Raw genomic sequence first — 60,948 nt, forward strand, 5'->3', positions numbered from 1 at the left:
AGTGTGCATCAACCGCGATTAAGAACATTGAGTCCATAAATGGACCAGCAAAGTCGATGTGTACCCTTTGCCATGGAGATGAGGGCCACTCCCATGGATGTAGAGGGGCTTGTGGTAGGGCGTTTTGGACCTTCTGGCATCCTAGGCAGCTCTTGGTAATTTCTTCGATGTCTCCATCGATACCTGGCCACCACACAAACGCTCTGGCTAGGTTCTTCATTTTCACTCCACCCAGATGCCCCTCGTGAAGCTCCTTTAGCACTTTATCCTGGAGTTTGGGTGGAATCACCACTCTGGATCCACACATCAAGGTTCCTCGGCACACTGACAGCTGTTCTCTTCTTTGTGAGAATGCTGGCAACAGTGGTTCGCCATGTGCTGGCCATCCCTTCACCGTTAAATCGTAGACTCGTGAGAGAGTCGGGTCATTTCTCGTTTCCTTTTCAATGGCAGAATTTGTTACTGGTAGACATTCCACTATGGTTGAGTGGAACATCTCCACTGGGTCCACTGTAGGTGCCTCTTCTACCATTGGCAATGGTAGGCGTGATAAACTGTCAGCATTCCCATGCTGTTTTGATCCTTTGTATTCTATGTCATATTGGTGTGCCCCTAGGAAAAGGGACCACCTCTGTAGCCTTTGCGCTGTCATAATGGGAACACCCTTTTTAGGGTTGAATATGGAGACGAGGGGTTGATGGTCAGTCAACAAGGTAATTTTTTGTCCGTGTAGGTAATGGTTGAATTTCTTCACTCCCCATACCAGGCTGAGTGCTTCCCTGTCAATCTGGGTATAGTTACGCTCAGCTGAGTTCAATGAGCGTGACGCAAAAGCTATCGGCCGCTCTGAGCCATCAGGGAATCTATGCGATAATACCGCTCCTACGCCATAAGGGGATGCATCGCACGCCAGTCTGATTGGCAGTGATGGGTTGTAATGAGCCAAAACTTCCTTGGACGTGATCAAGCCTTTGCATTTATGGAAGGCACGTTTACAGTCTTCGCTCCATTTCCAAATTACTCCCGTTTGTAGCAGTTCGTTAAGAGGGTGCAGAAGAGTTGACACGTTTGGTAAAAATTTATGATAGCAATTTATCAATCCCAGGAACGACCTTAATTGTGAGACATTTTCAGGTGCTGGGGCTTTTATGACCGCTTCAATTTTTTCAAGTGACTTATGCAACCCTTCCTCGTTAATTATGTGGCCACAATATGATATTTGTTTCTGGAAAAATTCGCACTTGGGGCAATTTGCTCGTAGGCCCCGTTCTCTCAGCCTAGTGAGCACCTGCTCCAAATTGGCAAGGTGCTCGTTGTCGTTTTCTCCTGTTATAAGGATGTCGTCTAGGTAGCATTGAGTCCCCGGAATCCCTTGGAGGACTTGCTCCATAGCTCTTTGCCAGATAGCTGGAGCTGATGCTACTCCGAAAACCAGTCGATTGTACTGGTACAGGCCTTTGTGTGTATTTATCGTGAGATACTTTTTAGAGGCCTCTTCAACCTCCATCTGTAGATATGCCTGTGCCAAGTCAATTTTGGTGAAACGTTTCCCTCCGGATAGTGAGGCGAAAATATCTTCTATCCTCGGAAGAGGATACTGTACCGTGTGAAGGACCGGGTTTACAGTCACCTTGAAGTCCCCACAGATGCGAATTTTTCTCTGTTCTTCAGATTCATCATTATTCAACGTTTTCTTCATGACCGGGACGATGGGTGTTGCCCACTCGCTCCAATCTATCTTGAATAATACGCCTGCCTTTTCCAAATTCTCCAGCTCTGCCTCGACTGCTGGACGAATTGCGTATGGCACCGGCCTTGCCTTAAAAAACTTGGGAATTGCCGCATCTTCCACTTTTATTGAGGCGGTGACGCCTTTCAAGGTTCCTAGTTCCTGTTGAAACACTTCTTTGGCGTTGGCCAAGATGTCTTTTAATCGTTCAGTTATGACGTCATCATCATTTTTTTTCTTACTGGCCACCGTCAGTGCCTGAATGGAGTGCCAGTCTAAACGTATCTTCCTGATCCATTCACGTACCAACAGCGGTGGACCACCATCTTGCAGAACATATAAATACAACTTCTGTATTTCCTTGCCGTTGTATGCAACAGGCACCCTTATTTTCCCTTTGGGGTATACTTTCTGCCCCGTATATGTTTTCAAGATAATGGATGTGTCTTTCAAAGGTATATGCGGAAATAGCCGCTCGTAATCCCGTCGACTTATGACGGTCAGAGCTGATCCTGTATCTAGCTCCATTTTAACTAGGGACCCCGCTATCGTGAGGGTAACCCAAATGGTCTGGTAATCTCCTTTGGCAATTACATTATGTAATTTGAGACAGCTTAGTCTCTTGTTTCTGGAGTCGCTATCACTCTTCTGGTCTTCGGAGCTACTGTCCGTCATCATTTGTACCTTTCTGTACTTTTCCTTATTGATTTTTTTCCTGTCCGTGGATTTTTTGTTTCCAGATCGGCATACACGTGCAATGTGTCCCATCTTTCCGCATTGCCTGCATGCTTTGTCCTTGAACCAGCAGTCCCTCTGGTCATGGGTGGATCTGCCGCAGCGATAACATCTCTCGAAACCCTGTGTCATTTCATGGGTGCCGAAGTCCTGTGGCTTTTGCTGTATCTCTGCAGCTCCTCTTGCGGCTGCTTCATATGATACAGCCACACTGAAAGCCTTGTCCAGTGTCAAATCTTTCTCAGAAAGTAGCCTTTTCTGTGTTCCTTCACTTAGGAGACCGCAGACGAATTTGCCTCGAAGAGAATCTCCCAGTCCTGCCCCGAATTGGCAGTGCTTTGACAGCTTCCTTAATTCGGTGAGGTAATCAGCGTTACTTTCATTCTTGTGCTGATTCCTCCTGAAGAATTTGAATCGTTCCGCTATCAGCAGCGGTGTTGGGTTTAAGTGCTCCTGCAGGGTATCAACAATCTCCTTAAAATTCTTGTCCTTCGGTTTGGCTGGAGTGATTAAGTTTCATAACAGCCCGTATGTCATTGCACCCATTAGATTTAGAAGTACTGATGCCTTTTTATCATCCTCTATTTCATTTGCTGTGCAATATACCTCCACTCTTTCCACATATGTGGTCCAATCCTCTATATCGCTATCGAAAGCAGTAATATTGCCAGTCTTAGGCATCCTGAAAAAAAATGGCGCCTCCCGCGCTTTCCTTTCTTCCCCGCAAAAAAAAAGGCACCTCCCGCGCTTTCCCGCCGCTGCCGCTGCTGACAACGCTGTTCTCCGCGGTTTTTATTTACATAGGTATTTTTAATAGGTGGAGACTCGTTCCCGCCGGACTCTCTGGGACTTTTCCCTCCCTCTGCTTGGTCCAAACGCCGACCTGCTTTGCAGCGCCGGCCGTCTCCCGAGTGCTCCACCCTCTGTCTCTGTTTGCCTCCGCCTTCGCTGCTCGGCCCTGCTGCAGAGCCAGCCGATGGAGCCCCAGCTCACCGCCCAGGAAGGATTATTGCAGTACCTGCCACCAGCTCGGCTAGCTTGTGAAACCACAGTTTTTTTTTCTTTCTTGTTTTTCTTCGACTTTCGTCTGAGGAATCGATCTCCTTGAGGTGCTGCCGAATTGCAGGTAAGTCCGTTTCCAATTCGTCACCACTGTTGTATCCATGTGTTAATGGAGACACGGAATGCAGGAGTTGGTTTCACAGGTGTTTACTGAACAAGGTCTGGAGGTAAACTAACAGATACAAGACACTATACAGGCTTATATAGCCCGAGTGGCCATTACCGGCATTACAGTACACAGGGGGCTCTTAAAGGCACATACACCACAGCATCTGTGGGGATTTTAAGGTGACAGTGAACCCAGTCCTTCACACGGTGCAATATCCGCTTCCACGAATTGAGGATATTTTCGCCTCACTATCTGGTGGTAAACGCTTCACCAAAATTGATCTTGCCCAGGCGTACTTGCAAATGGAGGTAGAACGGACTATCAATCAGGAAATAGTTGAGGCTTGTAATAAGGGAACATCTATAATTATGGGGGATTTTAACTATCATATTAATTGGACAAATCAAATTGGGCAGGGCTGCCTTGAGGATGAATTCATTGAGTGTATTAGGGATGGGTTTCTTGAGCAGTATGTAACTGAACCGACCAGGGGGCAAGCAACCTTAGATCTGGTCCTGTGTAACGAGACAGGATTCATTAAAAATGTCCTAGTAAAGGATCCCCTTGGAATGAGTGACCATAACATGGTTGAATTCCATATTCAATTAGAGGGTGAGAAGGTTGGATCTCAAACAAGCGTGCTAAGCTTGAATAAAGGAGACTATTGTTGAGATACCGCGGCAAACGTGGGAGTCGAGACCAGAGCTGGTAAATCAGAACAGCTTTTTATTTCAGCCTCATGGCAAAACAGGAACTGGAAGAGCCCGCGCCTGACTTAAATACTCCCCAGACAGGAAGTGCTCCCGGCAGCCTGTCCCTGTGGGAAACAAGTTGCTGGAGGAAAGGGCCCCCGGTTGGGGGCGTCTGCTTAAACTGTCCGTACCGCCGTGAGTGGATTGTGTCCAGTGGTGGCGTGTCGCCACAGAGCTCCCTCCAGAATCCGCTTAGGAGGAGTGGATGAGTCGTGACGGTGGTCTGATGGTTCTGCCGCAGCGGCTCTGCGTGATCGCCGGTCTAGTTGGCGGGGCCTGGCGGTTCGCCGCCGGCTGTGCTGGCTTGCTGGCGGGACGGCCTCTAGTTGGAGGCCGGGCCACGGGGACCTGTTCCCCTGGTTCTGTGTGTGCTGGTTTGAGCCGGTCGATGGAGACTGTCTCGACCCTGTCGCCGAGTCGCAGCTTGGAGACCTTGTCCCCGGTTTGTAGTACTTCGTACGGTCCGTCGTACGGGGGTCGCAGGGGTCCGCGGTGCGCGTCGTGTCGCACGAAGACGAAGCGCGCCTGCTGTAAATTTGGTGGAACGTGAGGTGCGAGTTCGCCGTGTCGGTTGACCGGAAGTGGGGCGAACTGCTGAGCGGAAGAGAAAAAGTTGAGCCGCTGCTGGTCGGCCGACCAAGGCGTGGTAGCCTCCGGAAGGAATTCGCCTGGGATGTGCAGCGGTTGTCCGTAGACTAACTCCGCTGCCGAGGACTGGAGGTCTTCTTTGACCGCGGTGCGTAGGCCTAGTAGTACCCACGGTAGGCGGTCAGTCCAGGTACTGTCCTGCAGGCTGGCGCAGAGTGAGGCCTTGAGTGACCGGTGGAAGCGTTCACAAAGCCCGTTGGCCTGCGGGTGGTACGCCGTGGTTCGGTGGAGCGTCACACCGAGGTTGCGTGCTGTGGCCGTCCAGAGTTCGGAGGTGAACTGGGCGCCTCTGTCGGAGGTTATGTCGGCCGGTACGCCGAACCTCGCTACCCAGGTGTTAACGAACGCCCTGGCGATGTCGGCTGTGGTGGTGGAGGTCAGCGGCACTGCCTCAGGCCAGCGTGTGTAGCGGTCGACCATCGTGAGGAGATAAGTCTGGCCTTGCGATGGCGGCAGGGGCCCGACGATGTCGACGTGTATGTGGTCGAAGCGCCGGCTGGGTACCTCGAAGTCTCCCAGGGGTGCTTTTGTATGCCGTTGTACCTTAGCCCGTTGGCAGGCAAGGCAGGAGGTGGCCCAAGTCCGAACATCTCTGCTGAGGCCGCGCCAGACGAAACGCTGGGAGAGGAGTTTGACGGACGCGCGGGAACCCGGGTGGGAGAGCCCGTGGAGCGCGTCAAAGACGCGGCGGCGCCAGGTTTCAGGGACGACCGGCCTGGGTTGGCTGAGTGTGATGTCGCAAGTAACTGCCGTGGCTTCGGGCCCGTGCGCGACCTTGGCTAGGCGTAGCCCTGGCAGGCTGGTAGCCGCCGAGAGGAGGTCTGGGTCCGTGAGCTGGGCCGCTGCTAGTTGCGCGTAGTCGACCGCGAGGTGATTCGCGCAGATGGCGGGATGGGAAAGGCAGTCGGCGACAACGTTGTCACTACCGGAGACGTGCTGGATGTCCGTGGTAAACTCGGACACGGCCGCGAGCTGGCGTTGTTGCCAAGCGGACCAGGGTTTGGTGTGCTTGGCCATTGCGTATGTGAGTGGCTTGTGGTCCACGTACGTGGTGAAGGGGCGGCCTTCCAGGAGGAACCTGAAATGGCGGACCGACAGGTGGAGCGCGAGAAGCTCGCGGTCGAAAGTGGAGTATTTGACCTCCAGGGGGGCGCAGTTGGCGGCTGTAGAAGGCAAGTGGCTGCCACGCGCCATTAACCCACTGCTCGAACACGGCCCCGACTGCGTGGTCGGAGGCGTCGGTGGTGAGCGCGACCCGGGCGTCGGCCCTCGGGTGCGCGAGCAGAGTGGCGTTGGCGAGCACGTTTTTGGTGGCATCGAAGGCGGCTGACGTGTCAGTGGTCCAGGCTACGGCCATCTTGCCGGATTTACCTCGGAGGGAGTCGTATAGGGGCTTCATGAGGGCTGCAGCTCTGGAGATGAACCTGTTGTAGAAGTTTACCATCCCGAGGAACTCCTGGAGGCCCTTGATGGTTGTGGGGCGGGGGAACTGCAGGACGGCCTGCACCTTGTTGGGCAGGGGGACGGCCCCAGCAGGGGTGATGTGGTGACCGAGAAAATCGATCTTGGTTAGGCCGAATTGACACGTCGCCGGGCTGAGGATGAGCCCGTGTTGGGCTAGGCGCCCGAACAGGACGCGAAGGTGTTTGAGGTGTTCCTGTTTGGAGGAGCTGGCCACGAGAATGTCGTCCAGATAGACGAATAGGAAGTTCAGGTCAGTCATAGAGTCATAGAGTCATAGAGTTTTACAGCACAGAAAGAGGCCCTTCGGCCCATCGTGTCTGCGCCGCCCATCCATCCCTGACCAGTCTAATCCCATTTTCCAGCATTTGGTCCATAGCCTTGTATGCAATGGCATTTCAAGTGCTCATCCAAATGCTTCTTGAATGTTGTGAGGGTTCCTGCCTCCACCACCCTTTCAGGCATTGAGTTCCACATTCCAACCACCCTCTGGGTGAAAAAGTTCCTCCTCAAATCCCCTCTAAATCTCCTGCCGCTTACCCTGAATCTATGCCCCCTTGTTATTGACCCCCCCACTAAGGGGAAAAGTTCCTCTTTATCTACCCTATCTATGCCCCTCATTATTTTGTACACCTCAATCAGGTCCCCCCTCAGCCTTCTCTGCTCCAAGGAAAACAACTCCAGCCTGTCCAGCCTCTCTTCATAGCTGAGGCGCTCCATCCCAGGTAACATCCTGGTGAATCTTCTCTGCACCCTCTCCAAAGCAATCACATCCTTCCTATAGTGAGGCGACCAGAACTGCACACAGTACTCCAGCTGTGGCCTCACCAGCGTTTTGTACAGCTCCATCATAACCTCCCTGCTCTTATATTCTATGCCTCGGCTAATGAAGGCAAGTATCCCATATGCCTTTTTAACCACCTTATCTACCTGCTCCGCTGCCTTCAGGGATCTATGTACATGTACACCAAGGTCCCTCTGACCCTCTGTACTTCCTAGTGTCCTACCACTCATTGTGTATTCCCTTGCCTTATTTGTCCGTCCAAAATGCATCACCTCGCACTTTTCAGGGTTAAATTCCATTTGCCACTTTTCCGCCCATCTGACCAACCCGTTTATATCGTCCTGTAGCCGGAGGCTTTCCTCCTCGCAATTTACCACCCCACCAATTTTCGTGTCATCTGCGAACTTACTGATCATAACTTTTACATTTTCATCCAAATCATTTATGTAGATCACAAACAATAAGGGACCCAGCACCGATCCCTGAGGTACCCCACTGGACACAGGCTTCCAGTCACAAAAGCAACCTTCGACCATCACCCTCTGCCTCCTGCCACTCAGCCAGTTTAGGATCCAACGCGCCAAGGCACCCTGGATCCCATGGGCTCTTACCTTCTTGACCAGTCTCCTATGCGGGACTTTGTCAAAAGCTTTCCTGAAGTCCATGTAGACCACATCCACAGCATTTCCCTCATCCACCCCACTAGTCACCCCCTCGAAAAATTCGATCAGATTTGTTAGACATGATTTACCCTTGACAAAGCCATGCTGACTATCCCCGATTAATCCTTGCCTCTCCAAGTGGAGATTAATTTTGTCCCTCAGAATTTTTTCCAATAATTTCCCCACCACAGATGTTAGACTCACTGGCCTGTAATTCCCTGGTTTATCCCTGCTACCCTTCTTGAATAATGGTACTACGTTAGCTGTTCTCCAGTCCTCTGGTACATCCCCTGTGGCCAGAGAGGTTCTGAAAATTAGTGTCAGAGCCCCTGCAATCTCCTCCCTTGCCTCCCACAGCAGCCTGGGATACATCTCGTCCGGGCCTGGGGATTTATCCACTTTTTGGCCCGCTAAAACCGCTAGCACCTCCTCCCTCTCGATGCTAATATGTTCAAGTATGTCACAGTCCCCTTGCCCGATTTCTATGTCTGCATCGTCTTTCTCCATAGTGAACACAGATGCAAAAAATTCATTTAAAACCCCGCCTACATCCTCTGGCTCTACACACAGATTGCCACTTTGGTCCCTAATGGGCCCTACCCTTTCCCTGGTTATCCTCTTGCCCTTAATATACTTATAAAACATCTTAGGATTTTCCTTTATTTTGCTCGCCAGTGTTATTTCATGGCCCCTCCTCGCCCTCCTAATTTCTTTTTTAAGTATACCCCTGCACTTTTTATACTCCTCTAGGGCTTCTTCTGTCTTTAGTCTTTTGTAACTGCCAAAAGCCCCCCTCTTATTTCTAATGCATTTTTGTATATCCCTTGTCATCCAAGGTTCCCTTTGCTTGTTGGTCCCACCCTTGACCTTTACAGGAACATGTTGGCGTTGTACTCTCTCTATTTCCCTTCTGAAAGTCTCCCACTGTTTTGATGTGGATTTTCCTATAAGCAGCTGCTCCCAGTCCACTTTGGCCAGATCCTGCCTTATCATATTAAAATCGGCCTTCCCCCAATTTAGAACCCTTATTTCCGGGCCGTCTTTGTCTTTTTCCATGACCACCTTAAATCTCACCGAATTATGGTCACTGTCGCCAAAATGCTCTCCTACTGACACTTCCACCACTTGCCCGGCTACATTCCCCAGAATTAGGTCCAGTACCGCCCCCTCTCTTGTAGGACTTTCTACATGTTGGCTCAAAAAGCTCTCCTGGATGCACTTTAAGAATTCTGCACCCTCTAAGCCTTTCACACTCTGACTGTCCCAATTTATATTGGGGAAGTTGAAATCCCCCACTATTATTACCCTATTATTTTCGCACTTCTCTGAGATTTGCCTACATATCTGTTCCTCTATCTCCCCCTGACTGTTTGGGGGCCTATAGTACACTCCCAGCAAAGTGCTTGCCCCCTTTTTGTTTTTAAGTTCTACCCATATGGCCTCATTAGAGGAACCCACTAATATATCATCCCTCCTTACAGCAGTAATTGACTCCTTAATTAATATTGCAACACCCCCTCCCCTTTTACACCCCCCTCTGTCTCGCCTGAAGATTCTATACCCCGGAATATTGAGCTGCCAGTCCTGACCCTCCCTCAACCATGTCTCCGTGATAGCAACAATATCCTACTCCCATGTGTTCAACAACAACTTCAGTTCATCCACCTTATTTGCAAGACTCCTTGCATTAAAATAAATGCCTTCCAGCCCTGCCATATTCTCTTTTGCCTTCACATATTTGCTCTGCCTTCCCAGCTGACTTGTTTTTCCCTCTGTATTTGGCCGTAAATCACCCCCTACTATAGCTCCACTCTGTACCCCAACCCCCTGCCAAGTTAGTTTAAACCCTCCCCAGCAGTGCTAGCAAACCTCCCCGCAAGGATATTGGTTCCCCCCTGGTTCAGGTGTAAACCGTCCGACTTGTACAAGTCCCACCTTTCCCAGAAGCAGACCCAGTGATCCAGGAAACTAAAGCCCTCCCCCTTGCACCATCCCTTTAGCCACGCATTCATCTGTTCTATCTTCCTATTCCTATACTTACTAGCACGTGGCACCGGGAGTAATCCAGAGATTACAACCTTTGAGGTCCTGCTCCTTAATCCTTCACCTAGCTCCCTAAATTCTTGCTGCAGGACCTCATCCCTCTTTTTACCTATGTCGTTGGTACCAATGTGGACCACGACCACTGGCTGTTCTCCCTCCCCCTCCAGAATGCCCTGCAGCCGCTCAGTGACATCCTTGACCCTGGCACCAGGGAGGCAACAAACCATCCTGGATTCACGTCTACGGCCACAGAAACGCCTATCTGTTCCCCTTACTATAGAATCCCCTACCACTATTGCTCTCCCACTCTTTTTCCCCCCTTCCTGGGCAGCAGGAGCACCCCCAGTGCCAGGAAGTTGGCCGCTGCTGCCTTCCCCTGGTGAGTCATCCCCCTCAACAGTATCCAAAGCGGTATACTTGTTTGAAAGGGGGATGTCCGCAGGGGTTCCCTGCACTACCTGCCTGCCTTTGTTGCTCCGCCTGATGGTCACCCCCTGTGCTGCCCTACCCTGAGGCGTGCACAACTCGCTAAACGTGTTATCCACGAGCCTTTCAGCATCGCGCATGCTCCAAAATTCATCCACCCGCAGCTCGAGCGCCGCAATGCGGTCTACAAGTAGCTGCAGCTGGATGCATTTCCCGCACACATGGTCATCAGGGACACTGGCAGCATCCCTGACTTCCCACATAGAGCAGGAGGAGCAGAGCACGGGTCTGAACTCTCCTGCCATGACTTACCCCTTTAATTTCTTTAAAAATTTATTCAATACCCCAGTTACAGGTATGCTCTAGGGCGCTTTATTTACCAACTATCCCCACTACACCACAGAAATTTAACACCACAGAATTCAAGCTTGTATTGAAAAAAGAGAAATACTCACCAACCAATCACCTACCTGCTCCCTGGTGACGTCACACACTGATTACTTTTTACCTCTCTCCCCGCTGCTGTGTTGGTATGCCTCGCCTCTCCGGTTTTTATACCGGGCTCCGACTCACTGCTCCCGACTGGTCTCGGGCCTCGCTGGTCGCCGGGTTTTCTCCCGAGCTCCTCCTCGCTGCTCCCGCTGGTCCCGACTGGTCTCGGGCCTCGCCTCTCTCCGGTTTTTATACCGGGCTCCGACTCACTGCTCCCGACTGGTCTCGGGCCTCGCTGGTCGCCGGGTTTTCTCCCGAGCTCCTCCTCGCTGCTCCCGCTGGTCCCGACTGGTCTCGGGCCTCGCCTCTCTCCGGTTTTTATACCGGGCTCCGACTCACTGCTCCCGACTGGTCTTGGGCCTCGCTGGTCGCCGGGTTTTCTCCCGAGCTCTTCCTCGCTGCTCCCGCTGGTCCCGACTGGTCTCGGGCCTCGCCTCTCTCCGGTTTTTATACCGGGCTCCGACTCACTGCTCCCGACTGGTCTCGGGCCTCGCTGGTCGCCGGGTTTTCTCCCGAGCTCCTCCTCGCTGCTCCCGCTGGTCCCGACTGGTCTCGGGCCTCGCCTCTCTCCGGTTTTTATACCGGGCTCCGACTCACTGCTCCCGACTGGTCTCGGGCCTCGCTGGTCGCCGGGTTTTCTCCCGAGCTCCTCCTCGCTGCTCCCGCTGGTCCCGACTGGTCTCGGGCCTCGCCTCTCTCCGGTTTTTATACCGGGCTCCGACTCACTGCTCCCGACTGGTCTCGGGCCTCGCTGGTCGCCGGGTTTTCTCCCAAGCTCCTCCTCGCTGCTCCCGCTGGTCCCGAGTCCATAAGGCGCTGGAAAGCCTGGGCTGCATTCTTGAGGCCGAAGGGCATCCTCAGGAACTCGAACAGGCCGAATGGGGTGATGACGGCCGTTTTGGGGATGTCCGCGGGGTGTACGGGGACTTGGTGGTAACCGCGCACCAGGTCGACTTTGGAAAAGACGGTTCTTCCGGCCAGTCGGGCCGAGAAGTCCTGGATGTGAGGCACCGGGTATCGGTCGGGGGTGGTGGCGTCGTTAAGGTGGCGGTAGTCCCCACAAGGGCGCCAGCCTCCGCCGGGCTTAGGGGCGATGTGGAGGGGCGAGGACCAGGGGCTGCTGGAGCGGCGGATGATGCCGAGTTGTTCCATGGTGGCGAACTCGGCCCGCGCGATTTCCAGCTTGGCCGGGTTGAGCCTGCGGGCGTGGGCAGAAACTGGAGGGCCGGTGGTGGGGATATAGTGCTCCACCCCGTGTTTGGCGGCTTTGGCCGAAAAGGTCGGGTTGGTGAGGGCGGGAAACTCGGCTAGGAGTGCCGAGTAGTCGTCCATGGCCCTGGCGAGGCAGTAGGTCGTCAGGCCGGCCGAACGGTCCGGTGTAAAGGCGCTGGGGATGGTGGCCATAGTGTTGGCGTCGACGAGGCGGTGCCTCGGAATGTCGACAAGGAGGGCGTGGGCGCGTAGGAAGTCGGCGCCGATGAGTGGGCAGAGGACCTCGGCGGTGAGGAATTCCCAGCGGTAGCGGCGGCCCGCGAGGTCGAGCGTGACCATGCGGGTGCCATATGTGCGGATGTCCGAGCCATTGGCGGCGGCCAGCGTGATACCTCGTGTGCTGCGTTGGATTTCGAGGGTGGAGGCGGGGGTGATGCTGTGCTGGGCCCCTGTGTCGCACAGAAATCGGCGGTTGGTTCTGTCATCAGTGACGTACAGTAGAGGCCCCTTTTGCCCCACGGCCATCGCGGGGGCCGGTGCGGGGGGGGAATTGAAGGTACACGGTGGCGTGCAGCGTTGGGCCTTAGTGCCAAAGCGGGTGTGGTAGTAACAGTGGCCTGGAGTGGTAGGGCAGGCGGGCCTGGTGGGCCGGGGAGACCGCGTGGTCGTTGCCGCGAGGTCGGGCGTGACGTCGCGCGCGGACTGTGCAGAGAGCAGCCGGTCGGCCTTTTCTGCTATGTCATTCAGGTCCGTGGAGCCGGACTCCACAATGAGCGGGCGGATGCTGGCGGGAAGCTGCCGAATGAAAAGCGTGCGAAAGAGGGCGCCGGGGGGCTTGTCGTCCACGAGGGACAGCATGTGGGAAAGCAGGTCTGATGGTGAAGCGTCACCGAGACCGGGGAGGTCAAGGAGTTGGCAGTGGCGCTGGTAAGAGGACGTTTGAAATTTTTTAAGGAGCGCAGCCTTCAGATGTTCATACTTGCCAGTCTGTGGTGGGTCCTGCAGCGCTGCCCAAACTTTGGGGATGGTAGCGTACGTGAGCGAGGAGATGAGGTAGTCGTACTTCGTGGTGTCGCCTGTGATGCCTTTCAGCCGGAATCTGGACTCGGCTTGAACGAACCAGGCTTCGGCCAAGTTTTCCCAAAAGTCTGGAAATTTGACTGTGACTGCGTTTGTATCCGCCATGCTAGCTTAGGATTCGTCCTGAGCATCAGGGTCACCAGTGTTGCGATACCGCTGCAAACGTGGGAGTCGAGACCAGAGCTGGTAAATCAGAACAGCTTTTTATTTCAGCCTCATGGCAAAACAGGAACTGGAAGAGCCCGCGTCTGACTTAAATACTCCCCAGACAGGAAGTGCTCCCGACAGCCTGTCCCTGTGGGAAACAAGTTGCTGGAGGAAAGGGCCCCCGGTTGGGGGCGTCTGCTTAAACTGTCCGTACCGCCGTGAGCGGATTGTGTCCAGTGGTGGCGTGTCGCCACACTATGAAGGTATGAGAGCGGAATTGAGTAGAGTGGATTGGGAAAATAGATTAAAGGGTAAGACGATACATGATCAGTGGTGTACATTTAAGGAGTTATTTTACAACTTCCAAAAAATATATATTCCACTGAGAAGAAAAGGGTGCAAGAGAAAAGACAGCCATCCGTGGCTAAGTAAAGAAATTAAGGATAGTATTCGACTAAAAACAAGGGCATATAAGGTAGCCAAATCTAGTGGGAGGATAGAGGATTGGGAAAACTTTAAAAGACAGCAAAAAAAACAAAAAGATTGATTAAGAAAGGGAAGATAGATTATGAAAGTAAATTAGCAAAAAATATAAAAACAGATAGTAAGAGTTTTTATAGTTATATAAAAAGAAAAAGGGTGGCTAAAGTAAATGTTGGTCCCTCAGAGGATGAGACCGGGAAATTAATTGTGGGAAATATGGAGATGGTAAAAACACTGAATGAATATTTTGTATCAGTCTTTACAGTAGAAGACACTAAGAATATCCCAACACTGGACAAATAGGGGGCTATGGGGGGGGAGGAGCTAAACATGATCAAAATCAGTAAGGAAGTGGTACTCGGTAAAATAATGGGACTCAAGGCGGATAAATCACCTGGACCTGATGGCTTACATCCTAGGGTCTTCAGGGAAGTGGCGGTAGGGATTGTGGATGCATTGGTAATAATTTTCCAAAACTCCCTGGACTCAGCAAAGGTCCCAGCAGACTGGAAAACTGCTAATGTAACACCCTTATTTAAAAAGGGCAGTAGACAGAAGGCTGGAAACTATGGTAGGTTAGCCTAACATCTGTGGTAGGTAAAATTTTGGAGTCCATTATTAAGGAGACAGTAACAGGACATTTGGATAATCATCATTTAATAGGACAAAGTCAGCATGGTTTTATGAAGGGGAAGTCATGTTTGACAAATTTGCTGGAGTTCTTTGAGGAAGTAACATATAGGGTGGATAAAGGGGAACCAGTGGACGTAGTGTATTTAGACTTCCAAAAGGCATTTGACAAGGTGCCACACAAAAGATTATTGCTTAAGATAAAAAATCACAGGATTGGGGGTAATATTCTGGCATGGATAGAGGATTGGCTATCTAACAAAAGGCAGAGAGTTGGGATAAATGGTTCATTCTCAGAATGGCAATCAGTAACTAGTGGTGTTCCGCAGGGGTCGCTGCTGGGTCCCCAACTCTTTACAATCTATATTAATGATTTGGAGGAGGGGACCGAGTGTAACATATCAAAGTTTGCAGATGATACTAAGATGGGAGGGAAAGTAGTGAGTGAGGAGGACATAAAAAACCTGCAAGGGGACATAGACAGGCTAAGTAAGTGGGCAGAGATTTGGCAGATGGAATACAATACTGGAAAGTGTGAGGTTATGCACTTTGGCAGGAAAAATCGTAGAGCAAGCTATTATCTTAATGGGAAGAAACTGGAAAGTACTGAAGTACAAAGGGATCTGGGGGTCCTGGTGCACGAAACTCAAAAGGTTAGTGTTAGATCCGTGTGTTAATGGAGACACGGAATGCAGGAGTTGATTTAACAAGTGTTTACTGAACAAAGTCTGGAGGTGAACTAACAACACAAGACGCTACACAGGCTTATATACCCGAGTGGTCACTACTGGTACTACAGTATACAGGGGCTTCAAAAACATAGTTCCTCTTAAAGGTACATGCACTACAATTCCTCCCCTTTTAGATAAATAGTACATAACATTTTAAGTAATCATTAAATAACATTTTTACAAGAACAATAATATACACATTTGCTGAAGTTAATCAATTACAAATTCAGTCTCTCTGGAGGCTTCCTGACTCGGTCCGGATAATGCCTCAGTGGTGTAGTAGGTTCTTTTGGCAAGGTCGATTCGGCTTCAATGCCAGTGTCGGGTTCATCTGGTTCCAGTATCACCGGATCGGAGGTAGATACTATGGATATCTTTGCTTCATCACTAGGCGTATAGAGTTGTGGTGTAGGTTGTCCTTTTTCGGATGACTCTATGATCTGGTCAGCATGGCGCCTTATTATGCTTTCTCCAATGTCCACAGTATACATCAGCGGTCCTAGTCGTGTGCAGATAGTTCCAGGCTGCCATTTCTCGGTACGGTAGTCCCGGGCCAAAACTGGTTGACCTATCTGGAAGGTTCTAGTTGGCCTTTCATTCATGCTTTGAAATTGCCGGTTCTCTACGTCCCTTCTGACGTTTGGCTTGACCAAATCCAGCCGGCATCTTAGTCTTCTATTGAAAAACATCATGGCGGGAGTTTGGTTTGTAACCACGTGTTCCATTCCTGTACGCAAACAAGAAGTTATCTACCTTATGTTGTTAATTTATGTCTTCATTACCCATGGCCTTTATGGCCTTCTTGAAGGTCTGGACAAACCTTTCAGCCAATCCATTGGTGGCGGGATGGTATGGGGCGGACGTGTCGTGCTTAACCCCATTGTTTTTTAAGAACTTCCTGAATTCTTCGGATACAAATTGCAGTCCATTATCAGAACAGATCTGTTCAGGCAGCCCATTCCTGGTGAATATGGTCCTTAATACTGTGATGGTTTTTTCCGTGGTCGTGGAGGACATCTTTATTACCTCCGGCCACTTGGAGTGTGCATCCACCGCGATTAAGAACATTGAGTCCATAAATGGACCAGCAAAGTCGATATGTACCCTTTGCCATGGAGATGAGGGCCACTCCCATGGATGTAGAGGGGCTTGTGGTAGGGCGTTTTGGACCTTCTGGCATCCTAGACAGCTCTTGGTCATTTCTTCGATGTCTCCATCGATACCTGGCCACCACACAAACGCTCTGGCTAAGTTCTTCATTTTCACTCCACCCAGATGCCCCTCATGAAGCTCCTTTAGCACTCTATCCTTGAGTTTGGGTGGAATCACCACTCTGGATCCACACATCAAGGTTCTTCGGCACACTGACAGCTGTTCTCTTCTTTGCGAGAATGCTGGCAACAGTGGTTCGCCATGTGCTGGCCATCCCTTCACCGTTAAATCGTAGACTCGTGAGAGAGTTGGGTCATTTCGCGTTTCCTTTTCAATGGTAGAATTTGTCACCAGTAGACATTCCACTATGGCCGAGTGGAATATCTCCACTGGGTCCACTGTAGGCGCCTCTTCCACCTTTGGCAACGGTAGGCGCGATAACCCATCAGCATTCCCATGCTGTTTTGTTCCTTTGTACTCTATGTTATATTGGTGTGCTCCTAGGAAAAGGGACCACCTCTGTAACCTTTGCGCTGTCATAATGGGAACGCCCTTTTTAGGGTTGAATTGGAGACGAGGGGTTGATGGTCAGTCAACAAGGTAAATTTTTGTCCGTGTAGGTAATGGTTGAATTTCTTCACCCCCCACACCAGGCTGAGTGCCTCCCTATCGATCTGGGCATAGTTACGCTCAGCTGAGTTTAATGAGTGTGAGGCAAAAGCTATCGGCCGCTCCGAGCCATCAGGGAATCTATGCGATAATACCGCTCCCACGCCGTAAGGGGATGCATCGCACGCCAGTCTGATTGGCAGTGATGGGTTGTAATGAGGCAACACTTCCCTGGACGTGATCAAGCCTTTGCATTTATGGAAGGCACGTTCACAGTCTTCGCTCCATTTCCAAACTACTCCCGTTTGTAGCAGTGCGTTAAGCGGGTGCAGAACCGTCGACATGTTTGGTAAAAATTTATGACAGTAATTTACCAATCCCAGGAATGACCTTAATTGTGAGGCATTTTCAGGCGCCGGGGCCTTTACGACCGCTTCAATTTTTTTCAGGTGACTTATGCAACCCTTCTTCGTTAATGACATGGCCACAATATGATATTTGTTTCTGGAAAAATTCGCACTTGGGGCGATTTGCTCGTAGGCCCCGTTCTTTCAGCCTCATGAGCACCTGCTCCAAGTTGGCAAGGTGCTCGTTGTCGTTTTCTCCTGTTACAAGGATGTCGTCTAGGTAGCATCGAGTCCCCGGAATCCCTTGCAGGACTTGCTCCATCGCTCTTTGCCAGATAGCCAGAGCTGATGCCACTCCTAAAACCAGTCGATTGTACTGGTACAGGCCTTTGTGTGTGTTTATCGTGAGATACTTTTTAGAGGCCTCCTCAACCTCCATCTGTAGATATGCCTGTGCTAAGTCAATTTTGGTGAAACGTTTCCCTCCGGATAGTGAGGCGAAAATATCTTCTATCCTCGGAAGAGGATACTGTACCGTGTGAAGAATCGGGTTTACAGTCACCTTGAAGTCCCCACAGATGCGAACTTTTCTCTGTTCTTCATATTTATCATTATTCAACGTTTTCTTCATGACCGGGACAATGGGTGTTGCCCACTCGCTCCAATCTACCTTGGATAACACGCCTGCTTTTTCCAAATTCTCCAGCTCTGCCTCGACGGCTGGACGAATTGCGTATGGCACCGGCCTTGCCCTAAAAAACTTGGGAATTGCCGCATCTTCCACTTTTATTGAGGCAGTGGCGCCTTTCAGGGTTCCTAGTTCCTGTTGAAACACTTCTTTGGCGTTAGCCAAGATTTCTTTTAATCGTCCATGTATGACGTCATCATCATTTTTTTTCTTACTGGCCACCGTCAGTGCCTGAATGGAGTGCCAGTCTAAACTTTTCTTTCTGATCCATTCACGTCCCAACAACGGTGGACCACCATCTTGCAGAACGTATAAATATAACTTCTGTATTTCCTTGCCGTTGTATACAACAGACACCCTTATTTTCCCTCTGGGGTATACTTTCTGCCCCGTATATGTCTTCAAGACAATGGATGTGTCTTTCAAAGGTATATGCGGAAATAGCCGCTCGTAATCCCGTCGACTCATGACGGTCAGAGCTGATCCTGTATCTAGCTCCATTTTGAATGGGGACCCCGCTATCGTGAGGGTAACCCAAATGGTCTGGTAATCTTCTTTGGCAATTACATTATGTAATTTGAGACAGCTTAGTCTCTTGTTTCCGGAGTCACTATCGCTCTTCTGGTCTTCGGAGCTACTGTCCGTCATCATTTGTACCTTTCTGTACTTTTCCTTATTGACCTTTTTACTGTCAGCAGATTTCTTTCCAGATCTGCATACACGTGCAATGTGTCCCATCTTTCCGCATTGCCTGCATGCTTTGTCCTTGAACCAGCAGTCCTTCTGGTCATGGGTGGATCTGTCGCAGCGATAACATCTCTCGAAACCCCGTGTCATTTCATGGGTGCCGAAGTCCTGTGGCTTTTGCTGTATCTCTGCAGCTCCTCTTGCTGCTGCTTCGTATGATACAGCCACACTGAAAGCCTTGTTCAGTGTCAAATCTTTCTCAGAAAGTAGTCTTTTCTGTGTTCCTTCGCTTAGGAGACCGCAGACAAATTTGTCTCGTAGAGAATCTGCCAGTCCTGCCCCGAATTGGCAGTGCTTTGACAGCTTTCGTAATTCGGTGAGGTAATCAGCGTTACTTTCATCCTTGTGCTGATTCCTCCTGAAGAATTTGAATCATTCCGCTATCAGCAGCGGTGTTGGGTTTAAGTGCTCCTGTAAGGTATCAACAATCTCATTAAAATTCTTGTCCATCGGTTTGGCTGGAGTGATCAAGTTTCGTAACAGCCCGTATGTCCTTGCGCCCATCAGATTTAGAAGTACGGATGCCTTTTTATCATCCGCTACCTCATTCGCCTTGCAATATACCTCCACTCTTTCCACATATGTGGTCCAATCTTCTATATCACTATCGAAAGCAGTAATATTGCCAGTCTTCGGCATCTTGAAAATCTAAAATGGCGCTTCCGCGCTTTTCTTTCTTCCCCGCCGAGTTAAGATGGCACCTCCCGCGCTTTCCCGCTGCTGCCGCTGCTGCCAACACTGTTCTCCGCGGTTCCCGTTGCGACCTGCAGTTTTTCGCGATATTTCTATTTTTTTTTATATATCGCTTCAATATTCTCTCCGTAATTGAAGAACCGTTCCTGTCATGGAGCGGACCCTCTGGGACTTTCCCCTCCCTCTGCTCGGTCCGAACGCCGGCCGTGCCCTGAGTGCTCCACCCTCTCTCTCTCTTTGCTTCTGCTTCCCGACTCGCTGCCCGGCCCCGTTGCAGAGCCACCCGATCGAGCTGTAGCCCGCCGCAGCCCAGGAAGGATCAGTGCACTACCTGCCACCAGCCCATTTAGCTGGGGAAACCACAGACTGGAGACCAAGCCTGGCCCTCGTTTTCGAGTTTCTTCGAGTTATTTTTTTTTCTTGCTCCTGGCTTCGACCTTCATCTGAGGAATCGATCCCCTTGAGGTGCTGCCGAATTGCAGGTAAGTTCGTTTCTAACTTGTCGCCACTGTTAGATCCGTGTGTTAATGGAGACACGGAATGCAGGAGTTGATTTAACAAGTGTTTACTGAACAAAGTCTGGAGGTGAACTAACAACACAAGACGCTACACAGGCTTATATACCCGAGTGGTCACTACTGGTACTACATTATACAAGGGCTTCAAAAACATAGTTCCTCTTAAAGGTACATACACTACAGTTAGTATGCAGGTGCAGCAAGTGATTAAGAAGGCCAATGGAATGTTGGCTTTCATTGCTAGGGGGATAGAATATAAAAATAGGGATGTATTGCTTCAGTTGTACAAGGTATTGGTGAGTCCGCACCTGGAATACTGCATACAGTTTTGGTGTCCATACTTAAGAAAAGACATACTTGATCTCGAGTCAGTACAAAGAAGGTTCACTCGGTTAATCCCGGGGATGAGGGGATGGACATATGAGGAGAGGTTGAGTAGATTGGGACTCTACTCATTGGAGTTCAGAAGAATGAGAGGCGATCTTATTGAAACATATAAGATTGTGAAGGGGTTGGATCGGGTGGATGCGGGGAGGATGTTCCCGATGATGGGTGAAACTAGAACTAGGGGGCATAGTCTTAGAATAAGGGGCTGCTCTTTCAAAACTGAGATGAGGAGGAACTACTTCACTCAGAGGGTGGTAGGTCCATGGAATATGCTGCCCCAAAAAGCTGTAGAAGCTACATCATTACATAAATTTAAAACAGAAATAGACAGTTTCCTAGAAGTAAAGGGAATTAAGGGTTACGGGGAGCGGGCAGGAATTTGGACATGAGTCTAGGTTTGGATCGGACATGGCCCTGTGGGTAGCGGAGCGGGCCCAGGGGCCGTGTAGCCTGATCCTGCTCCTATTTCGTGTGTCTAATTCTGTTAGATTCAGGAGATGGTTCTGTGATAGTAGATTGGCGGTTAGGATAAGATCAGCCATGATCTTATTAAATGGCGGAGCAGGCTCAGGGGGCCGATTGGCCTACTCCTGCTCCTATTTCTTATGTTCTTATGTTCTTAAGAAGCTTCGAAACATTACCTTACGATCAACACCCATAAAAGTCTCTATCAATACAACCGGCTGGTGTTTGGAGTAGCCTCGGCTCCGGCTATCTGGCAAAGGGTGATGGATCAGGTCCTGCAAGGGATTCCAGGGACCCAGTGTTATTTGGACGACATCTTGGTCACGGGCGAAAATGACGGTGATCACCTCACTAACTTGGAGAAGGTGCTCGCCAGATTAAAGGAATATGGGCTACGAGCTAATCGCCACAAGTGCGAGTTTTTCCAGAAACAGATCTCGTATTGCGGCCACGTCATCGATGAAGAGGGGTTACATAAGTCCCCTGACAAGATAGAGGCAGTAGTCAAGGCTCCAGCACCGGAAAATGTGTCACAACTGAGGTTGTTCCTCGGGCTGGTAAACTATTACCACAAGTTCTTACCAAATTTGTCTACGGTATTACACCCGCTGAACACCCTACTGCAAACAGGGGTACCATGGAAGTGGGATGACGAACGTAGACGAGCTTTCCAGAAGTGTAAAGAATTGATCACATCAAAAGAGGTGTTGGCCCATTTCAAGCCAGCACTACCAATTCGTTTGGCATGTGATGCATCACCCTACGGCATTGGAGCGGTGCTGTCGCACAAATTCCCAGACCGGTTGGAGAGGCCAGTAGCCTTTGCGTCTCGGTCACTAACTTCAGCCGAGCGCAACTACGCCCAGATTGACAGGGAGGCCCTCAGCCTAGTATGAGGAGTAAAAAAATTCAACCACTATCTGCATGGACAGAAGTTCACCTTGCTGACTGACCACCAACCACTTGTCTCCATCTTTAATCCTAAGAAGGGCGTGCCAGTATTGACTGCACAGCGGTTACAAAGATGGTCCCTGTTTCTAGGGGCGAATCAATATGAAATAGACTATAAAGGCACGAGACAGCATGGGAATGCTGATGGGCTATCGCGCCTGCCACTGCCTACTGTGGAGGAAGCACCAGCAGTGGACCCTATCGAGATATTTTATTCGTCGATAATTGAACGATTGCCAGTAACAAATGCGGATATAGAGAAGGAGACCCACAATGATCCGACGCTGTCACGGGTATATGAATTGACGGTGAGGGGATGGCCAACACATGGCGACTCACTGTTGCCAGCATTCTCATCCAGAAGAGAACAGCTGTCAGTATGCCAGGGGACAGTGATGTGTGGATCCAGAGTGGTGATTCCACCCAAGTTAAGGGAGAGAGTGCTAAATGAGCTACATGAAGGGCATCTGGGGGGAGTGAAAATGAAAAGCCTAGCTAGGGCTTATGTGTGGTGGCCGGGAATCGATCAACAAATCGAAGACCTAACTAAGAGCTGCTTTGGATGCCAGAAGGTCCAAAATGCACCACCACATGCCCCTCTACACCCATGGGAGTGGCCCTCCTCTCCATGGCAACGGGTGCACATTGATTTCGCTGGTCCATTCATGGACTCAATGTTCTTAATAGCAGTGGATGCTCATTCAAAGTGGCCTGAGGTGATAAAGATGTCTTCAACCACTACAGAGAAAACGATTGCAGTCCTACAGACCATATTTGCCAGAAACGGGTTGCCAGAGCAGATCTGCTCTGATAATGGACCACAGTTTGTGTCTGACGAGTTCCAAAAATTCATGAAAAGGAATGGGGTAAGGCATTACACATCCGCCCCGTATCATCCAGCCACCAATGGATTGGCTGAGAGGTTCGTACAAACCTTTAAGAAGGCGATAAAGGCCATGTGCAACGAGGAAATTCCACTACAGCATAAGATGGACAATTTCTTATTAGCCTACCGAAACGCGACACATGCAGTTACCAACCAGACCCCGGCCATGATGTTCTTTAACCGAAGGTTGAGATCTCGTCTGGACTTGCTCAGACCAAATGTGCGAAGAAATGTTGAGGACAAACAATTCCAGCACATCAACGAGAAGCCGACAAGGCGCTTCAATGTAGGGCAACCAGTCTTGGCCCGGGACTATCGAACAAAGAAGAGGCAACCCGGAACGATATGTACAAGGCAGGGGCCATTAATGTACACAGTGGATGTCGGGGAGAACATTGTGAGATGCCACGTCGATCAGATCTTAGCATCACAGGAATGCGTCAACCCCATGTCTCGAGTACCTGGGGATGAACCCGACATACCGGTAGTATCTACTTCAGACCCAGTAGCAGTGGAACCCGATGAACTACCCGATTAAAGGGGGTCAGAATCGCCTCTGCACCAAGAACAAGAACCTCCGGAAAGGCGCTATCCCGAAAGGGTCAGGAAGCCGCCCCAAAGACTGAATCTATAAATGGACTTTTGTTGTTTAATGTACATGTAAAAATGTAATTGTTATTTGAATGTTAAGGGGGTATTATTAATCTAAAAAGGGAGGAATTGTAGTGTATGTGCTTTAAGTCAGAACTACTTTTTACAGCTCCTGTATACTGTAGTACCGGCAGTGACCACACCGGTATATAAGCTGTGCGCATGCCTCTGTACCCCAGTCTAGAGATTACCCTCCTCCAGTAAAGACCTGTTATTTGTTTATGTACAGCATCCGTGTAATTATTTATCCACTGAACCACGGATCTAACAGGGGCCAGGAAACTGGAAACTGTTAAAGTGACGGAGGGCGTCGGAAGAGTCTTGTACTTGTACTTCTTGCAATTTAATATACTGTATTCGCTGCTCACGATGCGGTCTCCTCTACATTGGGGAGACCAAACGCAGATTGGGCGACCGCTTTGCGGAACACCTCCGTTCAGTCCGTAAGGGTGACCCCGAGCTTCCGGTCGCCTGTCACTTTAATTCACCGCTTCACTCCCACTCTGATCTCTCTGTCCTCGGGCTATTACATTGTTCCAATGAAGCTCAACGTAAGCTCGAGGAACAGCACCTCATCTTTCGATTGGGCACTTTGCGGACTCAACATTGAGTTCAACAATTTCAGATAATTATCTCTGCCCCCATTTTTCATGCAGTATGACTTTTGCCACTCCCATTTGCAACATTTTATCTTTCCTGCCTCTTACAAAAGTACAGGATGTTCTTTCAATTCCTTCCTCCCCTCCTAAACCCCCACCCCCCCCACCCCCCGTCTCTGCACCTGCTTAATATCTGTTACATCTCCAGCTTTTTCCAGTTCTGATGAAGGGTCCCAGACCTGAAACGTTAACTCTGTTTCTCTCTCCACGGATGCTGCCTGGCCTGCTGAGTATTTCCAGCATTTTCTGTTGTTATTTCAGATTTCCAGCATCCGCAGTATTTTGCTAATAAATTCTCCCGTCTCTGACTGTAAAGGACCTACATTTACCTTCGCCAGTCTTTTCCTTTTCACATATCTATAGAAGCTTTTACAATCCGTTTTCATATTTTTCGCTAGTTTGTGCTCATATTCCATTTTCCCTTTCTTTAGCAATTTCTTGGTCCCCTTTTGCTGATTTCTAAAATGAGCCCAATCCTCAGGCTGACCGCTTTTTCTGGCAAATTTATAAGCTTCCTCCTTTGACTTAATACTAGCTTTAATTTCTTTTGTTAGCCATGGTTGGATCACTTTTCCTTTTGGGGTTTTATGCCCTAGAGGAATATGTGTTTGTTGCAAACTATGCATTATTTCCTTGAATGTTAGCCATTGTATGTCCACCTTCATACCTTTTAGCGTAGTCTCCCAATCTACCATGGCCAACTTGTCCCTCATACCTTTGTAGTTTCCTTTGTTTAGATTAAAGACCTTTATTTCAGATTGGACTTCATCACTCTCAATCTTAATGTAAAATTCAATCATGTTGACCCAGAAAGTCGGGTCTCTACGGGTGAGTACGCACGAGGTACTCACCCGTAAGCCCAATGGAAGTGCCGGTTTCCTGCATGCACTGCGCATGCGCAGGAAACCGGCACTTCTGTTCCCCTGAAAGAAGGGGATCAGAGTTCGAACGCGTGCGCAGGAGAGGCTGCGCATGCGCATCGAACTCACGTTTTTTTTGCAGGTTTTCCCGGGAGTGTAAGTCTGCAGAATTTACACATTTAAAAAGCAGGCGTAAGGCCTGCTTTTTACAAGGTAAGTGGTGAATTAATTAAAATTAAAACATTTTTTCCACAGGTTTATTATTTTTAAATACTTTAAAGCAAGGTAAGTTTATTTTTAGCCCTGCAGCGGGTAGTCAAAACTGCCCAACGCATTACCGGCACCCAGCTACCGACCATAGAGCACATATACCAGAAACGCTGTTTACGGAGGTCACGGTCCATCATCAAAGACCCTACCCACCCCAGACCACAGTCTGTTCGCCCTCCTGCCATCTGGGAGACGCTACAGATGCATTCGCACCCGAACGACCAGATTTAGGAACAGCTTCTTTCCCAGGGCTGTCATCCTACTGAACTCCACAAATAAACTCTAAAGCCTGCACATCTGCCAATGCACTTTATTATGGTTATGTTTATGTTAATGTATTACAAGCCAAATGTATGTTGAATGTTTAAATGTCTTAATCTAAATGTACATTCTTGGGAGCCGCAAGCCTACATTTCGTTGTACTGCACTTGTGCACTAACAATGACAATAAAAGTTGATTTGATTTGATTTGTTAGAAAATAAAAAAAAATTCAAAAATTTAAATTATTGTTTAAAATAGTTATTTCATGTAATTTATAGTTTATTTTAAAAATGTGAGGTGATTTTAAAAAAATTTATTTGAAGATTTAGTGATGTTTTGGGGCCCGTAGTATTTATAAGGTTTGACAGGTCAAACTTATGAATGAAGCATTCCCTGCTCTGATTGGCTCCCCATGGCCCACGTGATCCCAGGGGACGCTTCGAACTAACTGCGCCCCTGGGATACGCAAACACTGCGCGCCGGCAGCTGCAGCAGGCCCAGGATCAGAATCCCACACGGGCCCACAGCACAACGGCCGGCGCGCTAGGTAAGTGCAGGTCAGGGGCTTACACCTGCGGGAAGCCCCCGACCTGAATTTCTGGACCAGTATAGTCACTTGTCCCTAAAGGCCCCTTTACCACAAGATTACTGATTAGCCCTTTCTCATTGCACAGTACCAGATCCAGACCAGCTTCTGGTCGCCTGTCCTTTTAATTCTCCTCCCCACTCCCACTCTGACCCTGTTACAATGAAGCTCAACTGAGGTTTGAAGAGCAGCACCTCATCTTTTGATTAGGCACTTTACAGCCTCTGGACTCAACACGGAGTTCAACAACCTCTCTGCTCAGGAAAATAATAATAGATCCTTCCTATCCATTACCTAGGCCCCTGGCAATTTAAGTCTCCCCTCAGCCTCCTCTGTTCCAAAGAAAACAACCCCAGCCTATCCAATCTTTCCTCATAGCTAAAATTCCCCAGCCCAGGCAACATCCTGGTAAATCTCCTCTGTATCCTCTCTATCTTTAAATCTTTTTGTTTTAGTGTAAAGTATTCCCCCAGTTTGGCGCTATGAGTCAGGTTGAAGTCAAAAGTCAACAAACGTTTGCACAAGAGAACAGACGATGATAGCCGGCAAAGGGAAGCGTAAACAAACACAAGCGATCGATCTTTCAGGTAACTGAGCTGTTTAAAACACCCCCTGAGAAATCTTTAAACCTCAGCAAGTGTCACTCAAGCCGCGAACAGAGTGAAACTGACCAGGTGAAGGCGGAAGGCCAGTCACAACATCTAAATAAAAAAAATACAATATAAATATTTTAAAAACACACGGTGTAGGGTTGCTTTGGGAAACCGGGGATCAACTGCGTCGCTAATAGGTAACAGCAGAGCTATCCGCTTGAATCTTAATAGTTCCCAATCGCCTCATATAATCTTTAAATCCCTTCCATGACATAGATTTGCTTTCCAAAACTGAAAATTAGCTCCAGAGATTGTTTTCAAATTGTAGGTCACACACACTCACATAGACATAAATTTAACGCATTTTTGACCAATCACAACGTGTATTACAGGCAGCGAGAAGGTCAAGTTATTTGTTTCTTCCCATGTGTGTATGTCTGGCGAGAGCTCCGGTGAATACTAAACGGGAGAAAACAAGCCTGTGTTTATGACAAATATAATTTAAAGACGGGATCCTTGTGTCCAGGGGTTCAACTCAACCGAAGCAGTCGGAAGAGATACCCGGACTTGGTGCAACTCTGATTTATAAAGTCCGACTTCAAATACGGAAGCAATTCCGGATATCAGAAATCAAGCAAAGATTTAGAATCGGGTTAAAGGCCAAGCATTCGCAAGCAATTTCTCAGTGGTGTTCTCCGCGGTTTTCTAATCACATTGGAACTTCACATAGCATAAGTTAAATTAAAGGTCCCACCAAAGTCTGGCTAGTTAATAGCCTGCTGTAAGGGGTACGGTCGCATAGTGATTATGTTACTGGGCTAGTAATCCAGAGGTCTGGACTAATAATCCCGAGACATGAGTTCATAATCCCACCAGGGCAGCTGGGGAATTTAAATTCAATTAATTAAATAAATCTGGAATAAAAAGCTAGTATCAGTAATGGTGACCATGAAACTACCAGATTGTCGTAAAAACCCATCTGGTTCACTAATGTCCTTCAGGGAAGGAAATCTGCCGCCCTTACCCGGTCAGATCCACAGCAATGTGGTTGACTCTTAACTGCCCTCTGAAATGGCCTAGCAAGCCACTTAGTTCCACTAAACTAAACTGCTACCACAAAGTCACTGTGGGTGGGAGTACCTTCACCACACGGACTGCAGTGGTTCAAGAAGGCTGCTCACCATCTCCTTCTCAAGGGCAATTAGGGAAGGGCAATAAATGCCAGCCTTGCCAGCAATGCCCACATCCCATGGGTAAAAAAAAGTGTGGTACTGAGCCCCACATTTCAGTAAGGCTCCAGGCATCATCCCTGGTCTCTGTGCAGTTAACTGGTCTCAGTCAGGGCTGTGGTCAAGGTCCTACAATTAGCCTCAGGACCTCTATGTTAGCAGGGGGAGCAAGCCAGGGTGTCTGCTCCCAGGTCACCACCAATTACCCCCCCCCCCCCGCCCCCTGTGAAGGTTGGGCAAGAACCAAATCAGGCTGAGATGTGGTGCCCTTTGTGATCAGATGGTGTGCTGACAATCGTTGCCTCGGTTCACACACACACACGAAGTATTGCTGGATGAGTGAGCAGCAGACTGCTGGTCTCTGGAACCATACGCCACGATGAGCCAATCTTTCGGGAGGAGCTGAAGGGGAGAACAGGGGAGGTTGTGAATGCAGACTACAATCTTCAAAATCATTGGCAAAAGATCGAGGGGGAGATGAGGAGATTTTTTTCCACTCAGTGAGTTGTCGGGATCTGGAACGTTCTCTCTGAAAAGCTGGTGGAAGCTGATTCCATCAATAATTTTAAAAGGGAGTTGGACAGGTTCTTGAGGATGAGCAACTTACAGGGTTAGGGACAAAAAAAAAGCGGGGATGTGGGAGGAAGCACGGCTGCTCTTTCAAAGAGCCAGCATGGGCAAGATGGGCCGAATGGCCTCCTTCTGTGCTGTGAGTTCCTGTGCTGACCAATCTTTGCATTTGCCATTACAGTCAGTTTCGACAAAAGACAAATATCACCAAAACGTCCGTCTCTCTCTCCACATTACCATGGATGAACGCCTGATCTGGGAGGGGAGGGGTGGGACATGGACACATTTAACATTTCAATCCCAGGGCGATCAGTGTATCTGTTAGTTCGATTTACTTGTTCATTTACAACGGATTCGTTCTCGTTTGGAAAGAAGAATAATAATCATAGCATGGCATAATCATACAGCACAGAAACAGGCCATTCGGCCCACCGTGTCTGTGCTGAAAATCCAGTTTCAAAAAAGACTTCACCTGACGAAGGAGCAGCGCTCCGAAAGCTTGTGATTTCAAATAAAGCTGTTGGACTATAACCTGGTGTTGTGTGATTTCTTAAAAAAGAATGAATTATTGCAATGCTCACAAATTCAGACCCAACAACTCAGAGGCCAAATTAGTCAAGGTTGCTGGAATTATATTACATTGGATTTAACGTTTTGATGATTTTTTTTGTACAAGAGGATACACATCGTTCTTGTGCAGAACTCAACAGATACGTTCACAGTGGAACTCGTTAAGCTACATAAACCCTGCAGCCAGTTTTGTAACTCTGTATTGTTAGAACACTATTACAACTGAAATGAGGCGGTTTTAAGGCGGTAACTAACTGCTCCAGGCTGGAGATGATCTATTGGTGCTGGGTGATTTACGTTTTACAATCGCTTGTTTAGACCTATCAGTATCAAGGGTGCTTTAGACATTGCACAAAGCGAGAGAGAATATATTATATATATATATAGTCTATCTCTCAATGTGAATATGGCGTGTGAGGTCGAAAGGTTACAATAATGGTTTGACTAACGAGGACTCCGTGGAAGCATAAATACCCAGGCTGTTACCGTCGATTTCTGCAGAGGTCCCAGTCCCAACACCTAGCACTGACAACTCACAGGCTGCACCGAAGTTCAACATTCAAGTGAGTGTACGGTGCTGCAATTCTTGTATTAGAACAGAAAGTGGTGCAACTGCACATCAGTTCAGTTATCAGAGGCTGTGTGTATTTCCAGCATTTTCAGATTCCTATCATTCGCTGTTGTTCTCTATTTAAGCTCTGCACTTCTGAGGGGGAGAAAAAATGTTTAATAACTTACTATAAAAATAATGTTCTTCTTCTGCGCTTCCTTGTATTTATCTCGTGTAATGATGTGAATTGACACCAGCCTGCGCTCTTCAGTAGAGTGTGAGTTGTTCAGTAATTCAGGATTTAGCAATGTAATGCAACACTGAAATATCATCGGGCTATTTGTGTTTGAGTACAACGGCAGTAATTGTAACCGTGAGATGTCATTCTTACACTTTCGGAAAGTGTTTATTTTAAAAATCCAATGATGTGAAATGTACTTTAAATAAAAATGACACGCCCTTGTATTCATATTTTTGTTTCCTACAGTACTTCAAAAAAAAAATCCTCCCTCGAAACGGTTATGGCGATGTGCAAAGTTTGGAAAGTTTTGGGGACGCTCTTGGTAACGGTGCTGGGCTGTGTGCGGTGCTTGCCCGTGGACGGGGAGCTTCTGTGCACGGCAGGGGGCCGCGCCAAGTACAGCCTGATCTTCACCGGCAAGTGGAACCGCATCGCCTTCCCCAAGCAGTACCCACTGTACCGGCCCCCGGCGCAGTGGTCCCCGCTGATGGGTAAGTGTGCTGTACCGCTGACCGCCCCGAATACTGCGTGCGCAATCTGAGCTCGAAACCACTTTACAGAAGTTTAACTGAACTAAACTGACAAAGTTACTTGTGGCCGAGCCTGTCAAATGTAAAAGATGGATTGTTCCCGGCACTTTCTGAAGGGCTCGACTGCCTCTAAAACTACTTTTTAAAGTGCACTTAAAAAAATCCTCCCTCAATTTTAATTTTAACACACAGATTTCACCCAATAATCTTTTCCTCCCCCAATAAAGCTCCTTAACGTGGACTTTTGCAACCTATTGAACATTTACACTTTCTTTGAGGATCGCACTGCCACCTGGCGGGCACTTTATCTTAAACAAGGAAAACGTTTTCCCTTCTCATTTGCCCTCCAATTAAGAGGCGACACTCTGACTTAAGTTACTTCCAGAGATTTGATGAGTTCTCCTTTAATCGGCTGGAGGATGAACATATCCCTCGAGAAAATGCTACCCCTTATTTCCAGCCCCACTGTCATTTTGTTGAATATTGCAATTTTAAAAGTTCGGCGCAAGTTGTAGGGTAACGTTAGTTGCTTTATATCAATGAGACGATTATTTGTTGCTTTGGATGGCTTTTTAAACACAAAATTGCAGTAACCAATATTTGTTTCAACCATCATTACCCTCGGGGCACAGGATAGGACTGTTTCCAGAAACTCCCTGTTACCAAGCACTGCTTTCACGACATTGTCTCTGGAATTCCTGTGTAGTGTCTCTACTCTCATACTCTCTAACTACAACTGTACTGACGGACAGTCTCTCGCTGTATTTCCATCCTTTCCTTTCTGGGCGTGTGCCTCGCTCCCTCTCTTTCTGACTATCTCTGCCTGTGGCCTCTTCTGCCCACCCCCCGTGACGGTCGCTATTTATTTATTTTAGTCCAATGTCAATTGGTTTGTCTGACCTTGCCTGTTCTTTCATTTCTGGTGTATGTTTTATTGGGCGAAGGGGATCTCTCACATATGCCTAGGCTTTTCTCCGGGTTCTCTCTCTTTCAGAAGTTCCTAGCCATTCTTTTCTATATCCAAAGATATTAGTTGGATATATAGAACTTGCTTTAAAAAAAAATTGCAAGTTGAGGAATGAGAGACGATTTTTTCCAGTTGTGTTGGTGACCATAAAATCAGTTGTGAATTACCAGATTATCCACACTTGTGAGGCTCACTGAAAATATTTATTCCATCTTGCTTGTGACTACATATTTTAGAATCTTTGCCTTTTAAAAGCAGGACAACATGCTGTGGCTCAGTGGGTAGCACTCTCGCCTGAGTCAGAAGGTTGTGGGTTCAAGTCCGCATAAAAAATCTAGGCTGACACTCCAGTGCAGTGCTGAGGGAGTGCTGCACTGTCGGAGGTGCCGTCTTTCGGATGAGACGTTAAACCGAGGCCCCGTCTGTTCTCTCAGGTGAATGTAAAAGATCCCATGGCACTATTTCGAAGAAGAGCAGGGGAGGTATCCCCAGTGTCCTGGCCAATACTTATCCCTCAACCAACATAACAAAAACAAACAGATTATCTGGCCATTATCACACTGCTGTTTGTGGGAGCATGCTGAGCGCAAATTGGCTGCCGCGTTTCCCACATTACAACAGTGACTCCACTTCAAAAGTACTTCATTGGCTGTAAAGCACTTTGAGACGTCCGGTGGTCATGAGAGGCGCTATATAAATGCAAGTCTTTCTTATGTTTATCATTTGTGCACCCTGAAATACTCATTTTATTTTAACTCTAGAGGTTAGTTAGTTTATATAAATTTGGGGGGGGGGATGGTAAGACATGATGCTTGGTAACAGGGTTATTATCTTATGCCAGAAAATGCAGTTTATTGTGGCTTTCATATATAATCTCCATAAGGAAGATATTATAGTGTAATGGGAAGGTATTTCGGTGTCGGCCTTGGCTCAATGGTAGCACTTTTGCCTTTTTGAGTCAGAATGTCGTGGTCTCACTGCAGGATTTGACCATATAATATTGGCTGACGCTTCAGTGCAGTATGGGGGGGAGTGCTGCGCTGTTGGAAGTACCATCTTTCAGATTAGCTGTTAAACCGAGGTTCCGTCTGCCCTCTCAGGTGAATGCAAAAGATCCAATGGCACTATTCAAAGAAGAGCAGGGGACTTCCCTGGTGTCCTGGCCAACATTATTCCTCCCTCAACTAATACCACTAAAGCAGTTTAATTGCTCATTTACCTCATTGCTGTTTGTGGGACCTTGCTGTGTGTAAATTGGCTGCTGTGTTTTCCTACATTACAACAGTGACCACACCTCAATATTAATTCAGTGGCTGTGAAGCACTTTGCGATGTCCTGAGGTCATGAAAAGTGTTCTGTAAATGCAAGTCTTTCTTAAATACCAGAGGAAGAAAGCACTGGGTGATTATTTATTAAAGTTGTTCTCAGCTAATGAATCAAAAACTTAGATAATCCACCCATTTCCCGCCACCACCCCCTCCCCCTCACCATTTTTGCTCTTCCTTATCTCAAAAGCACCCCACTTCCCTTAGTGAGAGAATCCACCTATAATTGATAGCCTGGCACAGCCCCATCCCTCTGGACTACAGCATTGAATCTACCAGACAACCTCCCTATCTCCAATTTATAGAATGACCATCTAGCTATTTCATTCTACTTGGACACATTTTTCACACTGTGCATATAATCTTCTTCTCCTTCTTCTTAAGCAGTCCCTCGGAACCGAGGATGACTTGCTTCCACATTAAAAATGAGTTCACAGGCAACTGATGAGTCCAATGCGGGACCAACAGTCTCTGTCACAGGTGGGGCAGACGGTGGTTGAAGGGTGGAGTGCTTGGGTTGACATGCGCTCCTTGCGCTGCCTGTGCTTGGCTTCTGCTTGCTCCCGTCGAAGAGACTCGAGGTGTTCGGCGCCTTCCCGGATGCTTCTCCTCCACTTTGTGTGGTCTTGGGCCAGGGTTTCCCAGGTGTCGGTGGGAATGTTACACTTTTTCAAGGAGGCTTTGAGGGTGTCCTTGAAGCGTTTCCTCTGCCCACCTGGGGCTCTCTTGCCGTGCCGGAGCTCCGAGTAGAGCGCTTGTTTTGGGAGTCTCGTATCGAGCATGCGGACAATGTGACCCGTCCATCGGAGCTGATCGAGCGTGGTTGAAGCTTCGATGCTGGGGATGTTGGCCTGAGCAAGAACACTGACTTTAGTGCACCTATAATGGTGTAGTAATGGTGACTACGATACTGCAGCTGTTTTTTTCTGGCATACATAATATCACATAATGCTGATTTCTTTTGGCTATGTATCTTACTGTTTTTTTGCATGATTAAAATCCTAAAAGGAAAAAGCGTCAGTTTTTAAAAAAATAAACGTTTTTTCTCTTCCTTAAACAGTGGTCTCCCACAGCAGCGACTACCACATGTGGCGGGTGGGTGAATATGCCAGCAATGGAGTACGGGAATTTGCGGAGAAAAGTGAGGCGTGGACTTTGATGCGAGAGGTGGAAGCATCGGGAGAGAAAATCCAGAGTGTCTACGGAATTTTCTCGGCACCAGCTATCCCCAATGGTGTAGAACAGACCTCAACTGAATTTGAAGTGCATGCCAGACATTCTCTTGTGAGTATCCACTTATCTGTGGTACTCAGCCTTCTCTTATCCTGTAATTTAACCTACTTGGGAAATGTTCCATTGTCTCTGAATTAATACATTAAAACGTTCAGTAGAAATAATTTAAACATAGTGACTTTAAAAAAAAGTGTTATTGTTGGGACTCATGATTTGACAGAGATTCACGCAGAACCGAGCACTTCACAAACTGTGTTAATGGCATAACCGAGCAAAAAACTGGATTACACACCATGGAGGCAATTTTAACTTGGCCGATGGTGGAAAATTGGTTATCAAATTAGCCACAGCTGATTTTTCCTTTCCATTGTAGTCTTTGGAAGGGAATATCTGGCGTGGTGTATAATGGGTGGCCAATTCAATGTCGCCCATTTTACACTATTTCTAATAGTTAAAATTACCCCGGTATATGTAAATATTCACCAGAATTCATCATAAGATGTCACACTGCATCAAATTGCTTGCCCTAGTTATTGTAGTAAGAAACGAGGAGACAAATTGAACCTATTTTTACAATAGGAGAGTGGCGTCCTTGTGGATCAAATAAATGTGACAGAGTTTCATCAGTAAATCATTGGGTAAATGCAGAGCAGGAAGTTCCCTGGGTTGATCCTCTGACTGTGCCGAGTTAGCCAATCTCAGCGAGGTGGTGATGGGGGCTCTACAATTGCACTGATCACAGGTAATCCCTGCTGGAAAGTGGGAATGGATGGAGACTGGGTGAAGGTGGGATACAGTGTTCTTACTATCCATTTTGGGAGGGGGTGCTGGGGAGGTTAGTTAAATTTCTTTGGATTTATAGGTTCCATGATGATATACCTGATGTTTGAAGCTTTGAACTAAGCCAACCCTCTGGTAGATGTGGTAGTTAGCTAGCAGAACCAGGCAGGCTCATAGTACTTCAGAGAACTGTTGATGATTGAATATCTAGCTCACTAATGGAACCTGGAGGGTAGAGCATGCCTGGGGATTTGGATTCTTTCCATTTGGCTCCTGACAATTGTGCATGCTAGTGCCCAAATGGACAAATAGTTACTCTACAGCAACAAGCTTCTGGCTTTAACATGTATTGCTTGAGCATAACCGTTATGGACATTTAGGCATCCCCAAGTCTTGACTTTGCCAACTTACTCCAGGACATCCCAGGGCTTGGGTAAGTGGGATTTGTCTCCGTGGGGAGAGAGATCAGACAAACATAAATTCTACATGTAGATCTTTTAATTGCTAATTTTCTATGCATGCCAGATACCTGGCTGGTCAAAGCCAAAAGGCTCACCCATTGGGAAAGAGCCTGCTGTTTAGGTACATGTGAAGAATGGCATGGGTGGCCGGTACCAATGGAACCTTGCACCAGCATCAATCAGCCCCTTTAAAGTGAGTAGGGGATAAAATTGGGCTTCAACTGATAACTCAAAAAATTGTCCTGAATATCAGTTGATGATGTAGTTAGTGCTAGTGCAGTTGGGAATGGGCTTGTTCTATGTTAAGCTGCAGGTATACTGAACATTCCCTCACTTATATAGTGGAAAATTGTGGCATAAATTGCAGGGGTTTGCCCTTGATATTTCTTGTGGAGAAATTGTGGCTTATTGTGAATATGTGATTGGCACTCTGTTGCTAAATATGGTAAAATGTTTAAATGCCACGGTAACATGTCACTGCTTTTCTCTCCCATTTCCTTGGTTCACGTTGTTGCTCTTCCTCTTCGATTTCCTCTTTCTGGCTTTTGTCCATTAGGGCACTGGCATGCACGATTGTCAGCTGTGGCTCACTTGGTAGCACACTCGCCTCTGAGTCAGAAGGTTGTGGGTTCAACTCCCATGCCAAGGACTTGCGCACCTAAAGCTAGGCTGACTAGGCAGTGGAGTGCTGCACTGTTGGAGGTGCCGTCTTTCGGTTGAGACGTTAAACCGAGGCCCTGTCTGCTCTCTCGGGTGGACGTAAAAGATCCCATGGCACTATTTCGAAGAAGAGCAGGGGAGTTAGCCCTGGAGTCCTGGCCAATATTTATCTCTCAACCAACATAACAAAAAAACAGATCATCTGGTCATTATCACATTGCTGTTTGTGGGATCTTGCTGTGCGCAAATTGGCTGCCGCGTTTCCCACATTACAACAGTGACTCCACTTCAAAAAAAAAGTAAATGGCTGTAAAGCGCATTGAAACGTCCGGTGGTCATGAAAGGCGCTATATAAATGCAAGTCTTTTTTTCTTTTTTCCCCTTCCCATGTCCCTATTCAAGATGGTATTTGCCTCCTTTGTCCCCCTCACAGTTCACACTCACAATTCGACCCCCCACCCCCCGACACTTCGTTCATGCTGACAGTCTCTCATCTCCCTGCTCCTCTCTCCCCTTCAATACATGTGCTAATTTTAATAGATGGAAGATCATTTAATAGGGCACATTGATCATTATTCCCAAATTCCTGCAAAGCACTCCTATCGTGAAGCTCTGCGCTGGAGTACGAATTGGTAAAATGGCCCCACTTTTGCTTTTTAAAAAACTTCCTAGGGCAGAAGGGTAATTGGATCATAGGTAGGTTGGTACCAAAAATTATTTAGTTTATTCCTGCAGATTCAGTAGTTGGAACCCACCAACACCAACTGGTGGGTTCTGTGTGTTTAACTCACTTGAAATTGTGTATTCTGAATAGAACAAGTTTGTTTACAGTAACAAACAGGAATTGAATCCTATTTTGAACTGCAAGTGAGGTATGAGTAATGTTAGCATGAGAATTCTTTGTTTGAAAGGGGCATTGTTACCATGGTAACTTGTCTTTTCAGATACTTCACCATGTTTGTAAAGAGATGAGTGCAGTAATGAAATGCTCCTGCATCACTACCTCGCCTTCTTTGCTCACTGCTGCAAATCTCCTTTTTTATATATTGCACTTCCAGCAAAAAACACGCATCTGCTTTGCAGAAGTTTTCATTGCAAAGTACATGTCACCTCTGTTCTTGTCTAAATACACCCTGCCAATGAAAAGGTCCATGTCTTGTATTTGCATATGTGCACTGTTCTCATATATTTTTCAAATTAGAGTCCATACAATGGGCAAAGTATTTGGGGGAAAGACCATCTTAAATGGGGTGAGCTGCCCATGGAAGGCTGAGGGGCAGAAGCAGCAACAATAGTTTTCCCTATTGAAGAATCTGAAAGCACCCATAGACTAACTGGGAATAAATACATGGAGCCAACCAGGTCAACTTTGAAGGTGGATTCTATCAAGTCCTTTCCCCAAAATTAAACCTGGTATAAATCCTAGGGTTAAATTTAATGCTGATCTGTGTGGCCATTAAAGCAAGAGACAAATGTAGCATCAGAAGAACTGCATTTTAGAGACAACTTTTTCCAGAAACAGGGAAATCTCCTAAACTCTCCAGTGCTCTTTAAATGAATACCAGGAAGTTGCAACACTGAATGGCAAACCAATTGTTTCTAATTTTTAAAAATCTTTTTGCAATTTGTGGAAGCAAAAGTGATGAATGAAAATTGGGCCACGGCACAGTGGAAGTGTTGTAGTAAAATGTCCCAGGGTGCTTCACAGGAGCGTTCTCAAACAAAACCTAAGGAGATATAAGGTAGATGACCAACAGCTTGGTCAAAGAGGTGGGTTTTACGGATCGTCTTTAAAGGAAAGAAAAGAAAGACTTGCATTTATATAGCGCCTTTCACGACCACCGTCGTTTCAACGTGCTTTACAGCCAATGAAGTACTGTTGTAATGTAGGAAGAGAGGCAGAGAGGTTCAGAGAGGGAATACCAGAGCTTAGGGTCTCGGAAGCTCAAGGCACAGCTGCCAATGGGAGAGCGATTAAAATCAGGGATGTGCAAGAGGCCAGAATTGCAGGAGTGCAGATATCTCTGAGGGTTGTAGGCTGGAGTAGGTTACAGAGATAGAGAGGGGTGAGGCCACGGAGGGATTTGGGAAAAAAAGTGAATTTTGAAGAAATTTGATTCTTAGGCAGATTTACATTCTGGCGTGTAGTGTGGTGGTCCAGACTTCTATGCAGAAACATAATGTAGCCTGTGTAACATCTCAAAACTCAACCTGTGCTAAAATGAAATAACAACAGAAAATGCTGGAAATACTCAGCAGGCCAGGCAGCATCCGTGGAGAGAGAAACAGGGTTAATGTTTCAGGTCAGGGACCCTTCATCAGAACTGCTAAAATGAGTTGCTTTATCATCTTTTTATGTTTGGTAAATACTTGCCCACAACTAGTTTATGTACACTTGTGGTGAATTAAATAAATTATATCATTCTTTTGACGCTATATTTGCCTCTTACCTGTATCTGTGTAGAACAACATTGATCATTTGTGTTAGAGCATGTAAAAGAAAATGCTACAGATACACACGTTAATGTTTTCGGGTCTCGACCCTTCATCAGAATCGAAAGATAAACAAGCCCCCCAAATGCAACCGAACAAAACAAAGGCGGAAGAGAATCGCAAGTAGAAGTCACTAACTGGGAATGCTGAACCCTGTCAGAGGTGATAATCAGTTGAACGGCCAGGAAACCGGTTTTGTGGAAGCTGATGATGTGTGTGTAAAGAACATCTCAGTGAGGCAAAATGTTACTTTTGTGTCCTCTTCTTCTCTGAATTTCTAAGTGGGGTAGTGACAGGGCATAGGAAAGTTACGCACACACACAAGCTGATTCTATATACAGTAGGTACTACAGGAGTAGAAAGCTGACTGCCTCCTGCACAGCCAGTGGTAATTAGAAGCAAACTTTCCAGAGCTCTTGAAGCCAGTTTTCTTAGTGGTGAGCCCCAGTGAATTCAGCAAGTCCACTCTGGGGCTGTTGATGGACCCAGCATCCCTCCAATACTAAGACACAGCAAGTCCACACCAGGGCTGTTGATGGACCCAGCATCCCTCCAATACTAAGACACAGCAAGTCCACTCTGGGGCTGTTGATGGACCCAACATCCCTCCAATACTAATACACAGCGAGTCCACACCAGGGCTGTTGATGGACCCAGCATCCCTCCAATACTAAGACACAGCAAGTCCACTCTGGGGCTGTTGATGGACCCAGCATCCCTCCAATACTAAGACACAGCAAGTCCACACCAGGGCTGTTGATGGACCCAGCATCCCCCCAATACTAAGACACAGCAAGTCCACACCAGGGCTGTTGATGGACCAAGCATCCCTCCAATACTAATACACAGCAAGTCCACACCAGGGCTGTTGATGGACCCAGCATCCCCCCAATACTAAGACACAGCAAGTCCACACTGGGGCTGTTGATGGACCCAGCATCCCTCCAATACTAAGACACAGCAAGTCCACTCTGGGGCTGTTGATGGACCCAGCATCCCTCCAATACTAAGACACAGCAAGTCCACACCAGGGCTGTTGATGGACCCAGCATCCCTCCAATACTAAGACACAGCAAGTCCACACCAGGGCTGTTGATGGACCCAGCATCCCTCCAATACTAATACACAGCAAGTCCACACCAGGGCTGTTGATGGTCCCAGCATCCCTCCAATACTAAGACACAGCAAGTCCACTCTGGGGCTGTTGATGGACCCAGCATCCCTCCAATACTAAGACACAGCAAGTCCACACCAGGGCTGTTGATGGACCCAGCATCCCTCCAATACTAAGACACAGCAAGTCCACACCAGGGCTGTTGATGGACCCAGCATCCCTCCAATACTAATACACAGCAAGTCCACACCAGGGCTGTTGATGGACCCAGCATCCCTCCAATACTAATACACAGCAAGTCCACACCAGGGCTGTTGATGGACCCAGCATCCCTCCAATACTAATACACAGCAAGTCCACACCAGGGCTGTTGATGGACCCAGCATCCCTCCAATACTAATACACAGCAAGTCCACTCTGGGGCTGTTGATGGACCCAACATCCCTCCAATACTAAGACACAGCAAGTCCACACCAGGGCTGTTGATGGACCCAGCATCCCTCCAATACTAATACACAGCAAGTCCACTCTGGGGCTGTTGATGGACCCAGCATCCCTCCAATACTAATACACAGCAAGTCCACACCAGGGCTGTTGATGGACCCAGCATCCCCCCAATACTAAGACACAGCAAGTCCACTCTGGGGCTGTTGATGGACCCAGCATCCCTCCAATACTAATACACAGCAAGTCCACACCAGGGCTGTTGATGGACCCAGCATCCCTCCAATACTAAGACACAGCAAGTCCACTCTGGGGCTGTTGATGGACCCAGCATCCCTCCAATACTAAGACACAGCAAGTCCACACCAGGGCTGTTGATGGACCCAGCATCCCCCCAATACTAAGACACAGCAAGTCCACACCAGGGCTGTTGATGGACCCAACATCCCTCCAATACTAATACACAGCAAGTCCACACCAGGGCTGTTGATGGACCCAACATCCCCCCAATACTAAGACACAGCAAGTCCACACCAGGGCTGTTGATGGACCCAACATCCCCCCAATACTAAGACACAGCAAGTCCACACCAGGGCTGTTGATGGACCCAACATCCCCCCAATACTAAGACACAGCAAGTCCACACCAGGGCTGTTGATGGACCCAACATCCCTCCAATACTAAGACACAGCAAGTCCACACCAGGGCTGTTGATGGACCCAGCATCCCTCCAATACTAAGACACAGCAAGTCCACTCTGGGGCTGTTGATGGACCCAGCATCCCTCCAATACTAAGACACAGCAAGTCCACACCAGGGCTGTTGATGGACCCAGCATCCCCCCAATACTAAGACACAGCAAGTCCACTCTGGGGCTGTTGATGGACCCAGCATCCCTCCAATACTAAGACACAGCAAGTCCACACCAGGGCTGTTGATGGACCCAGCATCCCTCCAATACTAAGACACAGCAAGTCCACTCTGGGGCTGTTGATGGACCCAGCATCCCCCCAATACTAATACACAGCAAGTCCACACTGGGGCTGTTGATGGACCCAGCATCCCCCCAATACTAAGACACAGCAAGTCCACACCAGGGCTGTTGATGGACCCAGCATCCCTCCAATACTAAGACACAGCAAGTCCACACCAGGGCTGTTGATGGACCCAGCATCCCTCCAATACTAAGACACAGCAAGTCCACTCTGGGGCTGTTGATGGACCCAGCATCCCCCCAATACTAATACACAGCAAGTCCACACCAGGGCTGTTGATGGACCCAGCATCCCTCCAATACTAAGACACAGCAAGTCCACACCAGGGCTGTTGATGGACCCAGCATCCCTCCAATACTAATACACAGCAAGTCCACACCAGGGCTGTTGATGGACCCAGCATCCCTCCAATACTAAGACACAGCGAGTCCACACCAGGGCTGTTGATGGACCCAGCATCCCTCCAATACTAATACACAGCAAGTCCACACCAGGGCTGTTGATGGACCCAGCATCCCTCCAATACTAATACACAGCAAGTCCACACCAGGGCTGTTGATGGACCCAGCATCCCTCCAATACTAATACACAGCAAGTCCACACCAGGGCTGTTGATGGACCCAGCATCCCACCAATATTAATACAATCGCAGCTTATTTTTAAAAAAGAGAGAATGGGAAAACAACTGAATGCAAAAAATATTAAATAAAAACAGAAAATGCTGGAACACATTCGCACTTAACACCCATCACATCTTGCAGTAGGTTTTTTTCTCCTTTACTACTCATCTTGCCCACTGCATGGGAACTAGCTGAACAAAACTTTAAAAAAAATTAAATCCATAAGCAATCAGCACTATGCACCAGTGTGTCGAAATGTTTTGTATATGTTCCCAACCACCTGATGCTCTCTGTTTAGCACGCATTATCACAATACATAAGGATTAACCACGTTCCTTGTGCTTATTCCTAGATGTCCTTCATGGTTCGTATTGTGCCAAGTCCAGACTGGTTTGTAGGTGGTGACAGTTTGGATCTGTGTGACGGAGATAAATGGAAGGAGCAAATCTCTCTCGATATGCATCCTTATGATGCTGGAACTGACAGTGGATTCACCTTTTCTTCTCCAAATTATGCTACTATTCCCCAGGAGACTATCACTGAGGTAAAAATATTATGAAAAATATCCATACAAAGTATAGCCACTTAAATATGAATCCAATGTATGTTACCAGTATTTCCATGCTCAAAAATATCCATTCTATCTATCTTTCTAAATACCTAGATGGCTTGGTCTATTAATGCTGCATATGGTGAGGTACGGCCCAAAAAGATTCCGGGCTTGTTTCCTGGAATGTGCTGAGTTAGCTGATGTGGTAGCTGAGGTGCTATAGTTGGCCAAAGTGCTATGTGTGTTGATGATAGACTTGAGCTTGGCTGTGATGCATCTATGGTAAAAAAAAAAATAGCTTCCTGATGCTCACAGTCAAGGGTCAATGAGGAAAGGGCACTTTGAGGTACTGAAGGACAGCAGGTACCTGTGGCACTGTACCCCATCACAGGTCAGTGCCTCTAGGAGATGAGGAGCAGTGGGTACCTGTAGCACTGTACCCCATCACAGGTCAGTGCCTCTAGGAGATGAGGAGCAGTGGGTACCTGTAGCACTGTACCCCATCACAGGTCAGTGCCTCTCGGAGATGAGGAGCAGTGGGTACCTGTGGCACTGTACCCCATCACAGGTTAGTGCATCTAGGAGATGAGGAGCAGTGGGTACCTGTGGCACTGTACCCCATCACAGGTCAGTGCCTCTAGGAGATGAGGAGCAGTGGGTACCTGTGGCACTGTACCCTATCACAGGTCAGTGCCTCTAGGAGATGAGGAGCAGTGGGTACCTGTGGCACTGTACCCCATCACAGGTTAGTGCATCTAGGAGATGAGGAGCAGTGGGTACCTGTGGCACTGTACCCCATCACAGGTCAGTGCCTCTAGGAGATGAGGAGCAGTGGGTACCTGTGGCACTGTACCCTATCACAGGTCAGTGCCTCTAGGAGATGAGGAGCAGTGGGTACCTGTAGCACTGTACCCCATCACAGGTCAGTGCAAGCCAGGAGATGAGGAGCAGTGGGTACCTGTGGCACTGTACCCCATCACAGGTCAGTGCCTCTAGGAGATGAGGTGCAGTGGGTACCTGCGGCACTGTACCCCATCACAGGTCAGTGCAACCCAGGAGATGAGGAGCAGTGGGTACCTGTGGCACTGTACCCCATCACAGGTCAGTGCCTCTAGGAGATGAGGAGCAGTGGGTACCTGCGGCACTGTACCCTATCACAGGTCAGTGCCTCTAGGAGATGAGGAGCAGTGGGTACCTGTGGCACTGTACCCCATCACAGGCCAGTGCAACCCAGGAGATGAGGAGCAGTGGGTACCTGTGGCACTGTACCCCATCACAGGTCAGTGCCTCTAGGAGATGAGGAGCAGTGGGTACCTGTGGCACTGTACCCCATCGCAGGTCAGTGCCTCTAGGAGATGAGGAGCAGTGGGTACCTGTGGCACTGTACCCCATCACAGGTCAGTGCAACCCAGGAGATGAGGAGCAGTGGGTACCTGTGGCACTGTACCCCATCACAGGTCAGTGCCTCTAGGAGATGAGGAGCAGTGGGTACCTGTGGCACTGTACCCCATCACAGGTCAGTGTCTCTAGGAGATGAGGAGCAGTGGATACTTGTGGCACTGTACCCCATCACAGGTCAGTGCAACCGAGGAGATGAGGAGCAGTGGCTACCTGTGGCATTGTACCCCATCACAGGTCAGTGCCTCTAGGAGATGAGGAGCAGTGGGTACCTGTGGCACTGTACCCCATCACAGGTCAGTGCCTCTCGGAGATGAGGAGTAGTGGGTACCTGCGGCACTGTACCCCATCACAGGTCAGTGCAACCCAGGAGATGAGGAGCAGTGGGTACCTGTGGCACTGTACCCCATCACAGGTCAGTGCCTCTCGGAGATGAGGAGTAGTGGTTACCTGTAGCACTGTACCCCATCACAGGTCAGTGCAACCCAGGAGATGAGGAGCAGTGGGTACCTGTAGCACTGTACCCCATCACAGGCCAGTGCAACCCAGGGGATGAGGAGCAGTGGGTACCTGTAGCACTGTACCCCATCACAGGTCAGTGCAACCCAGGAGATGAGGAGCAGTGGGTACCTGTGGCACTGTACCCCATCACAGGTCAGTGCAACCCAGGAGATGAGGAGCAGTGGGTACCTGTGGCCCTGTACCCCATCACAGGTCAGTGCCTCTAGGAGATGAGGAGCAGTGGGTACCTGTAGCACTGTACCCCATCACAGGTCAGTGCAACCCAGGAGATGAGGGGATAAATTTTGACCAAAGTAATACCAGTCTTATTTATATTTTGTTTACAAATTCACATTGTATATTTCTATTATATTGGAGTACAGTGCCTTCTTTGTCTTTTTTAGGGCTATTTTGTATGTAATGAATGTAGATACTAACTTTCAAGACCATATAGGTCACTTCAGCTCTATATTAACATTTTGTGACCCACTATATTATAATTACCCAACACATCCTCTATTTCTTTATACTTCATCTTTACACATAAACTGTATTTCTTTTGTCAGTTAGCTGTTAATTTGACATTACTAGATCTGTGACTTTGGTAAAATTGTCTTATACATTAACACTAACCCATACATTAACACTAACTCATAACACATTTATCATCTAATTTAAATCAACATTTTCATGATTCAGAGATGGATGTAAAATTGCCACTAACCTGACACTTATCTGTTGAATGTGCTTCCATTTAGATAACGTCGAGCTCACCAAACCATCCCGCAAACTCTTTCTTCTATCCCAGACTGAAACAACTTCCTCCGATCGCCAGAGTGACCCTGACAAAGCTGAAGGACAGCCAGTTAATTGGGATTTCTACAGCTCAGTCCAACCTCATTCCCATGGGCAATGAGATAGATGACTCTGTGTCAGGTGAGATGTAGAACACTCTTGATTATTTCCCACTAAAATCTACATTACAGTAGATTTACAATACGGTATTTTGCTTTTGTCTACATTATTCAATACTGGTTGAGTACATTTCACATTTCCATGTTTCCAGCAGGAATGCAAACCTAGAATGGGACTAATTGGAGAGCTCTTTCAAAGAGCTGGCACAGGCTCAATGGGCCGAATGGCCTCCTTCTGTGCTGTACCATTCTATGGTGTAGCTTTGGCTGATTAGATCAATCATTATAGTTTTAAATTTCAGGTCAAGCAGATATTTATCCAGCTCCTTTTTAAAAACTCCATAGGTACACTAATCCTTATCGTTTTAAATTCCAGTTTTAGCCAGATATTTATCCACTTCCCTTTTTTTAAGACCATAAGAAATAAGAGCAGGAATAGGCCACTTGGCCCCTCGAGCCTGCTCCACCATTCAATAAGATCATGGCTGATCTTGGGCTTAAAGCCACTTCCCTGCCCACTCCCCATAACCCTTCACTCCCTTATCTTGTAAAATATCTGTCTCTCTCCACCTTAAATGTATTTAATTACCCAGCCTCCACGGCTCTCTGGGGCCGAGAATTCCACAGATTTACAGGATTCATTACATACAAAATAGTCCTAATAAAGACAAAGAAGGCACTGTACTCCAATATAATAGATTTTAAAAGGAGTTAGTCAATATAAGAAAACTTGGAAGGAGGAAAGACCATCTAACCCATCAAGGACTGCTGTTTCTGCACTCCATGCTTGACTGTCTCAATTATGGGCTTTTTCTCCCCACTCTCGTAAATTAAACAGACTGATTAATATCTTAACTCTCAATTCCCTTTCCAAACAGGTACTGATTGATCAAATTATCTCTTTAAAAATGTCAATTGATGCAGAATTAATTAATTGCAATCTGTTGCACATACACTGTGTGCGGGAGGGAAATCTTCAACCCTCTAATCATATTCAAGGCTCACAATTTGTAATTGTCAAGTTCTCGCTCACTGTCTAAACTAAATAATATTTTTATTAAGATTTACATAGGATATAGAGCACAGAAACAGGCCATTCGGCCCAACCAGTCCATGCTGGCTTTTATACTCCCTTGTCCTTCCTCATTTAACTCTATCAACATAACCCTCTATTCCCTTCTCCCTCATATGCTTATTTAGCCTCCCCTTAAATGCATCTATACTATTCGCTTCAACCACTCCCTGTGGTAGCGAGTTCCACAGTCTCACCACTCTCTGGGTAAAGAAGTTTCTTCTGAATTCCCTATTGGATTTCTTGGTGACTATCTTATATTGATGGCCTCTAGTTTTGCTCTTCCCCACAAGTGGAAACATTCTCTATCAAAACCTTTCATAATTTGAAAGACCTCAATTAGGTCACCCCTCAGCCTTTTTTCAAGCGAAAAGAGACCCAGCCTGTTCATCCTTTCCTGATATGTATACCCTCGCATTTCTGGTATCATCCTTGTAAACCTTCTCTGCACCCTCTCCAGTGCCTCTATATACTTTTTATATGGAGGAACTGAAAGAAATCAGTATTTGTAGGGAAATGGTGTTCGGGAAATTGATGGGATTGAAGGCTGATAAATCCCCAGGGTCTGATAATCTACATCCTAGGGTACTTAAGGAAGTGGCCCTAGAAATAGTTGATGCTTTGCTGATCATCTTCCAGCATTCGACAGACTCTGGAACAGTACCCATAGATTGGAGGGTAGCTAATGTTACCCCACTATTCATAAAGGTGGTAGAGAGAAAACGGGGAATTACAGACCAGTAAGCCTGACATCGGTATTGGGGAAAATGCTAGAGTCCATTATAAAAGATGTAATAGCAGAGCACTTGGAAAACAGTGACAGGATCGGACAAAGTCAACATGGACTTACAAAAGGTAAATCATGCTTGACTAATCTACTGGAATTTTTTGAGGATGTAACTGGTAAAATAGATAAGGGAGAACCAGTGGATGTGGTGTATTTGGACTTTCAGAAGGCTTTTGATAAGGTCCCGCATAAGAGATTAGCGTGTAAAGTTAAGGCACATGGGATTGGGGGGCAAGGTATTGACTTGGATAGAGAACTGGTCGGCAGACAGAAAGCAAAGAGTTGGAATAAACGTGTCTTTTTCCAAGTGGCAAGCAGTGACTAGTGGGGTACCGCAGGGATCGGTCCTTGGGCCCCAGCTATTCACAATATATATTAATGATGTAGATAAGGGAACTAGATGTAATATCTCCAAATTTGCAGACAACACAAAGCTGGGTGGGCGTGTGTTCTGTGAGGAGGATGCCGAGAAACTCCAGGATAATTTGGACAGGTTGGGTGATTGGGCAAAAGCATGGCAGATGCAATATAATGTGGATAAATGCGAGGTTATCCACTTTGGTGGCAAAAACAGGAAGGCAGATTATTATCTGAATGGCAATAGATTGGGAGAAGGGGAAGTGCAACGAGACCTGGGTGTCCTTGTGCACCAGTCGCTGAAGGTAAGCATGCAGGTGCAGCAGGCGGTTAAGAAGGCAAATGGTATGTTGGCCTTCGTAGCGAGAGGGTCTGAGTACAGGAACAAGGATGTCTTGCTGCAGTTGAACAGGGCCTTGGTGAGACCACATCTTGAGTATTGTGTGCAGTTCTGGTCGCCTTATCTGAGGAAGGATGTTCTTGCCATGGAAGGAGTTCAGCGAAGATTCACCAGGCTGATACCTGGGATGGCAGGAATGACGTATGAGGAGAGATTGGGTCGATTGGGCTTGTACTCACTGGAGTTTAGAAGAATGTGAGGAGATCTCATTGAAACTTATAAAATTCTGACAGGACTGGACAGACTAGATGCAGGAAGGATGTTCCCGATGGTCGGGGAGTCCAGAACCAGGGGTCACAGTCTAAGGATAAGGGGTAGGCCATTTAGGACAGAAATGAGGAGGAATTTCTTCACCCAGAGAGTGGTGAACCTGTGGAATTCTCTACCACAGAAGGCAGTAGAGGCCAATACATTAAATATATTCAAGAAGGAGTTGGATATATTTCTTAAGGCTAAAGGGATCAAGGGGTATGGGGAGAAAGCAGGGACCGGGTACTGAATTTGGATGATCAGCCATGATCGCATTGAATGGCGGAGCAGGCTCGAGGGGCCGAATGGCCTACTCCTGCTCCTATCTTCTATGTTTCTACGTTTCTATAATATGGCGACCAGAACTGTACGCAGTACCCTAAGTGTGGTCTAACCAAGGTTCGATACAAGTTTAGCATAACTTCACTACTTTTCAATTCTATCCCTCTAGAAATAAACCCTAGTGCCTAAGAAAGACAACAAGATAAATTAAGCAATTATTATACACGATAACCCCAATTTTAACTCTGGGCATGAATTGGACAAATGGTGGGTTGGTGGGGGGGTGGTGAGTAGGCGCGGCAAGCGCCAAACTCCCCTGGCCCCAGCAGCATGAGGCTAGGGAACTTTTAACTCTCGGGCCTCATTTGAAGGCCCCCAGTAAGTTGCCCGGATGTTGACGGGAATGCAATTTCGAGCGATGGGAGATTGCCGCTGGGACCTGAGGAGCGGACGCTGGCATTCAGTGAGGTCATGGGGAGAGGGTTTCAGGAAGATCTTGTGATCGGGAAGGAGAGTAGTTTGGTGGGGGGAGGGGGGTTGGCGGGTGGTGAAGCCCAGGGCAAGCAAGACCTAAACTTTCCTTGTAAGACCTGTATGAGCACGCCTGCTCCTCCTGGCCCCAAAAGAAAAGTTAAAAAAAATGTTTGCTATTGGGGCTCTTCTGGCGCCTCTGCCCTCTAGCTTAACCTGGTGGGAAAGCCACAATGCCTTTCCCGCTCAGGCCACCAGTTAAAATTGCAATCGGGTCTGAAGACGTCATCAGATCCCAGTCTGCATATTTAAAGAAGGACCCTACTGGTTTCAGTAGGGCATCGTTGCCTTCTGATCAGAAGGTCAGACTGAAATAGAAGTCAGTGGGAACAGAGCGATACATCAACAGACAGGTCTTCGGGCCGATTGGAATTGCCCATCTGCTCAGGTAAAATTGAAATCGCCCCATAAGTTTCCGTTTTAAAAGCTGATGGATTGTTGGAGGAAGAGAGGACAAGGACCTACAGGGAATGAAACCTGCTGTCCTTACCCAGTTTGGCCTATATGTGACTCCAGTCCCACACCAACGTGGTTGAATGTTAACTGCCCTCAGAAGTGGCCTAGCAAGCCGCTCAGTTGGCCCACCGCCACCTTCACTGGCCAACTAGAAATAGGCAATAAAAGCCTGTCTTGCTAGCAACGCCAGTATCTCAAGAATGAGTAGAAAGAAACATGAAGAGGCAGGCTGTTCGCTTCGACTATGTATTGTAAGCGGTTTTTGATCCTAGCCCAATTGCTAGACGGACGGTTCGAATCGCCCCCGCCTTATGAAAGTTCTATACCCGGGAATTATTATTCAGAGTGTAAATGAAATAAGTCACGGACAGGAATGCTTCGGTGAAAAATCAAACTTATATTTATTTGGTCTAACATACACTGGCTAAAACATGCACTACTAAACAAAATCACTATCTCTGTGGAAAATAAAATCCAGGTTACAAACAACATACATACAGTACAAAACCGGGGACTATAACAAGCAGTAATTCCCTTGTTGCTATGGTGGACTCTAATTCCACCCCTATCAACAAATTACCCAGTCGCATAAACCCCTTTGCCTGGCTGAACCAAACGAAGCTCCCACCCTTGGAATTAGCCCAAAAGCTCCTCTTCTGAGAGACTATGCTTACCCCCACTCGCGGTCGGTTTCGATCGCTCTGCTCGTTAGCTTCTCTGGTACTTCTTGTTAGTTCGATTTTGTCGGAGCAGGGAGCGAGAGAGAGAGGGAATGGTGGAAAAGAATCTATCTTTATAGTAGTCTGCCTGCCCCTTTTCCCATTAATCTTTAAAATCCATTTGCTTCTGAGCACTCCGGTGCTTAATCAGTGATGAGTCATCATCTGACCCATGCGTATTCCGTAATTGGATTAATGGCCCTAAGTCTGGGACATATCTTTGGTCTTTGTGTTGGGAAAAACTGGCTCCCCTTCAGCTGGCTGAGGCCAGTGGGTCCATTGTTCTGCTTCTCTTCTGAGATGGAAGTGAGAAGTGCTTTGCATATTAGAGTGGCTTTTCTAATCAAGTTCAATGGCCCCCTTCCTTTTTCCAGATCTGTCGGGTGAACTCATACATACTGGATGACGGACAGTCCTTTTGTCACAGCCAACTGCCATGCATTCTCTGGAGTTTTAACAAACCAGTCTTTCACGTATCTGCAAAGGGCGATCCCATAACAGGGAAAATACCCTCAGAAAAATCCCATAAAGTCCACAAAATATTCCCGACTGAGTCCATTCTTCAGAGACTTTGCGATCTCTTCAGTATAGGTTAGCTCCTTCACACAGCCAGACTCAACACCGGCTCCAAACTAATTGCACAATGACATGAATACTTGCTGTTAGCAACAGAAATATGCAAAAGATTGACAAAGTAAAAGTGGTTGCTTTTTGTTTGAAGAGGTCACAAATGAAACTTTCATGCTTGAAGCAGCAGCTTGTAACTTCAGCCGGAGGCAAGTTAAGGCTTGGTGCTGTGTGCGACTGCAGAAGGAAGATAATAAAGCAGTAAAGAAAAATCTTGCATTTATATGCCACCTTATCATGTCTCAGAAATGTCCCGTAGCACTTCGCATACAATGCATTACTTTAAATGCTCAAGAGGGCAGAATTAGAGGAGCGCAGATATCTCGGGGTTCTGGGGATGGAGGTGATTACAAAGATAGGGAGGGGCGAGGCCAGGGCTGATGGGTGAACAGGATTTGGTGCGAGTTAGGACATGGGCAACCGAGTTTTGGATGACCTCACGTGTATGTAGGGTGGAATATGGGAGGCCAGCCAGGAGTGCGTTGGAATAGTCAAGTCTAGAGGTAACAAAGGCATGGATGAGGGTTTCGGCAGCAGATGAGCTGAGGCAAGGGCGGAAACGGGCGATGTTACAGAGGTGGAAATAGGCGGTTTTAGTTATGCCATGGATATTTGGTCAGAAGCTCATTTCAGGGTCAAATATAACATCAAGGTTGCGAACAGATGTTAGGGAGAGGGATGGAGTCAGTGGCTAGGGAACAGAGTTTGTGGCAGGGACCAAAAACAATGGCTTCGGTCTTCCCAATATATAATTGGAGAAAATTTCTGCTCATCCAGAACTGGATGTCGGACAAGCAGTCTGACAAAACTGTGGATGGGTGGAGAGAATTGGTGGTGAGGTAGAGCTGGGTGTCATCAGTGTACATGTGGAAACTGACGCTGTGTTTTTGGATGATGTCGCCAAGGGGCAACATGTAGAGGAGAAATAGGAGGGGGCCAAGGATAGATCCTTGGGGGACACCAGAGGTGATGATGCGGGAGTGGGAAGAAAAGCTGTTGCAGGTGATTCTCTGGCTATGATTAGATAGATAAGAATGGAACCAGGCAAGTGCAGTCCCACCCAGCTGGACAGTGGTGGAGATGCATTAAGATTTATCATGACAGAATTATAACTCAAGAGGGTATGTTAGCACCCTTTCCAGTGCGTATTTTTTTTGTTCCTCCTAGGCCTTGTGGTCCAGATGGTAGAATAGGTGGCTTACTCCCAGACCATTGATAACTGCACTTTCACAGCTGCTGGGAAGTAAACAACAGTCCTGATAAAGTTTCCCTGCCCCCAACTAAACGTAAACCAACCTGACTAAATAAAACTCCTACATTACATAAATAAAGGTACAAGAAAAATATAGATTAACTTGAGTGCATAGTCTCGGCTGACATTCCAGCGCCGACGGGAGTGCTGCATTGTCAGAGGTGCTGGTCTTAAGGATGAGACGTTAACCCAAGGCTCCATCTCCTTTTATCCAATTGTTCAGGTGGACGTTAAAGATCCTATGGTATGGCATTCATAAAAGATCAGTGGGTTCTCCTGGTGGCCTGGCCAACATTGCTACCCCAGCCAACATCGCCAAAAGCAGATTAACTTGACATTTATCTCTTGTCCATGGCTTTGGGCTGTGTGCAAAATGGCTGCCACGTTTGCCTACACAACACTTCAAAGCAATTCATAATTCTCGACAATTTTTGACAAGGAGTAACATAAGAAATAGGAGCAGGAGTAGGCCATTTGGCCCCTCGAGCCTGCTCCACCATTCAGTAAGATCATGGCTCATCTTCTACCTCAACTCTACCTTCCTGCACTATCCCCATGTCCCTTGATTCCCTTAATATCCAAAAATCTATCAATCTCTGTCTTGAACATACTCAACGACTGAGCCTCCACAGCCCTCGGGTAGAGAATTCCAAAGATTCACCACCCTCTGAGTGAAGAAATTTCTCCTCATCTCAGTCCTAAATGGCCGACCCCTTATTTTGAGACTGTGACCCCTGGTTCTAGACTCCCCAGTCAGGGGAAACATCCTCCCTGCATCTACCCTGTCAAGCCCTGTAAGAATTTTGTATGTTTCAATGAGATCACCTCTCATTCTTCTAAACTCTAGAGAATATAGGCCTAGTCTACTCAATCTCTCCTCATAGGACAATCCCCCCATCCCACGAATCAGCCTGGTGAACCTTCGTTGCACTCCCTCTATGGCAAGTATATCCTTCCTTAGGTAAGGAGACCAAAACTATACCCAATACTCCAGATGGGGTCTCACCAGGGCCCTATATCATTGCAGTAAGACGTCTTTACTCTTATACTCAAATCCTCTTGTAATAAAGGCCAACATACCATTTGCTTTCCTAATTGCTTGCTGTACCTGCATGTTAACTTTCAGTGATTCATGTACAAGGACACCCAGGTCCCTCTGAACAACATTTCCCACTCTCTCACCATTTAAAAAATACTCTGCTTTTCTATTTTTCCTACCAAAGTGGATAACTTCCCATTTCTCAACATTATATTCCATTTGCCATGTTCTTGCCGGCTCACTTAGCCTGTCTATATCCCCTTGAAGCCTCTTTACATCCTCCTCACAACTTACATTCCCAACTATCTTTGTATCATCAGCAAACTTGGATATATTACATTTATACTGAAATCCAAATGATTTGGATGAGGGGACTAAGAGTAAAGACGTCTTACTGCAATGATATAGGGCCCTGGTGAGACCCCATCTGGAGTATTGGGTATAGTTTTGGTCTCCTTACCTAAGGAAGGATATACTTGCCATAGAGGGAGTGCAACGAAGGTTCACCAGACTGAGAATAGCTGAAGCTAACTGATCCTTGCGGTACCCCACTAATTACAGCCTGCCAACCCGAAAATGACCTGTTTATTTCTACTCTCTGTTTTCTCTCTGTTAACCAGTCCTCAATCCATGCTAGTATATTACCTTCAATCCCATGAGCCCTAATTTTGTTTAATAACCTCATGTGGCACCTTATCGAATGCCTTCTGAAAATCCAAATACACCACATCCACTGATTCCCCCTTATCTATTCTGCTAGTTAAAACTCAATCTCTAACAGATTTGTCAAACATGATTCCCCTTTCAAAAATCCATGTTGACTCTGCCCAATCCTATTATTATTTTCAAAGTGCCCTGTTACCACGTCCTTAATAATAGATTCTAGCATTTTCCCTACTACTGATGTCAGGCTAACTGGTCTGTAGTTCCCCGTTTTCTCTCTCCCTCCTTTCTTAAATAGTGGGGTTACATTTGCTACCTTCCAATCCGTGGGAACCGTTCTAGAATCTATGGAATTTTGAAAGATGACAACCAATGCATCCACTATCTCTATAGTCACCTCTTTTAAAACCCTATGATGTAGGCCATCAGGTCCAGGGGATTTATTGGCTTTCAGTCCCATTCATTTCTCCAGTTTTTTTACTAATACTAATTTCTTTCAGTTCCTCATTCTCGCTAGACCCTTGGTTCTCCACTATTTCCAGGAAGTTTTTTGCATCTTCTTCCGTGAAGACAGACACAAAGTATTTGTTTAATTTCTCTGCCATTTCCTTATTCCCCATTATAATTTCTCCTGTATCAGCCACTAAGGGACCCACATTTACTTTTGCTAATCTTTTCCTTTTGACATACCTATAGAAGCTTTTACAATCTGTTTTTATGTTTCTCGCTCATTTACTCTCATTCTATTTTCCCTTTCTTTATCAATTTCTTGGTTCCCCTTTGCTGAATTCTAAAATCCACCCAATCCTCAGGCTTACTACTCTTTTTGGCAACATTATGAGCCTCTTCCTTTGATCTAATATTATCTTTAACTTCTCTTGTTAGCCACGGTTGGACCATTTTTCCTGTGGGGTTGTTGTGCCTTAAAGGAATGTATATTTGTTGTAAATTATGTATTAATTCTTTAAATGCTAGCCATTGCTTGTCTACTGTCATACCTTTTTAATGTAGTTTCCCAATATATCTTAGCCAACTTACCCCTCATACCTATGTAGTTTGCTTTGTTTAGATTTAAGACCCTAGTTTTGGATTTACTAAATCACTTTCAAACTCAATATAAAATTCTATCACATTATGGTCACTCTTCCCTAAAGGCCCCTTTACTACAAGGTTATTAATGAACCCTTTCTCATTGCACAATACTAGATCTAAAATAGCCTGTTCCCTAGTTGGTTCCTCAACATACTGATCTAGAAAACTATCTTGTATACATTCCATGAATTCGTCCTCCACACTATTACTGCAAATTTGGTTTGCCCAGTCTATGTATAGATTAAACTCCCCCATAATTACTGTATTACCCTTGTTACATGCACCTCTAATTTCCTGATTTATACTCTGCCCTACATTACAATTACTGTTTGGGGGCCTATAAACAACTCCCACCAATGTTTTCTGTTTCTTAGCTCCACCCAAACTGATTCTACTTATTGATTTTTGGAGCTAAGATCCTTTCTCTCTGCTGTCTTTATCCCACCTTTATTATCAGGGCTACCCCTCCTCCTTATCCATTTTGCCTATCTCTTCTAAAAGTTAAGTATCCTGGAATATTTAGTTCCCAATCTTGGCCACTTTGCAACCACGTCTTCCTAATGGCTGTTAGATCAAACCTATTCATTTCTATCTGCGCTATTAATTCATCTATTTTGTTGCAAATGCTTTGCACATTCAGATATAGTACCTTTAGGTTTGACTGATTTCTATTTTCCCCTGATGTCACCTTAGTCACTGATGCCTTATTACCTTTGTTACTCTCTCTGTCCCTTCCTGACCCACTCTGCTTATTTTTACCCAAAATTCTATTCTGCTCTAGAGCCTTGACATTTCCCTTGCTGCTTTTAAATTTACTCGTTCCTGAATCCTCCCACCCTCCCTTTCATTAGTTTAAAGCCCTCTCTACTGCCCTAGTCATTTGATTCTCCAGGGCACTGGGGTCCCAGCCTAGTTTAAGTGGAACCTGTCCCAATGGAACAGCTCCCTCTTTCCCCAGTACTGGTGCCAGTGCCCCATGAACTGAAACCCCTTCCTCCCATACCACTCTTTCAGCCACGCATTTAAACCTCTAATCTGTTTGTCCCTATGCCAATTTGCGCGTGACTCAGTTAACAAACAATCCAGAGATTATTACCTTTTGAGGTTCTGCTTTTTAATTTGAATATTAGCTCCTCAAACTCCCTCAGCCGAACCTCATTCCTAGTTCTACATATGTCGTTCGTTCCTACGTGGACCAAGACAACTGGATCCTCCCCCTCCCACTTGAAGTTCTCCTGCAGCTGTGAGGAGATATCCTTATCCCTGGCACCGGGCAGGCAGCACAGCCTTCGGTACTCCCTGTCATGGCTGCAGAGAACAGTCTTTGTAGTTTTATCAATTCATTGACCAATAATTATGATTTTAAAAACAAAACTGGTTGCATTTTACTTCAAAATGTGCCTTGAGATTTATTTTCCCTCGGTGTGGCTCGGTGTCAAATTTTTTGTCTCCAGGGTGGCCAAGGCTGGGAACTCAACATCCAGGGGTATTCAACATTCAGGAAAGATAGGCAAAAAGGAAAAGGAGGTGGCGTAGCATTGCTGGTTAAAGAGGGGATTAACACAATTGAAAGGCAGGATATGAGCTCTGATGATGTGGAATCTGTATGGGTAGAACTGAGAAATACCATGGGGCAGAAAACATTAGTGGGAGTGGTATATAGACCTCCAAACAGTAATGTGGAGGACGGGGATAGCATTAAATGGGAAATTAGCGAAGCGTGCAATAAGGGCACAGCAGTTATCATGGGTGACTTTAATCTACCTATAGATTGGGCTAACCAAATTAGTAACGATACTGTGGAGGAGGAATTCCTGGAGTGTATACGGGATGGTTTCCTGGACCAATATGTCGAGGAACCAACAAGAGATCAGGCCATCTTAGACTGGGTATTATGTAATGAGAAAGGATTAATTAGCAATCTTGTTGTGCGAGGCCCCTTGGGTCAGAGCGATTATAATATGATAGAATTCTTCATTAAGATGGAGAGTGAAATAGTTGACTCAGAGACTAGGGTCCTGAATTTAAATAAAGAAGACTACGATGGTATGAGGTGCGAGTTGGGTAGGATTGATTGGGGAATATCACTCAAAGGGTTGATGGTGGATGGGCAATGGCAAACATTTAGAGATCGCATGGATGAACTACAGAATTTGTTTATCCCAATTTGGCATAAAAATAAAACAAAAAAGGTGACTCAACCGTGGCTAACAAAGGAAATTAGGGATAGCATAAGATCCAAGGAGAGGACATATAAATTGGCAAGAAAAAGCAATAAGCCTGAGGACTGGGAGCAGTTTAGGATTCAACAAAGGAGGACAAAGGGATTAATTAAGAGGGGGAAAATAGAGTATGAGAGTAAGCTTTCAGGGAACATAAAAACTGACTGTAAAAGCTTTTATAGATATGTGAAGAGACAAAGATTGGTGAAGTCAAGCGTAGGTCCCTTACAGTCAGAATCAGGGGAATTTATAATGGAGAACAAAGAAATGGCGGACCAATTAAATACATACTTTGGTTCTGTCTTCACAAAGGAGGACACAAATAACCTCCCAAAGATGTCGGGGAACATAGGGTCTAATGAAAGGGAGGAACTGATAGAAATCAGTATTTGTAGGGAAATGGTGTTAGGGAAATTGATGGGATTGAGGGCCGATAAATCCCCAGGGCCTGATAATCTACATCCTAGGGTACTTAAGGAAGTGGCCCTGGAAATAGTAGATGCATTGCTGGTCATCTTCCAAAATTCGACAGACTCTGGAACAGTACCCATGGATTGGAGGGTAGCTAATGTTACCCCACTATTCAAAAAAGGTGGTAGAGAGAAAACGGGGAATTACAGACCGGTAAGCCTGACATCGGTAGTGGGGAAAATGCTAGAGTCGATTATAAAGGATGTAATAGCAGAGCACTTGGAAAAAAGTGACCGGATCGGACAAAGTCAACATGGATTTACAAAAGGTAAATCATGCTTGAGTAATCCACTGGAATTTTTTGAGGATGTAACTGGTAAAATAGATAAGGGAGAACCAGTGGATGTGGTGTATTTGGATTTTCAAAAGGCTTTCGATAAGGTCCCGCATAAGAGATTAGCGTGTACAATTAAGGCACATGGGATTGGGGGCAAGGTATTGACTTGGATAGAGAACTGGTTGGCAGACAGAAAGCAAAGAGTTGGAATAAACGGCTCTTTTTCCGACTGGCAGGCAGTGACTAGTGGGGTACCGCAGGGATCGGTCCTTGAACCCCAGCTATTCACAATATATATTAATGATCTGGATGAGGGAACTAGATGTAATATCTCCAAGTTTGCAGACGACACAAAGCTGGGTGGGCATGTGTGCTGTGAGGAGGATGCCGAGAAACTCCAGTATGATTTGGACAGGTTGGGTGATTGGGCAAATGCATGGCAGATGCAACATAACGTGGATAAATGCGAGGTTATCCACTTTGGTGTCAAAAACAGGAAGGCAGATTTTTATCTGAATGGCAATAGATTGGGAGAAGGGGAAGTGCAACGAGACCTGGGTGTCCTTGTGCACTAGTCGCTGAAAGTAAGCATGCAGGTGCAGCAGGCGGTTAAGAAGTCAAATGGTATGTTGGCCTTCGTAGCGAGAGGGTTTGAGTACAGGAACAAGGATGTCTTGCTGCAGTTGTACAGGGCCTTGGTGAGACCACATCTTGAGTATTGTGTGCAGTTTTGGTCGCCTTATCTGAGGAAGGATGTTCTTGCCATGGAAGGGGTGCAGCGAAGATTCACCAGGCTGATACCTGGGATGGCAGGAATGACGTATGAGGAGAGATTGGGTCGATTGGGCTTATACCCGCTGGAGTTTAGAAGAATGAGAGGGGATCTCATCGAAACTTATAAAATTCTAACAGGACTAGACAGACTAGATGCTGGAAGGATGTTCCCGATGGTCGGGGAGTCCAGAACCAGGGGTCACAGTCTAAGGATAAGGGGTAAACCATTTAGGACAGAGATGAGGAGGAATTTCTTCACCCAGAGAGTGGTGAACCTGTGGAATTCTCTACCACAGAAGGCAGTAGAGGCCAATTCATTAAATATATTCAAGAAGGAGTTAGATATATTTCTTAAGTCTAAAGGGATCAAGGGATATGGAGAGAAGGCAGGGACAGGGTACTGAATTTGGATGATCAGCCATGATCTCATTGAATGGCGGAGCAGGCTTGAGGGGCCGAATGGCCTACTCCTGCTCCTATCTTCTATATTTCTATGTTTCTATAATACTCCTGTACAGCGCCTTACTACGTTAAAGGCACTATATAAATACATGTTGTTGTTGTTGTTGTTTGCAACAAAATATTTTGTAGACTGAATAATTGCAACTGATTGATCTGTTCATTACAGAGACCCCCCTGGACTGTGAGATTTCCACGTGGTCACCCTGGGGCCTGTGCATGGGGAAATGCACAGATATGGGTATTAAGCGCCGCACTCGCTACATCCGACTGAATCCAGCCAACAGCGGTAATCCATGCCCAGAGCTAGAGGAGGAGGAGCCATGCGTGCTGCACAACTGTGTCTAACAGGGACACCCAGTGGCGATAGACCATAGTGACATGCTTTGTTGGATTTGAAGGGCTGAATCTTACCAAATATGGATCCCCAGGCAATACAAATAAATTCGACCAATTGTTAGTGATTCAGGGTTTTAAATGACAGCTGGGTTGACCATCATTCCATGTAAATGCTAATACTTTTTCTGTCAGTTTGATGTCTACTAAATGAAGACTTAAGCTTCCCTCTGCCTCGTTTATCATCAATATCTTAGTGTACAGCAATTAGTGTAAAACCATACTCCTGGATACACAGCAGTAAAGTAATCTCTTGAGCAAACTCTTAGATTAGACTGCAGCTTGGAGATCACTCCCAGCGTCTTGCATTATTTATACCGTGAACCATTTCAATTTAACATGAGCGGGTTATTCTCTTTTTGGTGCTAGTGTGGATGGTTCTTGATCCGTGATGGTATGTGTGTAAGAAGATTAACGGCGGTTAGCAATGTACATTTTATAATCTGCATTTAATTACCTGGCAATGCTATGTACGGTAGCTAATTAATAGCTTTAAGAAAATAATGAAGGGAATTGATTTGAAACTGGTGGTGCTAATTTGTATTTTGCATGTGTGTTCTTATTTAAAAGCTTCCTTGTTCCACAAATTTACCGGGCGAGTGAGTGGGTTTTAACAGATCACAATCACTGTTCTCAAGGGAGACAATATACTATTTGAAGACCCTTGTACACTAATGTATATCAGTTTCTATTGCAGTGTCATGATTAGTCTTTCCGAGAAATTACATTAGCCACATACACAACTACCCCCTGAGAAAGAGGGTGCATTTTGACACTGACTTACTGAAATGGCATCATGGTTTTACCCAGTCTGTCTTTCAAGGTAGAAGTGCAAAAATTTTTTTTTAATTTCAATATCATGCTTGAATTAGGGGAACTGTTTCAACTCAGTCTGATTTTTCCTCTTTGAATGTTGTCTTTATTGCTGGGCATACATATTTGAATATGATGTCTGGCAAATCTTGTTTTCTTTTGTTTGGCTAGATACTTTCTTGTGAAGACGCTGCCCCTTTAAATGTCGCCAACATGATTCATTTGTGCCCTTTCACTAAATTAACCCAAGTTAAAAGATTCAATTTAAAATCATGAAATGGACTTGAAATTGACAGGGTGGCTACTCAACTGCTTCAGCTTTGAAACCGTTTCAGAGAGAAAGTTAACCAGATGCTAAAATCGGCAGCATAAAATGCCAACCAGCTCCACCTTTGTAAAATGTGTATACTAGGATAAATAGAAATGGATCCTTGAAGTATGAACAGCTGAAATATGTCTGCAGTGCGTCATTAGGCCACGCAAACCAATGGAAGCTCTGATCCACCAGCCATTTTCTGGGATTCACCAATTAACAAACCACAATCATCTCCTATGTCAGGGGGAATCCAATAAAGGTTCAAAAATATACAGATTTCAGTGATTAACATGCTGATGTGACACGTTGTGTGGTGCTATGGAAAGGATAGGATATGAGGTAATGCCTTACGAAAATGTATTGTTATGAGCTATTAATTTCTGCTCGATCTCTTTGTGGGGAAGCACCAAGTGAAGGCCAGGCAACTCCTCATTAAAAGGTAAAGAAAATCTGAATTTACACAGTACTAGCGACCAATCAGTGAATGGAATAGGTAAAGGCATGGGGCCCCAATCTCTGGGATTCTGAGTTTTAAAAAAAAACCATATTCTCGACAGGTTGATGTCACTGCCGAGGTTGGCATTTATTGCCCATCCTAGATGTCCTGAGTTTGATACAAATGACTGGCCTGCTAGGCCAGTATCGGAGAGCAATTAAGAGTCGACCATGTTGGTGTAGGACTTTTCTAAATGACATTCGTGAACCAGTTGGGTTGCTATGACAATTTTTTCCCCTATTTCCAGACTTTTTTAATTGAATTCAACTTCTCAAACTGCCATGGTAGGATTTGATCTCATGTTCCGATCTAGGATTATGGATTATGAGTCCAGTAACATAACCACAACACTACCGTATCCCTAATGATGCATGGTGCTAAAAAACTAGAGAGAACTGGAGGGGGAAAAACAGGTATATTCATTAATCTTACACTTAAAAAAAAAAGCCCCTCAGATTCATTAGAAATCACACCATAGTGAAGTATAACGGGATTTATTTAAGTCATTGAGAAAAGATCTTGCCATTTACTGCTGACTGCTAT

The 60,948-nt window shown here is 46.7% G+C and overlaps 1 protein-coding gene across 3 annotated transcripts; it reads left to right on the plus strand.

Annotated features, from left to right (window-relative positions):
• Window positions 1-26,398: 26,398 nt before the first annotated feature.
• Window positions 26,399-60,185, plus strand: spon2b (spondin 2b, extracellular matrix protein). Of its 3 annotated transcripts, none has more exons than XM_085975477.1 (6): window positions 26,399-26,504; window positions 29,917-30,161; window positions 33,553-33,776; window positions 41,645-41,836; window positions 44,500-44,677; window positions 58,554-60,185. In XM_085975477.1, exons 2-6 carry the CDS (start codon window positions 29,951-29,953, stop codon window positions 58,730-58,732), a joined length of 984 nt encoding a protein of 327 aa, XP_085831603.1. In that variant the 5' UTR covers window positions 26,399-26,504; window positions 29,917-29,950; the 3' UTR covers window positions 58,733-60,185. The 3 variants fall into 3 exon arrangements, with proteins under 3 accessions (XP_085831603.1, XP_085831601.1, XP_085831602.1); XM_085975475.1 differs by lacking the exon at window positions 26,399-26,504 and adding an exon at window positions 29,216-29,442; XM_085975476.1 differs by lacking the exon at window positions 26,399-26,504 and adding an exon at window positions 29,590-29,706.
• The last annotated feature ends 763 nt before the right edge of the window (window positions 60,186-60,948 follow it).

The sequence above is a fragment of the Somniosus microcephalus genome, chromosome 2 (assembly GCF_052327205.1).
Source record: "Somniosus microcephalus isolate GS21.2 chromosome 2, FLI_Smic_1.0, whole genome shotgun sequence".
Lineage (NCBI taxonomy): Eukaryota > Metazoa > Chordata > Chondrichthyes > Squaliformes > Somniosidae > Somniosus > Somniosus microcephalus.

Coding starts and splice junctions, on each gene's coding strand:
- spon2b (XM_085975477.1), top strand. CDS start 29,951: ATGGCGATGTGCAAAGTTTGGAAAGTTTTGGGGACGCTCTTGGTAACG. Junction 30,162..33,552: donor GCAGTGGTCCCCGCTGATGG/GTAAGTGTGCTG, acceptor TTCCTTAAACAG/TGGTCTCCCACAGCAGCGAC. Junction 44,678..58,553: donor GATAGATGACTCTGTGTCAG/GTGAGATGTAGA, acceptor TGTTCATTACAG/AGACCCCCCTGGACTGTGAG.